Source organism: Dreissena polymorpha, chromosome 6, assembly GCF_020536995.1.
Source record: "Dreissena polymorpha isolate Duluth1 chromosome 6, UMN_Dpol_1.0, whole genome shotgun sequence".
Taxonomy (NCBI): Eukaryota; Metazoa; Mollusca; class Bivalvia; order Myida; family Dreissenidae; genus Dreissena; species Dreissena polymorpha.
Window position 1 is genome coordinate 105747556 of NC_068360.1, and position 72089 is coordinate 105819644.

At 35.6% G+C, this 72089-nt stretch overlaps 2 long non-coding RNA genes across 2 annotated transcripts; both read right to left on the bottom strand.

Annotated features, from left to right (window-relative positions):
* Positions 1-32559: 32559 nt before the first annotated feature.
* Positions 32560-55845, bottom strand: LOC127835084 (uncharacterized). The gene is made up of 2 exons (XR_008028341.1): positions 55782-55845; positions 32560-33320 (listed from the first exon to the last, which is right to left on the bottom strand). It is a non-coding gene; the product is annotated as an uncharacterized LOC127835084 (long non-coding RNA).
* LOC127835083 (uncharacterized) lies at positions 47293-48196 on the bottom strand. Its single transcript, XR_008028340.1, has 2 exons — positions 47752-48196; positions 47293-47591 (listed from the first exon to the last, which is right to left on the bottom strand). It is a non-coding gene; the product is annotated as an uncharacterized LOC127835083 (long non-coding RNA).
* Positions 55846-72089: the final 16244 nt, after the last annotated feature.

Genomic DNA, 72089 nt, shown 5'->3' on the forward strand with positions numbered 1-72089 from the left:
TACAGTTCGGTCATCTAGTATGGAGTTGTAATTCAAAGTATTTTATTTGTTTTAACAATATATAATATTGTTTGAATCGTTGTACACATACTGTTACCGCTAGACACACACCACTTTTACTGAATGACAAGCTAGAGAGATACTGACGGAAAAAACACAACTCATTAAGGAATGTCGTTGAACACCAATCAAATTTTTTAAGGAATTTTATTTACGTCGTTTACAGTGTTGATTCGCCTATGTGTATGTGATTGTTAGCAACACTTATTCCACTTATCGGATGTTGGCCACGTCCACTCCCCACCAGGAGCGCCTAACTTGGTGTCAAATTACATTTTTTATCCGTTTGCTCACGTTTCAATGGGTTATTGTTTTGTGTGTAAGCGTCACACATACAGTTGCTTTAAATGTTCTGACTTTACGCCTTGTATTTCAATGCTTGATGTCCTTATATTGTTAACGATCGTATATTATCTATGAATTCTTCAAGTTTTAAGGGATACAGAGCAATGTTGAAATAATCTGAATAGGTGGTAACTCTTTTTATTGCTCGAATGACATATGTAAACATAATGGCATGGACATGCTGAATAAGAAAGCAGGAACAAAACTATTAATGACTTAAAGTTGTGTTCGGTTATTGGATTTTGCCTCCTATGGACGACCCGACTGTATTGTCTTGTTTTGTATAAGCAATTTTTCAATTGCTTTAAATACAATAATAACGTCTTTCCTGATATCATTTCTGGAGTGTCATTATGCCTACATATGCAATTGATTATCTACACAAGTAAGGTATTATATAAAGAAGTTGTATTACTTAATAGGAAACAAATTAGAAAACTATTATTTCAAATGTAAATTACCCTATAACTGCAGACGCAAATTAATCGTGTTTCACATTTAAATGAATCTGAATACATTGGAAACTGCATAGTTTAAATTGTCGTCGCTGATATGTTTATGACTCAATGTCCATTGTTTGCTATTCGTGTGGTTTGTTCACGTAATGCACTACTGGAGGTGTTGTATTATTTCATATTAAATTTAGAGTTAAGCCGCGCTCTGGGAAATCATCGCTGAATGCAGTTCGCAAAGGCTCACTTGGTGCGATACTTTCCACCTAGACTGCATGTGCGATTAGATGAGTCTTTCTTGAAACGAACAATTATATGCAAGCGGGAAAGTGTACTCAAAGATAGGCCTTTTGGATACTCTATGTACATGCATTAAGCTTTTTCCCCGAGCTTGGCTCCTTTGTATGCGCGGTGGGTATTTTGATATAAATATCATAGCAATTTCACCGGTTACGCGCAATTTGTTAATTAATGACGTCTTTTCAGATTATCGCAACTCTCAAAGTAAAAGGGTACCGATAATTGTGACAGTGTAATTTCTTTCTTAAACAACGCAATTGATACGTTCATTTCTATTAAAATATATTAATTGTAACTATGTGTGTTTTGTACTGAAAATTTAACATAAAATAATTAATTGGGGCAAAAATGAATATTTTATATGCGAACGAAGAACCAAAATGATTTACAGACGTGCGTTAGTTTATCAAGACAGGTTTAAGTTAAATTTAATGGACCGTTTACCTTGTAGTTCCTATTTTGATTTAAAACATACTTTTATGAACACACATATGGCTAATTTGTATAGCGTAAAGTCATTAAGAGTTTATTATCGAAAACATGTCTGATAAATAACGTGATCAGACATATCAGTCGAACATGAGCCAGATCTATGGAAACGCCATCAAAGAAATACAATACACGTACAAACAATAAGATACATTGGAAAGAATGCAATGACACTGGAGCATATGTTGGACCAAATGGAATGACTTGAAATGAAGTATAATATGATTAATTTGTCATATGAAAATACAAATAAATGTGTCGTTTTAGTTCCGAAAGTTATTCCCGCAAGCCAACGAATATGTTACATGCATACAAAATGTATACACTTAGCAGCTACTTTAAACTATCGTAGGCTAGCCATGAAGAGCGATTTGAACCTGTTCACGTTTTGAAAATGCGCTGCGATTGCATGTTTTTGTATTATTTTTTTTAAAGACAGTCATCTTTCTTTTGACATTGATTGCCGGAGTTTTACAATTATTGATAACAGGTTCAAATCACGTATAACGTACTAATTTGTAAAACGTTTGCTGAATTTCTTAAACCGTCATTTTATGAGCGCAATCTTTGATCTATCGTTGGTTTGTTTATAAATGCATCTTTAACAAGAGATTGCACCATTGTTTACCGATATTGTTTCAGCTCTTATCAGTTGTTATCGTTAATTGTGTAATGCATGAAAATGACTGGTAATTTACTATTTGAAAACATAATTATACAACTTCGAACCGAAAAACACAGTAATATCAATCCTGTCAAACGTTGATTTTTTTCATGTCATTATTAACATAAAATTACAGCGTGATTAAAACACGCATTAATGAACAACCCTCGCTTACTGTGAAAAAGACTCGTACGGTCTTTAGTAAATTAGGCATAAACAGTTTAATGTGTTATTTCAAATGCCATGCGAAGCCCGAAGATCGAATGCCTGTCTGTGACATCGGTGCTAGCGATTCTGTATAGGTCCCTTAAAATTACATTTGACTCCTGAAATATTAAAGCACATGACAATCTATGGAAATCGCTGCGGATCACTTATATTTCGCATTCATCGATATTACTCAATCGGATGGTTTCCAAACGGTATTTATAATGCCATTCCGTGCTTTTTGCTGCTAATGAGCAAGCTCGGTGGGACAATATTGACTCAATATACAGGAATTATGAAAACGCTTAAACGCTGTATTGAAATTGGTTATGTCAATCAAGCTTACATGTGTACACACAGGCAATGACGTCATCAGCTGAAGCGTTAGTGGCTTCATTCGCCCTCAGGTTCTGGAAAAGCTGGGTTTAATGCATGTGCGTAAAGTAGGCTATTCAAGGACGATACACGTATCAAGCTCAGTGGTCCGTTGTTGTTTTAATTTACGGTTCATTAGTTATGTATACAGTTGGTTCCCCTGTGCATATAACTAATCTATAAGCACTGAAATATCCGCTGGTCGACTTAATTATTAAAGTAGGCTCTCTCAAAACATCAATTATCACACCTGAATAAATGGTTATATTTCTTTTGATTGTAAGCGGCATTACGGTATTTGCTGTGTGTTCAAATGCCCATACGTTTTCTAGTGAGTAACTTTAAAGGCTCTGCGTTACGTTAATTTTAAATGAGCTATTAATATCTTCTCTTAAATTAAATTGATTTTACGTCAATAAAATATTTGATTTGTCTGCCTGCCTGTCTTCCTGCGTGCCTGTCTGCCCGACCACCCTCCTTCCTGCCCGCGCGCCTGTCCGAATACCCACATGCCCGTCCGTCTGTCCGTCCGTCCATCCTAAAAACGAACGCCAGTCGACCCGCTCGCCCGCCCGACCGCTTGACCGCCCGGCCATCAGTCCGCCCGGTAGCAAGCCAGCCCGCCCGTCCGTCCGTCGGGACAAATAGGTTGACGCTTATGTGTAATATGTTAACTAAAATAGGTTTTTCAAATCTTCTGTTTTAGCGCATTAATTTAAATAAAAACATGACATTTGTTAGAAATCTCTGCAATCAAGCGCAAACACATTTAATATTGACAATCCTGTGAAACGCATGCGCTTTTAATACGCAGTGTAATTATACGGACATTTTAGAAGCAATTGTAGTGCACGAGTAAGAAATTTGCATTTAAGTCGCAATGCGTAAACTAAATACACTTGAAAAACAGTTAGCGTTTATGTTCGAACAAATTACTCGAGGGATAACGTAGGTTAAGTTGTCCAATTGAACAAGTACAATTGAAAAAATATTATCCGTTTTATCTTGAGGAGGGAGAGAGCGAAAACACATCCCAAACCAGTATCAGTTTTTCTTTATTTCGTGGATTGACCGATCCATGAAATTAACGTCAACACATCGGGAACTGGCGGAGCAAAGTCCTCATTGTTTCAAAATAAGAAATCCAAGAATTAACATGCCCACGAATAAAAAACACATCTTTAAAAAAACATTTGCCAACGAATATTTATGGTTTTACAGTATCTCAATATCTATACAAATATATTTGGATTCCTCCAACACCATGTAAAGCATCTTTGACTATTAAAATGTTATTTCAATACCATACATTTTAAACGGCATTATGCAATTTAATATAAGTTAATATATGTATTGCATACAATACCTTTTTAATTAGAACACATACACTTAGCCCAACATCACTCTCAAGCACAATCAATAACACACAAATACAAGAAGGGATGGATACTTGGGCATCTTTATGTCTCGGGCTGCAAGAAGGTAGTTCAAAGTGCACAGTTCCATTTTTATTGGGGGGGGGTGGGGCAGGTCCTCGAAGGCGTGGTGTTGTGCGCGTGTGGGCCTGGACCTGCATGGACAGAGGTGGTGTCATTGGGCTTGGTATCACGTGTTTTTTCCGCAGAAAGTGGTAAAGGACGCAATTGGACAAACGACATACTAACACGAACTGACAACTTTCTCCTTGACCTCCAAGTGTTATAATAAAATAACATATAACTATGTGAAACACGCTTCACTAAACACATGATAAAACTTGAAAATTGGCATATAATTTTCACCATACCAAAATTCCATGTTATGTAATGTAATGATGCATGGCGCCTGCAAATATATTCATCGAATTTAACCAACCAATGTTGCATGTGTGGTATATAGTTAGGCAGAACTACCTTGCGAAACAAATGCAAATGCATTACACAAGATAATCATTTACACATCAAACACAACTGGGATAACCACTTAAGGACGATCAATCCAGAGCATTAAGGTTATGAACAGTTTTTAAAGAGCTCCAAAGCTCACACGTGGCCAAAAAATAATTAAACACATTTTTAGCGTAATTAAAAATTAACATAACATAATATCTAATTTTGTACAATAAATATTTCGCGAATTATTAAACATCTCTCGTTTATTGTTAAATCTTTTTGAATCTTTGGCATGATCATTCGTGGATCCCTGATTTTGGGAAAATGACGAAGTTGCGTCGGTAATTGTCTTATGTTTTTGTATTAAATTCGATGATCAAGCAAACCACGAAATCCTGGTAACTAGCTCCCAAGTTCAACAGATACTTTCACATCGGTATAAACTTGATCGCTCTGATGCAATTTCGTAAAACGGTATTTGAATTGTCGTACAATGGTATTTGCTTTGTTATTTGGCGTCATTTACTTATGCAGATTACGTCCGTTGGGGGATGATACGACAAAGATCGCGCATATCGCTCAATTTTGATGGACACAATAACAAGACTCCATCACGATTCAAACAACGTAGTCCGCACAGGATTATCTAAGCCGACAGTTTCCGCCTAAACTTGATTTTTGTTTATATGAGATATTATGTAATCGAAATATTCTATAAGATCGGAAAGAGTCGTACCTGGTCAGCCTGTGCGGACTGAACGAGCTAATTTTTTTAATGTATTTAACGCACATGCATTCAACACGCATAATCTGTACCATCTTCTTCGCTTTATTATTATTGTCTGCCCGGTATGTTTTCATTAAACACAAAAGCTCCTTTCAATTTGTCGCATCATGTATCGTTTTGTAAGTAAAACTAAACAATGTCCATGCAAGTAGACATATTTGATTGAGACATTTGATGTATGCACATTTAATCATACACGGTTTGCCATTAGTTCCTAGTTTAGAGATTTGGCACAAGGAGTGACATCATCTATCTACATGTGGTATGATGCTCTTATTGTTGCTTGATTTCTTTGATGATATTAAATGGTATACACACAAATACAATACATCTAATATCTTATGATAAGTATATATTATACACAAAACACCATTAATGTTCATCATGCATTTCACAACACAAACCAATTTCCTTCACAATTTATACAAATTACAATTTCCAAACAGTAAGCAATAATCTATCAACATACACGTGTGTATTATGTTTTCATAGTATACACATTGGAAATATGTCATAACACACATACATATACATTAAATCTATCACAAGGAACACATGTGTGAAAATATATTAAAAAACGGTGCTTTTATATTTCTAAAATATGTGTTCAATCATGTAAATAGTCTATCTCTCGACATCATATCAAGGTCTTTACACTTTACACCTGTATCTCACTGCATACATTGGATTCGTCTCGAGATAAATACTACAATATACAACCACACTACGGTTATAAACACTGTTACTCCACAAATATGAACGGTGAATGCAATGATTTTCATGCAATTGTAGTCGGCTAAGCTTCAGTCTTTTAGCTTTGGCTTAAGTTCTTGAACCGAAGAGAACCGATTCAAAAGAGCCATCGAGTTAGGGCTAAATATGAAAGTAAAACAATAATACAACAACTAAGTGCGCGCACATTATCAGTGAAGAATATTAGTACAGTATAATACAAAATTGAAATCACCATACTTAAGTATTCAATAGTAGAACTAATTTTACATTTCGTAAAACTAACAATACACACGTTGTCAAAGCAAATGAAAAAAAAACAATGTTCACTAGAACATAATGCGTGAATTTCTTCTTAATTTTTCTTTCTCTAAAGGGTTTGATTTAACGCAGTATCGATTTTTATTAAACAATATTAGTTTAAAACGTTTTAAAGGAGCATCAAACTATACGCAAAGTTCTTATTGAACAAAGCGTGTTTGCAATCATATCGCTATATTTTTAAGATGATTAACAAACTTTGCTATTCGCAACATGTCCAAACAATCGAAACAGATGAGAGTTAGCTGGATTATTGTGTGGCTGTATTACAAACGATCTTCTGTATGCTGTCCATGCATCTCCGAAATTGTTTTCTAATTCAAAAACATGACCTAACATGTTAAGTGCTGTACTGAAGTGGTCCGGCGATTTACTGTGTAGTTTACCCTCGCAATAGTATAAAAGCTTTGCTAATGTAAATCGCTTTTTATCAATATTATTTGATGCAAGGTATTGCAAATAGTAGAAGAATGCGATGACCTCGGATTCAAATACATGATAAATATAACCACTCCTTATTTGTTCATCAGCATATTTTATTTCATCTGTAGTGATGGCAATGCACTTTTCGTATATCAGATGGTCTGGAACACAATTTATTTCACTTTTTATAAACACAAGAGGACACACTATGTTTCCGACATATTCCATTAACACTTCTGTCGATGTACACTTGTTTGATTTTGTATCTGACTTAGGTTTGGCATCATTGCTTTGTTGCGATAATTCTTTGATTTGAATCAAACCTGATATAATCATACTTTCAATTGTGTCCAGTAATGTACACGCACGTTCAAACTGACGTGTGCATACTAGCATTGACGCATATCTTAAATGATTTGAAATGTCTTTTGATCTGAGAGATGATTCGTACATGCAGATAATGTCAAAGGTCACCTCCCTGCAATTCGCTATACAATCAGATGCTGCCTGTGATGCTATACTGCTACACATACTTTGGAAAATAAATTCCAGCTCATACATGTATTCCTGATCGGTTGCAATTGCTGACTTTATTGCTAAAGCCGCCATTTTTAAATCGTTGAGATTGAGCAATATTGGCTGTGTATGTAGATAATAAAGACGCATTTTGTGTATCATCTGCGTGATAATTTGAAAACGATTGCCTTTGCCAGATAGTTTACTGTCGTTTCTTAGACCTACGGATTTCGCAGATAGTCTCAGACCTACGTCATCCATACATAGCTTTCGAAGACAACGTAAGTTAGATTTAATCATCTTTGTAATATTTTCTTTCACATTTTTAAGTTCATTCTTCGTAAGTTTTCCTGTAAACAAATTAACAGAGGAGATGAAGTAATGTGGACAGTAGCCTCTTTTCAAGAAACGCTTGAGTGTGTTGAGACAGTAAATTACACACTGGACGAGATTTTCATCTCTCCATATTTCGTTTGGAAATTGCTCAATTGTAAACAAAAGAGCTGTTTTCATGTGAAAAGTACTTAAGCGTTCATCCAACAGTGGTTGCAAAAACTCTTTTCGGATCATTTTTGTTATTACATACGCCTTCATTTGTACATTGTTAAGATCAAACATCAGTAAACGCTCAGTCATGTTAGTTGACATTCGAAACTGCGAATCAACATACTTAGTTTGGAATTGTAGTTTAATGAAGCTAAATTTACATTCATTATCGTACCCAAATGTATGACCTTGACATCCTGGATTAACCATATACACTTCACATTGTTCTGCCTTTGAAAGCAATCCTTGTGTGGGCCAGTGACCTGGTCTTGGTCTCGTAAACAAAACCCTACACGTGTCCGGTAAAGTAGGGCATCGTATCGCAAAGACGAAGTCGAATTTTAGCTTCCTAACTGCAGGTCCATGTTGTTGCCCTTGAAAGAGACCGTAGCCCGTTTCTCGTAAAAACATGTTTAAAGTATACATGGAGTTATACAACACTCGACCTTGTTCATCACATATAATGTGTTTTGCAATGCGTTGTGTGTCAGATAGAAAGTCCCTATTCATTGGAAAAAATATGTTGTTCGCGAATCGTTTCACTGTTTGTAGGCTGCAGCATTGTGGTAAAGATGTTGGTTCAGTTATAACACAATAGTTGGTTTTTGAAACCTGGCAATCTGACAAGTGTAAATGGGCAACATCTGTTTCAGGATAACCAAATTTGTCGGTGTCTGACATCATACCAATTGTTGTAGAGCCCTCGCTTTGACTACCGAGCGTGAAATGTTTTAAAGGCAATTTCATCATGTTCACACATATAGATATATATCTGTCAATCAGAAGACTAACATGGCGTCTCAAAGATACCATTTCTTCAGTCACCCCAATATCGTCCATTACCTGTGCAAGTTCAATTGAAAATCGTTTCAAATTTTCTATCTCCATGTGCATTTGCTTTGCATCTATTTTACTTTTATGGTAGTTTTTTTCTTAGTCTCTTTTTTTCATAAACACTTTGCACAAATTCTGAAATACAAGAGAAACAAAACAATTACATATAACTATATATCTTAGACACTTTACAAACTGTGCATCTATGTGTTATACGATGCTTATTAAACTCAGTTAAAGATGATGACGTGTATTTTAGGCCTGAACATTGGATATTATGTGGCTATTCAATAATGCCACGAATACGGACATACACGTCATTTTTCAAATATTGAAATATCAAAGCTTGTTTATCGCAAAATCGTTTGAATATGATTGTTTACTACATGCCTTTATGATTTACTCGTTGAATCCATGCATCACGAAGACATTTACGGCTCACATCGATATATATTTTTGGGAATACGATTGCATTTTACTAAGTATGTATTGAATCTGATCTTAGCAAACATGACTCTTTCCTATCGACGCCAAGTAGATTTTTAAGTTTATTTTTAACATTTAAAAAATATCTCGAGCGCAGTATAAGAAGTAATAGTAAAATCTATAGGAATGAAATATCATGAAGTAACGCTATATGCATGCTCTTTTGCTATATTAAAACTGCAGTATTGAACATTTGTATACAACGCACAACGTTTAAGATGTCAGCTCGAATCCATCTGGAGGAGTTTATTAAAATACACGATTTTGGGAGTTTAACGCTGTCTTAAGAAATTCACCAATCTATTATTGTTACAAGATAAACATACACGCGAAGGGAGCATAATCATAAAGGGTTGAAACGACTATTCGAATAATCGAAAATTAAAATACTAACAGTTAATTTGAAATTCTTTTTTTCCAAATATCTGCCTCTTAGCGTGTTTTAAATCACATAATTAAGAAGTGATCGTGGTAAGCTATTGTAGCTAGTCTTATTATTTTATGTTTATATATATATATATATATATATATATATATATATATATATATATATATATATATATATATATATATATATATATATATATATATATATATATATTGACAAGATCTAGGCCGAAGTCGTATGTGACTCAGGTGCGAGTAAAAACAAGGTCGCGCGGTAAAATATTTTATAAATTAACCTTATTACCATTTTAGACGCCACATATAGCAAATGCTAATAAACCTTGGTCAGAATGTTTTCTTGGGTAAAGCGCTGACAAATCAGAATCTACACGTAATTCACATGGTCAAAATCATAGAAACACTTTTTTACCACTCTAGTAGCCATATGTAGTACTCAATCTCGATACAACTTGCTCAGAATATGTAACGAGACAATATCCAATCCGTTTACGAATGCTGATCATATGCGTAAAAAGCAAGGTCAACGGATCGACATTAAGCAAAGCAACAATAGAATCTACATTTATCTAGCAATTTTGATAAAACACGGTAAGAATGCTTACATTAAAAAAATTCAAGGACATGTTTAAAATTATCAAAACGTCCCACAATAGGTAGTGGTTTCAGTAAATCTCAACATAAGGTCACAAGATAGAATACCGCACAAAGCACTGAGAATAGCCCTAGGTACACTTGGATACTTGCTGGATGATGATGTCATGATGCGTCCTTTTTTCTATGCGCCATGAGCAGCAAATAATCCTACACTGAGCCAGAGCACATCCGGTGGGATCAGAAGCATTGAAATGCTTATTTCGGGAGTGGCACCTTCATAGAGAGAAAATGAGAAGCACATACACATACATATACAGAGACTCTTCTGTCCAAGGTAGAGGCATTGTTATAAGATGCGGATCTAAAGAAGGTAATCAACGTACTAACAAATACAAAGTACTGTTGTCTAGTACACACCTTCCCCATCCATACCTGGATAAATCCGAATCTAATTGGACATATTTTTAACAAAGGCAACTTTCTAAAACCCGTCCATCTAAAATTTACAAAAAAAAATGAATCTCAAAAACTTACACATTTCATATATGGAGGGGGGGGGGTAGTTTACAGTGACACAGATGGAATCAAATGAGATCGACACTGATAAAGCTGCAGCTGCTTTTGTTGTGGCTGAACGCTACTGTATTTTTTTTAAAGATTGTCTCACCATATCTCAATAGTAATTGCTGAAATCTATGCAATCAAACACGCCATTAACTGGGTTAAGTTCAATTGTGTTATGTTTGTATTCATCCTTTCTACAGAATATGCAATCAAAAACAATTAAATCAATGTCAAATTATTACCATCAATTCTACAGTTTATTCACAACACATATATATTGTGTACAAGGTGCAAGGCTCGTATTCTTGTTTCGGGTGATGAGGTGGCGGATTTGGCATCTTCAGAGTGCCTGAGGACAAGCAATGTTTACTCACGCTCACATTTTCCTGCAAGAATATACTCAAAGGCTAAATACTTTATTATTTAATAAAATGGGAGCAACATCAAACCAAAACTTTAATTGAAATCTGAAAGCATAAAATGGGGATTACATGCTATTGATAAATGTATGTGTTAGGAAGTACGACAAAGGTGAATTTTTCATGGAACTATCGTTAAATTTATGCTAAAACTTGTATTTAATCAATCTTCCTAAAATAAAATAAAATAAAGAATGATGGTGTTCGATAAAATAAAAGGGAAATAACTTCAACCTTTTTGTTAATCAAAGTGTCACTATGCTCCCTTGTTTACAGCTCAGTATTGTGTGTATCTGAATATTTCGAGCTTTATCGTTATGATTTCAATATCAAGTTATTAAGTAATGTAGCATTTCGATATTTATTCAAGATGTTTTCAAAGTAAACGTTATAGTATATTCCATACATAAAATTAACATAAATATAATACTACTAACTTTATTGTTACTGAGAACATTTACCTCTTGTTTCCCAGCTAATCATATGTATTTAAATTCTTCAGGTAAACATAAGCGTTGATTTATTAAGTGAACTAAACAATCCAAATATAAAGCACTGACATATCAAATAATAATAATAATAATAAATAGCATTTCACGTATTGAATTTAATCAAAAGTATATCAATACACAATTTCATAAACTGTTTTAAATGGTCTAATAGCTTTATGGTGTCAAATTTCAACGACCTTAACACTGTTCTGTTGTGGAACAAAACGAAATTATCGCTTTTGGTAGATTATCGATTGTGAGCTATTGTCAGTCGGTTATGTACTCAGCTTGCTGTATACACTTTTTTCATTATTTCTGTAATGTTACAACATACACATAGCAGCAAAAAGCGACTAGAAGAGTGTTTTGTATGGTGACACTTAATATCTCAGTATAATTGAAACGAATCAATAATACAAAATGACTGACATTGTAATCTCTCGGTTTAATATATTATCGATATGTATAATGTGGCTACATGTTGTTGATGTTACTGCTGCTGTAGGAGTATTAAAAGTGTAACTTATTATTGTGCAAAACAAACATATTCATTGAACAATTGACCAGAACTTTAGTGCTTACTGAAAACAATTTATTAAATCAATCTTCTTTAAATAAACTAAAATAGAGAATGGCGTTGTTTGAGAAATTAAAAGGGAAACAACCTAAAATGTGTTGTAAAAGTGCAATTATACTCCCTTTTTAACAGCTCAGTATCGTGTGTATCTCAATATTCCGCGCGTTATGGTTTTGATTTCAATATCAATTTATTACGCAATTACCAGCAAAATCACTGGAGTGTCTTTGCTAGTTTCTAAAAGAGAACAATAATACCTTGATTTTTAGCTCGGCTGTTTTCGGAGAAAACACGAGGTCTTGTCATAGCCTGCTCGTCGTCCTCCGTCCGGCGTCGTGCTAAAACCTTTACATTGGCTCAACAATCTAAGTGCTTCCACCTACAGCTTTGAAACTACCCATGTACATACACCTTGATGAGTTCTACACGCCACATCCATTTTTGGGTCACTAGATCAAATGTCAAGGTCACTGTGACCTCTACAAATAAAAACTTCTGACAAGCTTTCCTGTATTCAAAACTGCACCCGCAGCCGAGCGTTGGCACCCGCTATACGGTGCTCTTGTTTATTCCATCGAATGTGAAGGCCTATCTATCTTTTCAATTGTCCGCACCTATACTGTTGTTGTCTCGGTGAATCCGATACGTTCATGCTGAGCCCTGTGTAGTATTGCTTGATGAAGTAGCTGCAGCTGGTGTAGTTTTAACTGTTAAATATTAGCAAATGTCACGATAGAACCCCATTTATATAGGAGCTGTACACGTGTCAAGTTATATAAGTGTTCATACTTTTCCGTTTGTTGTTTGTAATAAGGTTTTTAAGCAAGTTTTTGTAAGAAACATAATTCAGTATGATAAAATACGTTTAGTTTTAAGAAACTACGGTTTTTATTTTTTTTAAATTGTTATGTTTTTCTGTAAAGTAAGACTTACGGGCCTCAGTAATTCACGCTTCCTCAGGTGATGTGTACATGATCGATTCATGTCTACTATTTGATTAGTCGGTTTGAAAATGTGTCTAGTTCGAGTTCATGAAAAGCATGTTTCTCGCTTTGGCGGTAAACGCTGGCGGGCGATTGCAAGTATAAATTGGCAAACGATTTGACATACACGGACAGTTAATGAATTGCGACTAGCGCACTAGCTGGGAAGTAAGTATCCGCAACATACGGTATTTGGCTTTTTCTTCGTGGTAAATTGTATGGCATAATGGACGTCAGGTCGTCAACGCACCAATAGCATTACGCTAATGCTACATGAGCATCTTAAAGTCTATAGGGCGTCATACTCGTTAACAAGACCTACGACACCTCGTTATAAGGCGGCGATATTTGGAAACGTTTGCACCCGTATTAGGCCGGTCAGGTGATACGTCACCAATACGTTCGACTTCCGGGCATACTCTGCTTGGCGTTTCACAACGTTCTCCTTCCGGGCATAGTCTGTTCGGCGTTTGTCAACATTCTACTTTCGGGCATAGACTGCTCGGCGTTTGTCAACATTCTACTTCCGGGCATAGTCTGCTCGGCGTTTGTCAACATTCTACTTCCGGGAACAATCTGTTCGGCTTTTGACAACATTCTACTTCCTGGTTTGATGCAGCTCGGGTTATCTGCAGTCTAATTCCGGGCTTGGTACAGTTCGGAGTTTATCTACTTCGCAGAACCCTACTTCCGGGGCTCACTTCCGGCTCGGGTCATTGCCGGCTGGACATTAGTTCTGGTCGTAACTCTCAATTCTACTCTACCACTACATCTATTATTCGACTTCTTCAGCTACAGTAGACAACCTCATCTACAGAGAAGATATTACGTAAATAGTGTACTTTACATTCAAATGGCCTAACATTGATACTTAATTGTTCTTCATATTGTTTTTTTGTATTTTGTAAATAAATTGATTTATTGTTCACAATTGTTTTATCTGGTTCTGAAGGGGTTATTACGCTGGGTTATCATAGCTACTGCAGTCCTGACCATCACAGCAAACAACCTATGGTAAACATTATTTTGCATTTGAAGTTATGACATTGCAAAATAATCCATTGGCTGGGCAATTACCAGTCCACTAAATGTTAACCTTACTGAAAACATAAAAGTGTTGCCGACCCACATGTGTAAATCCGTAGCTCCGTGGAATTCCTATTAACATTTAAACAAAAATACTAAATTGATACCAGTATTATCAAAATTAAAACACGAATACGTAGCCTCATAGGATTCTTATTTAAATAAAAACAAAAATCGTAAGCCTTGTGGCATTCTTACGTAAATTAACAAGAGATGTGTTTGTCAGAAACACAATGCGCCGCTTTTTTCTCTTTTTTAGACCTTTGACCTTGAAGGATGACCTTGACCATGACCTTTCACCACTCAAAATGTGCAGCTCCATGAAAAACACATGCATGCCAAAAATCAAGCTGCAATGTTCAATATTTCAAAAGTTATCGCAAAACTTTAACCAAGGTTAAAGTTTTGGGACAGAATGACAGACAGGCAGACAGGCAGACAGACAGACAGACAGACAGACAGACAGACAGACAGACAGACAGACAGACAGACAGACAGACAGACAGACGGACAGACAGACAGACAGACAGGCCAAAAACTATATGCCCCCGATCATTCGATTCGGGGGCATAAATAACCGAATCCTTATAGCAGTAAAATTACAAAAAAAAAAGCCTAGCCTCATAGTTTTATTAGTAACATTTATAATCGTTAGCTCCATAGCATCTTATAAAAATTATAAGAAAAATCAAAGGCCATATAGCATTGCTATTAATGTTAAAACCATAATCCTGAGATTCATAGCATTCGTAGTAAAATAAAAACAAACACCCTTAGCCTCATTACCTTCTTATTCAGACTGAAATAAAAAATCTTAAGAATTATTAATTCTTATCAAAATAAAATAAAAATCCTGATCTAAATAGCTTTCTTATAAAAAATACCACGTCATTAGCCCAATAGCATTCTTATTAAAATTAAAATAAAAATTCTGATCCATATAGCATTCTTCACAAAAATACGACATCTTTAGCCTCATAGAATTCTTATATAAAAAACGACATCTTTAGCCCCATACCATTCTTATAAAAAAACGACATCTTTAGCCCCATAGCAGTCTTATAAAAAACGACATCTTTAGCCCCATAGCATTCTTATAAAAATACGACATCTTTAGCCCCATAGCATTCTTATAAAAAAACGACATATTTAGCCCCATAGCATTCTTATAAAAATACGACATATTTAGCCCCATAGCATTCTTATAAATATACGACATCTTTAGACCCATAGCAGCCTTGTTAAAGTACGACATCTTTAGCCCCATAGCATTCTTATAAAAATACGACATCTTTAGCCCCATACCATTCTTATAAAAAATACGGCATCTTTAGTTCCATACCATTCTTATAAAAATACGACATCTTTAGCCTCATAGAATTCTTATAAAAATACGACATCTTTAGCCCCATGTCATTCTTATAAAAAATACGACATCTATAGTCCCATACCATTCTTATAAAAAATACGACATATTTAGACCATAGCAGACTTATAAAAATACAACTTCTTTAGCCCAATAGCATTTTATAAAAAAACGACATCTTTAGCCCCATAGCATTCTTATAAAAATACGACATCTTTCCCCCTTTAGCAGACTTATAAAAATACAACATCTTTAGTCCCATAGCATTCTTATAAAAAATGCGACATCTTTAGCACCATAGCAGTCTTATAAAAATACGACATCTTTAGCCCCATAGCATTCTTATAAAAATACTATATCTTTAGCCCCATAGCAGACTTATAAAAATACGACATCTTTAGCACCATAGCATTCATATAGAAATACCTCTACAAATAAGCATTATCGGAACATCACTAAAACATTAATTAAAACAGGTGTCACTCTTTGAGCAAACACACGAGACTCGCTCTGTAAAAAGGCGGTTCAATGCATGTGCCTAAAATGTGGCCCCAGACTAGTATGTGCAGTTCGCAAAGGCTAATCAGGGACGACACTTTCCGCTTTTATTGTTTTTTTCGTTTAAAGGAAGATCCTTCTTGGCGAAAATCTAGTTTCGGCGTAAAATGTCGTCCCTGTGCAGTCCACACAGACTAATATGGAACGACATTTTACGCAAATGCCAGTTTCCTTTTTTCACAGTACGAGACTCAATATTCTTATGAAAAGCATTCATAGTCCTAGACTTATTTTATATTGAACCGCATAACAAACTCACGTACAAATAAAGATACATATCATGGCATTGATATGTCAATAAAATTTATAATACAAGATCCTCTATTAGTTAGAAAAAAAGAGATAATAATAACTTTCAAAGGCCGATAAAATAAAGAAATGCACGCAATACATGATTCTCGTCTATGTGAAAAGATTAAAAAACAAATACTGTGTCAAGTCTATTCACCGGGATTTAATTTAGTGCTTTTTTATATTTACCTCTTCGTTGATATGTACATTCGTGGATTTATGATTTTGGAGAAAAGGATGTAATTTACGTCGGTCACTTACCGATGTGTCATGTGTCATTGCTTCATGGATAACATGTATCTTCTTGTGATGTTTCTAAAAATGCATTTTTGTTTTAAGTTTAGTTCTAAGCAACATCGAAGTTTATTTATATCATGGAATACATTACGACATTATCTTTAAACCGGCGATAGTAACGCGTGATGGGTATACGTTTTAGAAAAACAACTATGTAGTAACACATATATGCCGTTTGCTCTCTGATTCAGTGCTGTTTTAAATATGTGAACACGATTTGCATATGATTTGTAGAGGTAATTGTAATTGTACGTAATACTTTTTGTTACAGTGTTTACTCGTAACTAACTGATAAATGTTTTCAATACCGGCGTGTGCGTATTGATTGTGTTACATATTGGATTGGCCCTTATCTATCGATTAAAATCATATTAAGGTTAATGAAAAACACCCGATGCCTTAAGGTAGCATTACCGTTCACTGCTTGTTTAACCTTTTGCGCAAGAGCTTTAAAACAATAAAATGTCTGGAACTTGTATGAACATGAATAACAAAACATTTAAGATTTTAATTCGTGGTGAATAATATTTAAACTTCTTGATATACCACACCTAAAACTTCCCACTACAAAAACGCATTTATAATGCATGGGTATCGTTGTACTATATTGATATCTCGATGCACCAAGCGTTCCAATCGGGACACCTCGGACAATTCCGCCATATCGGCGATCGTCTCTCGGGTGTATTTGGTGGAAGGATATGTCTAACGCCTCTAGGCGGAAGATATTACACCGAAAATATAGTTCGGGTTACACACTAATAGATTTGCACTAAATCAACCGATAATATAGATATATAAGGACCAATATGTTTTAAGGAGTAATATAATAGAATATTTATTAATGTTATTGTTTAAAATTAGATATTATTGCATGCAAAATATTCAAATTTTAATAAAATATTAAGAAAGCCAATTAGTTGTTTATTGAAGTGAAAACATCAACATTATTCAAACTTAAAAGAATCAGTATTTATTAAATTATATTCATTGCAACATTGCTGATGTTCTGCTGCAGGCGACAAACTTTGAGATTTAATCAATTTGTTTATGTTCTATACCATAAACAATCGTACAACACTGTACAGTGGTACAGAGAAAACTCTTCAGTGTAATATAAGAAATAGTAAACTCTACGTTGGTCCCAATGGCATTATAGTGACCAGCCAGGCTGTCACAAACTGTATATGGACCATAGCCATATGGCCCTCAGTGGGGTTGTTATCAGAATTGAGACACCTGAAAGGTTTCATGGAATGGAATGAGTGGGGCTTGATTGAATTTGAAAAACGATTCTTTCTGTACATTTGATGATGGCAACCATACAGTACTTCTGGCAGATATTGTTTATATTTTATCCTAGACATTTTAATTTCAGATGTTGTTATCCTGGCCAGGCAACTAGCTTTTCAAAGCCTTAAACAATCCAGTGCCATTAAAATTAGGGACAGTGTAACAATGTTCAGTTTGGTAATATTAATATATTAAGGCATAACTTTGCGCTTGGAAATGAACTCAATTCAGAATGGCCTCTCAAAATAAGACATACTGTATTGGAAATGTTAAAACTGAGCAGTGGTGTTGTTAAAATTTATATTATTTATCTTTTAAGAAACTTTAAGATACAAATCACAGGCATGCCCATGGTTTTGGTCGATACTTTTTAGCTGGGAAACAAAAACACTAAATATGGTCGACAGTGCAGGCAACAATTGTAAAAAGATATTTTCCATCCCTGACTGCCATTACAGACATGAAGTAATTTAACTGTAATATGTCTGGAAACAGTGTCAGTCACACTTTTCTAAATATTGATTTATTCGTGCATATGCATGTATATGTCATACAAGTACAGATCATACAATACAGCCAATTTACAACATTTAACAATTGGAAAACAATTATCAAAGGTTTTGTATCACAATGCATTGATATATATCACATTTTGAATATCACAGTCAAAGTTAATCATTTAAATGTAGTTACTAGTAAATAGTCAGTGTATTTGGCAGAGATCTGAAATAACAAGTAGTTACAAGATGTTGAAATCAAGACATGATATATATACCACAGGATGTCCCATGAAAGGTTTGCAACTTATTTCCAATGGGGCCCTATAGATGGGTCGAAAATGTACAAAAATGGTGGCATTACTACACATAAAAATATCATTCATTTAAACTTAAGACTAAAGTCTTGAGATCAAATAGTAATTAGCATATATTATTAGAGAGCATTAGTTACACAATGTATACTACTATCTTGTCATCACATTTAAATGTACGTACAAATACTTTATTGATGACTTATTTGATTAACAGTAATATATATATATATATATATATATATATATATATATATAAATATATATATATATATATATATATATATATATATATATATATATATATATATATATATATATATATATAGACATTCCCTGTATAGCGGGGTGTCGATACAAGACATAGTTCTGTAGTGACGATATAAAACCTTGGTGCAGGGTGTTTTTATATATGCTATATAAAGCCCAACAACTTTAGGACTAAATTCAAATAATTATAATATTGCTGAACAAATTACTTTCGCTACATTTAAGTCCCGTACGATATTTTTGATTGAATCAAATAAATGATATCGCTATAATATTATTTACTTTCTGGTTGTTGGAATAAAATGATGTAATTAAATAAAATTATCTCACACTGTGAACATGTTAAATTATCATTAAAAAATAAAATAAAATAACAAAACTTATATTTATTATACAATTTGTAATAATGATTATGATAGTGATAATGATCATAATAATAAAAATAATTCTAATTAAAAAAATAATAATTACTATAATAATAATATAATTAATAATAATAATAAATTTGCTGTTCCATGCTGTCAAGGCATAATGTATTTCCGCAGACCATGCTTTCATTTAATTGAATTATTTTGGCATTTGCGATCAGCAATAATGCAACATATATTATTGTTAATTTGTTATAATTATCTCTTTGTAAAATATCACAGAGATCTAATCATATAACACACATCAATTATCCACAAGTAATGCGAGTAATGGACGTTGCGTGTTATTATCTAATGTTGCCGCGACGTAAATTACTAACTTTGTGTGATGACATTTGAAGATGAAAACAATTATTGTTTCTGAAAGCATATTTACAGATGTTATCAATGAATGTCGACATTAAATATATACCAACAATGAGCTAAACACTCGTTTGATAGTCCGAAAAAATAACTTAGAGAATTGTTAGGCTTTACGAATGGGGCATTTAAGGCGAGACTCACCCGAGGTTAAAATGTTTGTGCCTGTGGCGAATTTCAGATCATATGTTATTTTTCCCAAATAAATAATTAAAGGTGCTATAAATATTTGAGGCGAGGTACAGCATCGACACTGTCTCGTCCAGTTCGCAATGATATCAATTTATATGACGATCATATTGATTTTTATGCCTCCGGATCGAATGATCGGGGATTGTATTGTTTTTGGCCTGTCTGTCTGTCATTCTGTCACTCTGTCATTCTGTCCCAAAACTTGAACCTTGGTTAAAGTTTTGCGATAACTTTTGCAATATCGAATAGCATCTTGATATTTTACATGCATGTGTATCTCATAGAGCTGCACATTTTGAGTGGTGAAAAGTCAAGGCCAAGGCCATCCTTCAATGTCAAAGGTCAAATATATGGCTTCAAAGCGGCACAATAGGGGGCATTGCTTTTCTGACAAACACATCTCTTGTTTTGTTAATCTTTTTCACGTTTTTTTTAGGGGGGGGGGGAGGGTTAACAGTTCATTTACATATATTAAATAAGAACACACACATTTAAGTTTGTAAGAAAAATAATAAAGACAAATACCTCTCTATTGATATTTGCTGTGTTATACTTCAAAATATCCTAATGTAGCTGTAAAACTCCCGCAAAATGATCAATAGTAATAACATCCGTATGTGTAAAACATTTAGTTTACTGTATACGTAAATATATACTTAATTAAACATACGACACTCTCTGATCGATTAGTACAAAGGACCCCGAGTACTACTGCAACTTCAACAGTTTAACTGATTGCTGCGCCAAGTGTGCGGTGCTAAAAGACGTAAGACCACATATGTCAGATAACGAAGACCTTCAATAACAACTACGGAATTACGCTAGTGCCTTCGTGGTTATACATTAAAATCCAGCGGGCGACCATGCGATAGTGCGATAGTATGATGGCGACAATACGATAGTACGATGGTGAAAATGCAATAGTACGATGGCGACAATGCGACAACGCGATAATACGATGGCGACATTGCGATAGTGCGATGGCGACAATGCGACAACGCGATAGTACGATGGCGACAATGCAACTGTCATATCATACTGTCGCCATCGTATCATTGCATTGTCGCCATCGTACTATCGCATTGTCGCCATCGTACTATCGCGTTGCCGTACTGTCGTCATCTAATTATCACAATGTCGCCATCGTACTATCGCACTGTCGCTATCGTATTGTCGTATTGTCGTACTGTCGTCATCGTATTATCACACTATCACATTGTCACCATCTTTCTATCGCGCTGTCGCCATCGTATTGTTGCACTGTCGTCATCGTATTATCGCTCTATCGCATTGTCGCCATCGTTCTATCGCACTGTCGCCACTCGCCATCGAATCATCGCCATCGTGCTATCGCATTGTCGCCATCGTATTATCGCGTTGTCGTACAGTCATCATCTTAATATCAAATTGTCGCCATCGTACTATCGCACTGTCGCCATCGTATTGTCGTACTGTCGTCATCGTATTATCACACTATCACATTGTCGCCATTTTACTATCGCACTGTCGCCATCGTATTGTCGCACTGTCGTCATCGTATAGTCGCTCTATCGCAATGTCGCCATCGTTCAATCGCACTGTCGCCATCGCATCGTCGCACTGTCGCCAATGTATTATCGCATAGTCGCAATCGAACTTTCGCGATGTCGCATTGTCGCCATCGTACTATCGCTTGTTGCCATCTTACTATCGCGTTGTCGCCATCGTACTATCGCATAATTAGCCATTGTCGCCCTCTGGATTATAATGCATAACCACAATGGCCCTAATGCAGAGCTCCAGATAAAAATTTGGTCAAATTCTTGTTTACTCCCTATTTTAAAAATTAATTCTTATTTTACCCCCCTATTTATTAAATTAATTCTTAACAATGTATTACCAAATAATTTTGAGTGCTTTAGATTCGCAGTCATTTACGCAAGAGCTTATAAGTTCATCAATCATTGACGAACCCATGCTTTGGGTATTTGAATCTAATTGAAAAAATGCATGCAGCGAGGACTTTTGACACTGAAATGGCTTTTTTGCCTTCCACGCTTCAAAACACCGCTTCAGTCGGCCATTTAGATTTTTGTCTGTAAAACGGTCACTCACACTTCGGCTTTTTATAGGTTATAATGGCCTTTTGGTCGCCGTTATAGTCATAATAAAAACTATATTTAACATTTAATTTTAATGGCATTTTGAATAGGTATACAGTACATGTGTATACAAATTACGATAAGTGTAATTAAAAAGGTACAATGAACAGTAATGACTCGCCTGCAAATCTAAGAGAACAGAATCGAGACCGTTTGGCCTTTCGACCGTTCTTAGGTGTGGCTCTTCCTCACAGCAAACGCTTGAGTGACGTTGATTTAAAGTTGTAGTTTTAATTGAGCGCCTAGACGAGCCAGAACCGGGATGAAATGTTTACCATACATTATTTGCTACTGGAAGTCATTCTATACATAGATGGTGACGTCACTACGTTATTGTCACCTCTATGCTTAGACGCATCACATTCCCCTGGTTTGGGGAATTATGCTTTCGCCAAAGTAGTACTGCGTAGGAATGAAAATGTTAATATTGAAAGAAAAATCGTTTTTATTGTGTGTTTAAAACGGAATGTTGTTTAAAGAAATGTTATTTAATTATGTTTAAATGTGATTTTGAATCTCTATTAAGCCTGATAGCGATTATCAGAAGCATGATTACCAGACCTTCTTTCGCTTTTCATTCGTAAAAGAAGTGCTACCCACAATTCCTTTCGCGTTAGTACACAGGTCAGAAAGACCGGTGTGTACACAATGACTGGAAGTTTTACGCACGTTCGAAAATTTCGATTTCGTGTTTTATTTTTCAATGCGTAATTGTACGCAAAGATTTGACATATAAATCGTTATTTAAAAAAATTAATTCGTTTTTACGCCTTTACGCATGTTATCTGGAGCACTGCCCTAATGTTCACGTAATTTGTATTGCCATGAATTTTACGTATACTGATGATCCCTAATCGTACATCATTTCTTTTATAAAGGCTGGAGTTATTCCACTCCGAGAGACATCTTTGAAGACTATAATTATCATTTATTGCTTCGTGTATATGCGTGCTTTGTTATTAAAAAAATATGTATCTTGAATCACAGTTGCTAATTGTCTTCTAATTATAACATATTTCACACGAGCGTTACAATCCTTTGCTTTTTCCAATGTTAAAAAAATAACAATTATAAGTGTTATACCTTAGAAAAAGAAACAGAAGGAAAGATGATTATTTCGAATTTTGTTTTGTTTCGTTTGAACTGATTTTGCGCCATATCGATGTGTAATCGATTCATACGTCATTGCTCTGTAAACTTACCAACACGGGACTTGTTCTGACATTACAAGTAGCCTGTAAAATAGCAAGTAACATGGATTGATTCTAGTCCTGTAAATTGCACAACATTCACAATATAATTTGGGAAACGATGTTTATTCAAACTCATAATACATACCTTACTATATAAGGTAACAAATTAGTACAGTTTTCATGCCATTATCACCGTTGCTAGGTCATTATAAATATTCGGCCCTATGCCCTAGGGCCGATTATTTATAATCGGCATTCAGAATGTGTGCGCGTGACGTTCAATAGCCTCCACATTCAGTCTTAGCCACAAATCAACGAAAAAATCAATTATAATCTGATTATTTTATTACAGGTAGCACGCAATTTGGATAATACAAATATCGATTGAAACTGAAACTCTGCTTCACATTAGATTGATGCCTCTATCTGAGCTTTAACAGGATTCACCGAACAGCAAAATTTAAAAAGTAAAAGACACACTTACCTCTATGACAACTTTAATTCAATGCTTTATATGCAAGCCGTTTTCTGTTATTCTATCCGTTTATCTATAGTTATTTTGAATCACATTTTTTAAACAACTGTCACCAAAGAACGATTTACAAAATCGAATGACTTGTCGGAGCGATAAAAAGAATTTTATCAAAGCTTCCATTTATGCACGAAAAGTGCACGAACCAAATTACGTTTTTGTTTTCGTTCGATGCTTCAAAAATATTGAATATAAACCTTTCACATCCGAATAGCTAAAACTGATGTTTTCGTCGCAGATATGACGTCACAAAAATACGTCATGAATTGCGCACTGTATTGAATGAAAATAAAAGTACGGAAAGCTGATTCTGTAATAAATTTTAGAGGAAGAACAAAACAAAAATACATTAACAAAGTAAGATATATATATTATTCTAGACGTATATCACATATCGTTACTAAAAATAGTAACAAAATGACGCCGCGACTGGGTCGTTATTCGTGTCTAGCGGGCCAATATAAATTATATCAGCCCGCTGAGCCGGGCCGATTTTTCATATCAGAAAAGAATGGAATCGCACGACTTTTACTGAACAAAATGAAATGGCGTCCACATTCAGCCTGAGCCAACGGTGATCAATAAAATTGAGCTACAACTCAACGAGAGAATCGAACATGATTACAATGACACGTTGCACACAATTTGGATAGTACAAATGTCGATTGAAACTGAAACTCATTGTACAATAAATTATGCCTCTTTTTGTGTTTAACCAACATTCGTCAAACACTGTGAAACAGCAAAATTTATTTTTAAAAAAGACACACACACCTCGATGACAACTTAAATCTGGTTCTTATAATAATAAAATAACACAAATTTGTAATTCCATTTTCTGTTATTCCATCCGTTTATCTAGTTTGATTTTAATTCACACTTTTTTAAACGATTGCAACGAATGCTTAACACTGTCACCATAAACACGATTTACGAAATCGAATGTCGAAGCGATTATAATAATTCTATTTCTATCGAAGCTCTCAATTATGAATGTCAAACACAAAATCCGAAATACGTTTTGGAATCGTTCGATGCTTAAAAATATAAATTCTTAAATAAAAACCCTCCACGTCCGAATGGTAGTCATAAAATCAGAGAGTCTATGTAATTTCGTCATTTACATTACGTCACATGAGGTACGTCATCAATTGCGTAACCAATTGAATGAAAATAAAATAAAAGTACGGAAGGCTGTTTCTATTTAAATTTTAGTGAAGGACTGCAGCTATATATTTATATAAAAGTATTGGTACATGTAAACCGGTTTAAACTTGAAAAAAATCGTGTAATGTTAAAGCCATATTTTAGTCGTTCCTATCACATCATAAACTGCTTCATGCGGTTATGTTGTGAATTAACCTATATTATAATTAGTGTAAACCTATTTATTTAAGCTCGATTGCATCGAAAGCCTAAGGCTCATTTGACACGCTATTGAGTCCGTTTCCTGGGACTATAACCATTAGTTGGTGTCTATGGGGGAGATCTAAAGAACGCCCCCACAGTGGGGATCGAACCCATGACCTCCCGATCGCTAGTCGGACACCATATCCATTACGCCACGGCGACCTAGCTATATTATAATTGACATCAGGTAAGTGTTTGTTTTTTTCTTTCAGGAGAAGAACGATATACGACTATGTATGTCCTTCGTCCCAGACGTGTACTTGTCATAAAATTGTGCATCCGAGTCACTGCAATATGTATATGTTGTTGTTGTTGTTTATGTTTGATCTATCAAATTAATGTTGGTTAAGAATGCAATACCCCGTAAATACTGATTTTATATTTAAAATTTTTATATATTTTCTAATTAAATAGTAGCTTATAAAACAAATGCAATATTTGTCTTGAATCAATTAAATGCAATATGTTATGAACAACATAACACGTACAGGCATCAGCCAATTCTTTGAACCAACTCTGTCAGTAACTGAAACCGTAAACCTGGGCAAAGTTGCATACTATGTCAATATAAGATCATGAAAGTTGAACAATAGAATAACTCACTAAGTATGTTAACACAATTTATTTCATCATACTTTTAAGGAATTCAGAAACACTTTGGTCATGAAAGCTATTGGTATTATCTTGAGTTTTGCCATTCAAGAATCGACTATTGATTCGGAAGGTTTGCAAATAATTTAAAATGTCATCGAACAAATCATTTTAGCTCCACAAATTGTACAGTACATCATACACAGCAAATTTTCACGAGTTATAATATTTTTGTTATCTTAAAAAATGCTATGTTATAAATATTGAGCGTATTGCAATTCTGTTTTAAATTTTGGCTTTAATAAACGAGCTTTCAACATAAGTTCAGTTCTTTCTTATATTGAACGAATATTAAATAAGCCAAAGAAAACTAGGAAATCAGTTGATTGAAATTCACACATAACAGTATCCAGATTAAGTTTGCAAATCCAGATTATTTGCAAACTTATTTTTTGTATTTATTGAACAATTGTTATGAATTTTTGCATATTTGTAGGGGGCATTGAGTACATACATATAATTGAAAAAAAAAAGAGTTGAAATGTTTTTGGAAAGTAGAGTTATTTGATGATAAAGTTGCCATCCCCCGTTGGATCCCAACGGAGTTTTGGCTCCTCCGTTAAGAATTGCAATTCTCCAACGGAAGTTTTTTCCAGACGGGAGAATTTAACCTATATTTTACAAAAAATGTAATTTAAATATTATGCTTTGTTTTCTGTTTCAATGTTTACAAATACACATGTTTAAGTTATAATTGTAAGAAATATGTACTTTAATAAGAAAATAAAGTGTTTGTAGATTTTCTTCCCCCGTGGGGAAGTTTTCACGGGGGACCCCGTCAATCCCCCATTTAAATTAAACCCCAATGGGAGTTTGACGGGGGATCCCCGTTTAACGCCAATTTATAAAGAACTCCAATGGGAGTTTGACCAGAGAAGGGAGGGGGGGATCAGACTTCAATAAACAGGTTATACCCATTGCAATATATTCCATTGTATAAAGAGTAAAAGACACCAAACTTTATTAAATAATTGATGTTTTCTTTTTAAGGTTTCAAAATCAATTTATAATTTTTGAATTTTCTTAACTCGGTACGTTACGTTGAATAAAATGTCTTTTTGAAAGAGATTAGACCCACATATTGCTATTTCTGGAAAGATGAATTTAAAACGTTTTATAATTTTGAAAGACTGTATAAATAATATAGTGACTTATCTCGAAAATATATTACATTTACCTTTTGATAATCCAAACGTTGCTTTTATCCATTTCTGTGATGATAAATACAATCCAGAAAGACAATAACATTGGAAGCATAATTATTGTCATTCTGAATTGTATGTCTTTTGCTGTTTATTCCCGTGTAACAGTTTTGGAGGTTTTTTTCCTAGAAATTTAGCTTGCAAACATTTTCGGTGCAATGTCGTACCTTAGTGTATCGGTTACATTCCACAAGTTGTTTTTTTTACACAAAATGCCTGAATAGGGCAGTGTGTTAGGTTCATTTATTTGTTATTGTAGTTGTTTGTTTTTTATCTTTAACAACACCGTGCACCGGTAGCGTTATTAGCAGAGACATGCGGGAGTCTTCTTGAAACATACTGTACTGGCTAGTTTCAATTATGGGACACACCACTTCTCCAATAGAATCGATGATGTTTAAATACATTTGAGTTATATTTGCAGTTTCAGTTATTAACTGTTTTGTTTTCTGTTAAGGATATGATATCCCAGACGTTAGTTCCTGTGCTGTCTTTTTCCCTCTAAACAAACAGACATATAGCACCAAGGACTTATATCACTTTTCATTATTGTGTATAAAATACAAAATACCACACACAACTGAAATATTTGATATAACCCATATAAGCAGTATGATTTCCTTTCTAAATGTAATAAAAACTTAATTTTCAATCATGAACTAGTAGTTTCAGGAAAACCGGAAATCAAGAAAAAATGTGAAACCAACAAAGGCATAGAATTGTGAAATATGCAAGCCAGAGTTCTCGACTTATGATTGTTGAACGCTGCACTTCTATACACCACAACCTACCTTTATTCGAAGTTTGATGTAAATGGGTCTTATTGTAATTACGTTATGACCCGGACAATAAAAAAGTGAGATAAATAAAGTAATGAAGGGGCTATAGCTATAGTTCTTGTGCACTGAACTTCTAATCAGTGAGATCTATCCATATATGCATATATGAAGTTTCATGTGAATAGGTGATATAGTTAAAGACTAAAACTCCGGACAAAGTACTGGAAGCTGCCCGACCCCAGGCATGACATAATTAATCCCTTAATATGGACTCCATTGGTCATTGTCGACTCCGGTACTACTTACGTGTACCCCGGGTACTCTTAAGTATACTTACAAGTACCCCGGGTACGGTAAATATACTAAATCGTACCCGGTCGATATTAGACTGTACTCGAGTTGTATTCCCGCCTAAAATCCTATGTCGTAAAACGTGCTACCGATTATCTTAAACAAACTTCTATTTTAAAAAAAACTGCCTCAACATGCTTTGTGAGTATGAGTTTCGATAATATAGAGGCCATTTTACAGAAAATTGAAATAAATGTGAATATATTTAATTAAACACAAGATGTGTTTGTGAAACACAATGTCCCCCTATATGACGTTTGACCTTGAAGGATGACCTTGACCTTGTGAAGGATGACCTTGACCTTTCACCACTCAAAATGTGCAGCTCCATGAGATACACATGCATGCCAAATATCAAGTTGCTATCTTCGTGAAACACAATGTCCCCCTATATGACGTTTGACCTTGACCTTGTGAAGGATGACCTTGACCTTTCACCACTCAAAATGTGCAGCTCCATGAGATACACATGCATGCCAAATATCAAGTTGCTATCTTCAATATTGCAAAAGTATTCATAAAATGAGCGATTTGGGCCACATATATTTGACCTCTGACCTTGAAGGATGACCTTGACCTTTCACCACTCAAAATGTGCAGCTCCATGAGATACACATGCATGCCAAATATCAAATTGCTATCTTCAATATTGCAAAAGTATTTATAAAATAAGCGATTTGGGCCTCATATATTTGACCTCTGACCTTGAAGGATGACCTTGACCTTTCACCACTAAAAATGTGCAGCTCCATGAGATACACATGCATGCCAAATATCAAGTTGCTATCTTCAATAATGCAAAAGTATTCATAAAATGAGCGATTTTGGCCACATATATTTGACCTCTGACCTTAAAGGATGACCTTGACCTTTCACCACTTAAAATGTGCAGCTTCATGAGATACACAAGCATATGAAGTTGCTATCTTCAATATAGAAAAAGTTATTGCAAAATGTTAAAGTTGGCGCAAACAGACAGACCAACAGACAGGGCAAAAACAATATGGGACATAAAAATAGCCGACAACGACCGATTAAGCTTTAAATTCCCGGGTACGTTTTAGTATATACCGTACCCGGGGTACATGTAAGTATACTTAAGAGTACCCGGGGTACATGTAAGTAGTACCCGAGCCGACAATGACCAATCGAGCCTTAATATGCCCTGTATTTGACAGACATATAAAAGAGACAAATGGAAAGGATGAAAAAAACAACACAGCAGTAATTAGTTTTATCACAGACATAGATAACAGAGATAACAGAGATAGGCAGCTCGCCAAATATAGGCAAACTCTCGCGCATCCAGTGGTTTTGGCGAGATAGGTTTAATTTTAGTCTGTGCAATAAAAGAATGCATGAACATAGTTTTTACAATTTAATGATATTTCATCAAAACTTCATAAAAAATAAGCAATTTCAGGGCTTTTCATCCTTATATAACAGAGGCCGATATTCGGCTCCTTCCCAATTCTAAAAAGCCTTATTTTTCCCAACTCTGGCTGAAAGACTTCCCAAAAAAAACGATTGAAATTCCCCTGAAAATCAAAAAAATAAACACAGCGGATAGTGTTTTGTAGCCAAGTTACTATTCGGTATAGTTTTACTGGTCTTGTAGATGATTGTAATTTCATTGAAAGCTTCCACGAGCGATAAACAAAGATGAAGGTTTATTTTGCGTAATTGTTGTCTGGTATCGATTTTTTCGCTACCAGTTCAGTTCAGGTATTTCCCCACTACCGCTAAGCCGAATTTTAATTGTATTTGTGTACCAGTCTAGAACAGAATATTGCGTAGTACGGGTTTTATTGTCGGTTTTTGCACGAGGGCCGCAAGGGAGGTCACCAGTGTCATCGCTGAATTTTCAGTTTGAAAATGTCACTGTTCAAAAACTGCTGTTACCTGTTGAAAAGTTTATCTGTTTGAAAATATAGCTGGCCAATCTTTGAAAAGAACATTTCCAGGTCATTAATTCATAACAAAAATAAAGTTCAAATCATTATTGTGACTGTTTAAAATTGATTAAATGATTTACCTGTGATGAAATGCTTTAAAAGTTTTTTTCCCAAAATGGCCATTTATTGCGCTTAAATTTCCCAATTTGCAAGGCTAGGGCTTCTTCCCAATTTCCAGATGAAAAGCCCTGAATTTATTACACGTATTAAGCAAGTTGTTGATATTACAAAATTAATAACATATCGGGAGAAAACAGCTAATATTCTGCAGTGATGCAGGCAACAAACATGTAAGCATAAGAGCCATTATCGTATGGGGCAGGGTATTAATGTTGCTGAAGGAAATTCATAATCACATAAGAATTTTTCATCATGGAGATTGGACTATAAATGCGACTGAGAGTGTTAACATGTTTTTACCATAGTCATGTAAGGAAAAAGCCCCGCCCCTTGGTGGCCATGTTTTTCATGATATCATTGGGACACTCTATAGAGTGTTAAAAAGGTTTTTCGAATCCCGGACAATCGCTCCTAAGCTAAATTTGACAAGGCGGACAGTCGCTCCTACGATGTTTTGACAGGGCGGACAGTCGCTTCTACGATGTTTTGACAGGGCAGAAAGTCGCTCCTACGATGTTTTGACAGGGCGGACAGTCGCTCCTACATTATTTTGCCAACCCGGACAGTCAGTCCTACATTATTTTGTCAACCCGGACAATCGCTCCTACATTATTTTTGACTCCACGGCAAAACATATTATTCGCTGATCAAAGGCTTACACCTATAATTAACCAACAATTAAAATTGCCAACCTGTTAACAGAAAGCCAATTTAATTAACATGAGCCGATCAATTTGATTTTAATTAATTAATTTACTTACTGACAAACTATGTTACAGTTTGTCGATTCTGTAAATATAAAGTAGTTATAAGGGCACTTTGGACAATGGTTCCTACATTATTCCTATCAGGGACATTCTTTCCTATATTACATTTATTGGAATAAGTGCCATTTTGCGAATGGAATAAACATAAAAACCGCATTAAATCAATAATTGCTATAACAACAATGGTAGTATCAATCGATAATGACCACTTTGACACCTATGATGTGCGAACCGTGCATAAAGATTACAGAATGGCGTCACATTAAAGGGGCCTTTTCACAGATTTTGGCATGTTTTGAAGTTTGTCATTAAATGCTTTATATTCATAAATGTAAACATTAAATTTTAAAAGCTCCAGTAAAAAATCAAAAATAAAATTTAAAAAAGGAAAACAAAAGTAGCCCGCAGCAGGACTCGAAGTAAAAAACGCATTAGCCAACTGAGCTATCCTGCCAAGGATACATAAGATGCGTATTTTATACCTTATATCATCGTAGTTGCACAAATTTAAACGACATCACTAGAACTTTCCAAATCATTCAATCGCTTCAATCAATTATACATTGAATACAAAATTCATGAAATGCAACATAATGGCGAATTCAAATGTACAGACATTTTCTATTTCAAATTTAAATATCTGGCTTATTTCGCATTTTTCGACACAAGTTGGCAATTTTAATTGTCGGTTAATCATAGGTGTTAGCCTTTGATCGGCGTACACTACATTTTGCCGTGGAGTCAAAAGAATGTAGGAGCGACTGCCCGGGTTGACAAAATAATGTAGGAGCGATTGTCCGGGTTGGCAAAATAATGTAGGAGCGACTGTCCGCCCTGTCAAAATATATCGTAGGAGCGACTGTCTGCCCTTGCAAAACATTGTAGGAGCGACTGTCCGCCCTGTCAAAACATCGTAGGAGCGACCGTCCGCTTTATCAAATTTAGCGTAGGAGCGATTGTCTGTAGAAGAGATTGTCCGGATACCAGGTTTTTCTATAGCTATATATAGACATATAAGGAAAAATGCCCCACCCCCTGGTGCCCATGTTTTTGAACCAACCGGAACCATTTTTGAACTTGCCCAAGATATCATTTTGACAAATCTTCTGACCAAGTTTCATGATGACGGACAATAAACCGGAACAATTTTTTAACTTGTCCAAGATTTCATTTGGAAAAATGTTCTAACCAAATTTCATGAAGTTTGGACAATTAATGTGGCCTCAAGATTGTTTACAAGGCAAATGTTGACGCCACACAACACGCACTCCACGACTGCCAAAAGGCTATCAAAAAAGCTCACCATTAGCACATTGTGCTAAGGTGAGCTAAAGGGCAAAAAGATAACCACTAGAAATTTGTTCCCACAAAAAATTGGTTCTGGGCAACTTCCTAACCATGAACATATTCAGTAGTGTGTCCTGCTTCATTAACACATACTTTCATCCTTAAATATGTTTTGCCATGCTTTGATCTGAATGTAAAAAGCGAATGTCCAGGTCTCTAGCGTGCGTATTGACAATAAATTGCTTTGGATCACTTCGTTCAGTATGTAACACTCAACCCTGATAGGCACAGTGATCTCAACTTGACAGTCTCCAACGTCAGCTGAGTCTGGTTCTGTTGTTGACGATGACTAACCACACTGAGTTGCTTTGTCTTCATACAATGCAGTGTTGAGAGAAGTATCATCCTCAGTTCTCAGTTATGGATTCATCCTCATCGAGCAAGAAACCATCCTCAAGCGCTGTTGGGGATGATTCATCATGTCGAGATGGCTTGTGCTTCCATAAATCAGTCACTCCCTCCTGGGCATGGCCAAACTGAAAATACAAATGAGCATATCAGATGAACACCAAATAATATGAAATGTATTATATGCTATTCTAAATTTAGATAAAACAAGAGATGTGTTCATCAGAAACACAATGCCCCCTACTGTGCCGCAATTTGACCTTTGACTTTGAAGAATGACCTTGACCTTGAACTTCCACCACTCAAAATGTGCGGATTCATGAGATACACATGCATGACAAATATCAAGTTGCTATCTTCAATATTGCAAAAGTTATGGCCAACGTTAATTTTTTTTCGGACGGACGGACAGACTGACATACTGACAGTTCAACTGCTATATGCCACCCTACCGGGGGCATAAAATATAAAGGCCTCATGGAATTTATAAAGAAGGCACATAAGCATGCAATTTATAATGTTTCATATGTGAATTCTTTTTCTTTCTATCAGCAATTTAACCATTTTAACCCAACAACATTCAGGCTGTTTAGTTGACTTGTTACTGCATAATGTAATAATGGCAATTTCTCCATAAGATACAACAGACTACTGCAGTTGACGGCCAGTTACCTTTAAAATAGGATTTATGTGTGTTACATGAATATTGTAACTTACAAACTCTCCCATTATACAAAATTCCTTTTCGTGTAATAGAATGAGCTTCATTTTTATAAATTCATTGTCATATTTCAGCAAATGAACACAGAAAGACAATAAACAACCAATCCACCATTTACACCACACAATAACTGGTAATAAGACAAAATGCTGTCTTATTTCCAGGTATTGTGTGGTATTTAATATTACCTGAGCTAAGACACCTTATTAAATTATCTTCCTATATTATAACTTGATCAACAAGCACCTGTTTTAAATTAAATTCTTAGATTTAATATTCCTTGATCAATGGATTAAAATTATAAATTATTAATTAAATTCTTATCTTAATTATTAAATGACTCTTGTTTCAAAACTAAATTTATAAATTAAATCATATATTAAATGATCAATTTATTAAAACTTTCCTTAACTTATAAAACTGAAGCACTTTTTTAATTAAGCACATTCTTCGATGATTTTAACTACACAAAATAAACAAACCATTATTTATACTAATTTACACAAAGTAAGATTGTGAATGAGAATGAAGTCAAATTATAAATGTTTAAATTATTATAAAAAGTTGATTTAATTGGGGAGGGCTAATCTCTTATCTGGCCATACTGTGTCTGCCATTATAACTTTGATATACATCAAATGATATACATCACCATTCGGTGGACGGACGGACTGACCGACATGTACAAAAAATCTACCCCCTCTTCTTTGAAGGGGGCATAAATATGGGAAACCATAAAACTATTGAAATCAGAAATTTGCTTATATATAAATGCATAATAGATTGATTATTAAATGAGGCATGTATTGATACGTCTTGCTAATTACAGCATTTAAACTTAGAGCAGATAATATAAAGATTTTTTAGAGAGTAAATTTTCCCCCCACAACTAAAATTTTGTACATAACATCTAACTGTATTTTTTTCTTTATCAATTGCGGATTTTAAAAATTCACTTAACTTTGTTAAAACAGACAGAGCTTTCTCTTACATCACACATTCTCACAAGTCATATATTTGTACAAAATGCATAAACATATTTTTGGTGTTATTTTGATGCATGTGTATTGTGTATTTATTATTATGGTAGTTTGATGTTTAGCTGTTTATGCTTATGTCGCAAATAAACTCGCTGTTCTGTTAATTTTGTAATATTGGGATTTATTGTGCTTGAATAAAAGTCAGGGGAAGTCTACACTGTGTATTAGCAACCTGCTGTGTTGATCACTATCTTATTAGCTCAATACACAGGCACCTGGCTACTGTACTGGAAAAATTGGATTTACTGCCAAAATAACTGATTTCATTTATTGCTAAATTGTTGTGTACCTTATAAAAACTTCAATAAATAGTAAACGCTCTACCATTGTCTTATATTTATACCGTTTGAAAAAGTTAACGACAATTATTGCAAGCATCCGTTTTATTTACCATTATTATTTTAAATACGCGTTCAATGGCAAATAATACAGGTAAAATCATTATTTGATGTGGATATCAGTACAGTTAATAAATGTTAATAAATGTATATATATTCTAAGCATAGCGTACGCAATTGTATAATTCCGAACTAATATAATTTACTTAAATATGATCTAGCTAGAATCAACATCAACATGGATCAACATCACCGTTGTACTTTTTATTTAGTTTTCAGTAATCTGTCCTTGAAATAGAGGTAGCCTTATTATAAAGACAGCGCTAAGTGTGAAAGTGGAGATTAAGAAATAAGATCTATTGCATCACACTGGCGGTATAGCCTGTAGTCTTAAATAAGACACATTTAAGACATGGATAAAATACAAATATGACACATATGAATCTTTCATTTCTTCAAAAAATAAGCACGTAGTCACATATAAATAAGACACATTTAAGACACAGAAACAATATGAATAAGACACATTTGAATCTTTCATTTCTTAAGAAAAGCATGTGAATCTTTAGAATACAATATAAAATAACATGTATTACTGACACATTATTCTCAAACAACATGTTTAATTAAAAAAATGTATCCGTACAATACTCAATATCCTTTTACAATGAATTTAACAAGTTTTCTTTAATGACCGATTCATCAAAGAAACACAAATTCCCAACCATTAACAACATGTTCAATTAAAAAAAAAAATGTTTCCGTACAATACTCAATATCCTTAAAAAATATTGCTCAAAAATCTGTTATACTATATAACGTCTGGCATTTTTACCTATGGCATTTTTACCACTTTACCTCTGGCATTTTTACCGCTGGCATTTTTACCTCTGGCATTTTTACCTATGGCATTTTTACCTCTGGCATTTTTACCGCACACCATATAAATGGGTATCAAAAAGTAAATTTCAGTAGCCTTAAAGATAACATAGCAAATTCAATAAGTATACTGTATTGATATGACAGAAATTAAAATTCAAGTATGAAATGTGTCCACTTTATCAAATTCTAGTATTTAAATGGGTCCAGTTTATAAAACTTCTTGTATTGAAATGGGTCCACATTCTCAATGGTATCGTATACAAATGGGTATGCTTTAAAAAAAAATCTTGTATCAAAATGGGTGTACTTTATCAGAGTTCCAGTATAAAAATGGGTAACATTTCGCAAGTCTCAGCGGAACAACCCCCCCCCCCCCCCCCCCCCCCCCGCCCCGGGTTTAATGTCCAGGTGTTTGTTACCCCTCACAGCAATTGCTAGGGAGGGGGGGGCTACATCTTGTTCGGATTTCAATAATTTTAATGTTTAAGTGGTCATTATTTTATGTTATTTTCTATTGATGCAAAGAAATACTTAAATTACTTCCCAAAATGTATAATATATTATAACATCATTATTTTTTTGCAAGCATTCCCTACACATTTGGCAACGTCAATATGGTGAAATAATCAAAAATAATATTTTCATGATATTGTTGAAAACACAATAAGAATCTTTTATTGACATACCATATATATATATCGCTCAAATCAGCCAATGGAATAAATGAAGTGTCTTTATTTGTGTCTAGCCGCAGGAAATTTTATTGGACAGTCTGTCTTACAAAGGTCAGGTAAGGTAAAAAGCTGGCTTAGACAGCTTCCACGAAAAAGTACAATTGAAACATATACATGTAACTGTTAAGCATGTGCTAATTATAGCAAAAAACAAAACCTGCATATTTAATTGGCTCTGGAGATAATCTGTCTACTGGGGTCGGTGATGTCTCCCAATAGCTTATCTTATCAGTTAATTTATAAACTGCAGTGTGATAGCTCTTATAATGAAGTGAAGCAAAATGTCTATGTCACAAAAGAATGTTACTCTCAGTTGCAACTGGGCAGACATGTGGTCAATTACTCGAAAAAAAATCAATGAAATTAATTAAAACTTATTTTTTAACATGATTAATGTTTTTTTCATTGATATATTATTAATTGGTAATCTCAACCAAAGTGATCAAATTGATTACAAATGTATTAATTCATGCATTTAATAATATTTGGGCTTCTAGACCCTTTATCAACCACTGTTCATCTATAAAAAAAAATCCTATTCTTATTAAGGGTGTCATGGTACGCTCCCCTTCATTACTATACGTATCGCGGTACAGTGTGTACGATACAATACGTAACGGGATACGTATTGTCAGATGGAAACAACATACAAACCATTTTTTCAATTTTATTTAAAGACCTCTACATACATTCATTTCTTTAATTTGTAAAAAATGTTATTTTATTTTAAATTCATGATTACAAAATTTGTCATTTAATAATGTGATATGAGATGATATTAGAAGAATTTCCGTTAACATTGATCCAATTACTGTGCCACATATTTTATTGATTGCGCCAATGGAATCTTTCTTGCCGCGTATTGTTACAACATCCAAACATTTAAAGTTTACTTGGCGCGTTGGCGCATATGAAAAATGCTGTACCGTACCATACGCACTCGAAGGCGTATCATGCACCGTACTGAGAGGAGACTATTACGATATACCGTCCCACAGAGTACCGTGACACCCTTAATTCTTATCCTATTACCTTGCACAAAAAAGAAAGATGCATGGTACTGCATGATTATTGCATTTGATGTTCATGGGCATTTGAAAAGTGCCGTCACTCATTCAACTTCTATCAGAAAGGAAAGAAAATGCCAGAGTCTGACTCCACTGGTGCAGAAGTTGCATGAATAGCTTTTTCAAAATGTAACTTGTATACATGGGTTAACATGGTTCACTAAAATTCTCATGAAATCAATTATTTGACTGATTACTTAACTGTTCCCACACCTAATTAAAGCTCCAACACTTATTTTTTGCATAAATGCATATCATCAATGCAATAGACTGTATTCGGAACTCCACTAATTGTTAGGTACGATAAACTTTTTACCATTATGACCCTAGTGTCACATGAATATTCTGGTACCGTACTTACTTAGTTTGAACAAGACTATTTCCAAGCAATATAAGTCCAATACCGATGAAACTCCACCATTTTCAGCAATATTTCTAGTCTATTTGTTGCCATACCAATCAGAATTATTGACATTGGAACACAATGAATTGACATGCATAATCTCCATGTTGCCTCCTATCCATGTTTCAAGTTTCATGAAAAAATATGTAGAACTTAAAAAATTATCGCAGGATCCACTATTTTCAGCAATATTTCTAATCTATTTGTTGCCATCGCAACCAGAATTCTTGACGTAGGAACAAAATGAAGTGACGTGCATAATCTCCATATTGCCATCTATCCATATTTTCAAGTTTCATGAAAAAATATGAAGAACTTTTAAAGTTATCACAGGATCCAGAAAAGTGTGACTGACAGACTGACTGACTGACAGACAGAGCAAAAACCATAAGTCCCCTCCATTTTCACCTGTAGGGGGGAATAACAATGGATCTAGGTCAATTTTATTTGTACCTCATGTAAATTAGCGGAAAAACCAGTTGTAGGCAAGTTCCAAATAAGAACTATTGTTCAGACTTAATCCCTTTAAATACCCCTCGGACCGAGAGCTATCAGAGATCTACACCACTTGAGTAATTAACTACATGAGAAGTTGGCAAGTGTCTCATCCGATGTTGTTAATGTGTCATTTGTCTTCATGAATTTAAATTGAATCTGCTTTTTGGTCAAAAGTAATCATAATCATAAAATAATAATGAGTAATGACCTCTTGTAGAGGTAATCTATAAAATTATTATTTAAGTAATACAAAAGCTATAATTAATGATCAATCCATGATTAATGAAAAAGTAATCAATTAATAATCATGATGATAACAGATTAACAATTATGATTACCCCATGTCTGCTACTGGCAACTTATTGAAAATATAACCCCATTTCTCAGGTAAAAAGTTTTATCAACTCATCAAATAATTATGAAATGGTATTTGTACTAAATACTTCAGGTAAAAATGAAAGTTAGATTATAATTTGACATTTGCACAACAGTAGATAGCAGCTTGTGCTTCAGTGATCAATGTGAGACACAAAGAAACTATTATCAAGCATGTGCAATACCCTTAATGTTTTGAAGCATATTTAATTTGCATGAAATGTACAACTCTTTTATCTTGAAATAATTAATGAGAAAATCAGAGCTTCCCTTGACATACTTTTTTGTATCTTCATCACACCCTAGGGTGAATTAAAAAGAGACAAAACAAAAACACAATTTCTGATAGAATATTGGAAATAGTGTCACAAAGCATTTGGAGAGAATGTTCAAAAGAAATTGTAAATACATTTTAAATGTTTATTTATGGATTATGATGAACAATTTAATGATCAATATAAAAAGTGCTTATGAAATGCTGGGAACAAATTAAAATGAATGTTGCCTGATTGAAATCCCATTGTGGTTTTTCCAGAGACTGTTTATCATCTTTGATGTGAGGTGTGAGCATTTAGAAGCCCTTAAATCAATTGAAAGTCTGTCACATTGAATCTTAAATTATGATACTGAATATTGAATTGTGTAAAAGGTCCCTTTTTTGGGCTGGACTAAATGACTGCCAACTTATGCCATTGAACAACAAGTTTTACTGTAAAGTGTCAAATGAGCAGGACAACAATTGGCCCAGTGACACCCCATTTGCACAAATATTTGTTTGGTACTTTTTCAATCATTTTTAACCCTAGCATTATAACTCCTTAGTAAACTCCTAACAACAAGTATCGTTGAAAGCGATGGATGCTCCCCGATGATGCGCTTTGTCAATCTATGTGTTAATAACCACCTAAAAAAATTCTATTATTAGCCTCGGTGACCTTGACCCCAAATGACATCAAGCGTCATCAAAAGGTAGAGGTCTTTATATGTAAGGTACCTACATGCCAAATATGTAAGAGATCAGTAAAATATTGAAGGCGCTATGAAAAACTGTAACAAAAGTGTGACGGAAAAATATATAATTAGCCTCGGTGACCTTGACCTTTAACCCAGTGACCTAAAAACTCATCAAAAGGTAGAGGTCCATGCAAGGTACCTACATGCCAAATATGAAAGAGATCGGTAAAGTAGTGAAGGCGGATGGCCCTATGAGAAACTGTAACAAAAGCATGACGGAAAATCTATTATTAGCCTCGGTGACCTTGACCTTGAACCCAGTGACCTCAAACCTCATCAAAAGGTAGAGGTCCATGCAAGGTACCTACATGCCAAATATGAAAGAGATCAGTAAAGTAGTGAAGGCCCTATAAGAAACTGTAACAAAAGCGTGACAGAAAATCTATTATTAGGCCTCTGTGACCTTAACCTTGAACCCAGTGACCTCAAACCTCATCAAAAGGTAGAGGTACATGCAAGGTACCTTAGACATGCCAAATATGAAAGAGATCCGTAAAGTAGTGAAGGCCCTATGAGAAACTGTAACAAAAGCGTGCCAGAAAATCTATTATTAGCCTCGGTGACCTTGACCTTGAACCCACTGACCTCAAACCTCATCAAAAGGTAGAGGTCCATGCAAGGTACCTACATGCCAAATATGAAAGAGATCGGTAAAGTGTTGAAGGCGCTATGAGAAACCGTAACAAAAGTGTGACGGAAAGAAGGAAGGAAGGACAAACTGGCCACTATATGCTCCGTCAAAATTTTATTTCGGGAAGCATAAAAATATAACACTTGTTTAACCCTTTCCCACACAAAAGCAAAGTGGAAGTGGCTATGTGCAAACAGCATAACTTCAGAACAGCCTGTGAATAAAACGCAGGCTGTTCAGGTTTTATGCTGTTTGCTGCTCATCAGTATCTATGGGTTGGAAATGAAGCCTTTAAAACTTGGATCTAGTAAGAAAGGTCTTGAATTAAATATAACTTTCTAAGTGACTACAAATGCGTCAAAATACGTATCTAAGGGGTAAAGGGATAAACAAAAAGTAAGGATTTGTAGTAAAAAACTAAGAAGATTGCCAGTAGTATTACAAACAAATAAAACTATGTATTTAAAACTGATAATATTGTCTTTGTGAAATTAATCTGCAGATTCATTAGCCCATTGTTCTCAATAATTAAATCAAATACAACTGATAGATTTACCATGCCAACACATTGTTTAAAACAATTATTATAATACTTGTTTTCCTCAATAAAAAAACAACTTATTTCGTCTTCATTTAAAATTAATAAAAAACCCTCAAATCTCAAGATTGTTTGACCTGGAGATAATAAGATATTTGTGTGGAGTGTGTCCTTCAGCTTATCAGTTACTGTGTTACTGATTGTAATCTAATAAACCGTGGGTGACTGTGCTCTCTAGGGGTCTAATGTGACAAAATAAGATAAGACTGGATGCATGTATTTAAGAGGGCATAAGGCACTATTTGGATTTTTTAAATTAATAAATGACATTAAATAAAAATGGAAACTTACAAACTAACAGCTCATAGATTATGGGCATTCAATAGTGGTGATATTATATTGTTAGTAAAAAACAACTGCATAAATTTATCAAAAAGAAACTTAACACATAAAATTGTCTATTTGGTATCTGAAAAATCTTTTCTTGCTGAAATTGTGATGTGCACACCATCAATGCATTTGGTTACGTAATATCCCATATTTCTACGAATTAACTGATGGTATTGACACAACTTACATGTAACTGTAACAATAATAAATATTAATAATAATTATAATGCAAAAAAGTTTCCACCGTAGATTTTCATTTACAAGTAATTGATCGCCTGATAATAAAGGCCAATTTGGTGCAGTCACACCAGCAACCAGTATTCGATTTCCATTCTGGGACCAGGGTCCATGTAAATTGTTTCGGAGGTAACAATACAATATAGGTGGAGCTAAAATTAGGTACTCTGGTTGATCCACATGGCACATGACCATGTCAACTTTAAAATATGTTTTTCAGTGAGTCAGAGATTAATGCATAGAATTAAGCTCTTAATATTGAAAATTCTTCCCACATTTTGAGTCTTAACTGCAGGAGCTCCAGGTCAACACATTGTCATAAGCATGATAATACATATTCATCATCACACACTGTCATGTAATTATTCAGGTGAGGATGGAACTAAGAAATAAAATATATGCACACATTTGTTCACAACCTGTGGCTTTCAAGCCTAAAAGATGCAGCAGACGTCAACATCCTCAGGTGTGAAAAAATGATGTTCAATAAATTAAAAATAATCTACAGTAGATACACTTGATTAACCACACAGACGAAATCTACAGTACTGTAACGACACTTAAGTATGTGAATAATTTCATCATTGTTCAATTAATGGATTTTTTTCAACATTTGACCAACAAAATTTTTGTTGTAGTAAATACATTCAATACCAACAACAAAAAAATCAATTATAAAAGTGGATAACATTCATTAACCCTTTCTGAGTGCGGGAACCGAATTTTAAAGGGATCTTTTCACGCTTTGGTAAATTGACAAAATTGAAAAAAGTTGTTTCAGATTCGCAAATTTTCGTTTTAGTTATGATATTTGTGAGGAAACAGTAATACTGAACATTTACCATGGTCTAATATAGCCATTATATGCATCTTTTGACTATTTTAAAACCTAACAAGGGACAAAATTGTCACAAAACCAGGTTTTCATTGTGAAAAAAAAATCTGATAAAGGGAGAAAACTCAAACTGAACTTTTGAAATGACCAAAAAAAATTAACCCCCTTTGTAAGTTTTTTTTTTTTTTTAAATCTATTTTTAGTCGTGGCGACCTTGACATTGGAGATATTGACGTGATTCTTTCGTGGGACACACCGTCCCATGATGGTGAACAAATGTGCCAAATGATTTTAAAATCTCACAATGAATGACATAGTTATGGCCAGGACAAGCTCATTTATGGCCATTTTTGACCTTTGAACTCAAAGTGTGACCTTGACCTTGGAGATATCGACGTAATTATTTCGCGCGACACACCGTCCAATGATGGTGAACAAATGTGCCAAATGATTTTAAAATCTGACGATGAACGACATAGTTATGGCTCGGACAAGCTCATTTATGGCCATTTTTGACCTTTGAACTCAAAGTGTGACCTTGACCTTGGAGATATCGACGTAATTATTTCGCAAGACACACCGTCCAATGATGGTGAACAAATGTGCCAAATGATTTTAAAATCTGACAATGAACGACATAGTTATGGCCCGGACAAGCTTATTCCGCCAGCCCGCCAGCCAGCCAGCCCGCCCGCATTCGCCAATCTAATAACCAGTTTTTTCCTTCGGAAAACCTGGTTAAAAATTATAAAGCGTTGCAACGCGAAACGATTGAATAATTTGGAGAGTTCTGTTTTTGTCCTTAAATTTTGTGAAACTACGAAGATTGCTTATATAAGGTATAAAATACTTCAAGCATATGTACTCGGCGGAATAGCTCAGTAGGCTAAAGCGTTTTTACTTCAGGACTCTGGCAGGACTCCAGGGGTCACTGATTCGAAACCTGGTCCGCGCAATGTTCTTTTCATTTTTTAAGTTTTATTCTTGATTTCTTGCTGGAGCTTTTACGATCCAATGTTTACATTTATCGATATAAAGCATTTAATGAATAAGTTAAAAAATGCCAAAATCTGTGAAAAGGCCCCTTTAAAGGCCTATGCAAAACGTGGCGTCTCATCAGGATCCAAACTGTTTGCTTTTCTAATAGTATTCTTTGAAAAAAAATCAAAGAAAATGCTTATTTAAGAAATTCAGCAGACGACATTTTAGCAGACGACAAATTTCCCAGCATGCAAAGGGTTAAGGGGGCAGGGGATATATTTTTGCCCAAATTTCAAGTTCCGAAAAGCAGCAAACAGTCAAATCCATTTCATCAAAACAGAAAGTGACACAAGAACGCCTATTTGTGTCAGTGTCATAACATAGCGCTAAGGCAACATGCATTGAAAATAAAACCAAAGACAAGGCCACCTTCTTCACTTGTAAAACTATTGCCCTTGATCTTCCCCCCGGAAGCGAGACAATTCACCCCCAAGACAATTGACATGACGCCTTATCTATGATCGCTCCGCCCACTAGAATTGATCCACCAATCAGCGATCGATTAATCGGGCGCACTCGTTAGCAACGACCTGTCCGCCATTTTCTAGACAAGCTACATGTTTAGGTTCACTTTTATTCCAACGAGTTTCTTTTGTTTTCCTCTTAAAAAAAACGATTAAAAATGGTTAAACGGTGTCAATCGGGATTATGTAACTCGGACAATCGATATCCTGACAGATTAGTTGGTGACATTGAATTTATTTCGTTTCCAAAGCGGAAATTTCCAACGAGGCAATGCGGTCTTGACAAGAGCGAGTGGAAGCTTCAAGATTTACCGAGATCCCCTTTATAGAACATTAATTTATTTCACAAACTTGAAATGTCATATAAGCAATAACTAAGCATTATTAAGTATGTATTATGTCATGTGTGCATGTAAAATAATTGAGAATTTTGGTACCCAATTCGTGTAACTTTACTGCGAAATCCCCGTTAAAAATCGCGTTTCTGTGTGTGTCAGAAACAAGTGAAAACCATTTTGTTATTATTTTAATAAAGACGTATCGATAAATGCTATTGTAAAAAGAGTTATTATTACTGATATTAGTTAACCAATAAATGAGGTAACTTCGGGGAAGTCGGTACCTGCGCGAGCGTCTGATATTGGTAGCCTTATTAATTTATAATAGCCTGACCGTATTCCATTTCGTACACACTAATTTTGTAACACTATTTCTATATGGTCATCACTATTTTAGTAACATGAGATACATTGTCACGAGCGAAATACATTTAGGACAGGAATGACGCACATTCGCTTATATCTAGCGGTCAATAAAATATTTATTATACACGAACTGCTTATGAAAACAGCTTATATAAACAGGTTAAATAAGCCTATATAGTAAGAAATAATTTAACGACCAAAAATTAATGGACATTTTTATATCCCGTTTATAGTTATATTTTTAATGGTTATGTGTTTATGTTAATGTGATGGATAACGCTGTTTACTCCCTAAAACAAGTAGGTCAGCACCAAGGTCACTATTTTTGTATAAAACGGACCGTGTTGAGACCTCTCCCTTGTCAAAAAAGTGGGCAAAACCCGGTTTTAATCCGTGTTAAAACCGTGTTTAACCCTGCGGTATTGGCACTGGGTTAAAGCGTGTCTTTTAAACACACTTTTTGCTTACCGACTAGGTTTTTTGTAGGTAAAACCTAGATTTCACTCACATAAACCAACACGCTTATACCTTCTTATACCAACTTAAACCAACTAAAACTAACTTAAACCAACTTAAGTGGGTTAAAAGTGAGTGTGTTTTCCTTCTTTATGTTGGCTTTTAAACCCGCTTCTACACATCAAGTTGGTTTTTCCTGTTCTTAAGCGAGTTAAAAGTGGGTTTTTGTTTGAGCATTAAGTGAGCTAAATGTGTGCTTTTCACAGATTAAGCGCAGTTTAAACTTACTTTAAAACCGCATTTTACCAACTTAAGTTGGTTAAAGTGAGTGTGTTTTCCTTCTTTATGTTGGCTTTTAAACCCGCTTCTTCATATCAAGTCGGTTTTCCTGTTCTTAAGCGAGTTAAAAGTGGGTTTTAGTTTGAGTGTTAAGTGAGCTAAATGTGTGCTTAACTCAGATTAAACGCAGTTAAAACACGCTTTAAAACCGCATTTTACCAACTTAAGTGGGTTAAAAGTAAGTGTGTTTTCCTTCTTTATGTTGGCTTGTACACCCGCTTCTACACATCAAGTCGTTTTTTCCTGTTCTTAAGCGAGTTAAAAGTGGGTTTTTGTTTAAACATTAAGTGAGCTAAATGTGTGCTTTTCACAGATTAAACGCAGTTAAAACTAGCTTTAAAACCTGTTAAATGCTCGGTAAAAACCCACTTTTCACCGACTTGAAAACTAAAAAACTTTTTTATGATAAGAACAAAAATATCATAAATAAAATTCTAATTACTTTTTTAAACGATAAAACATAAATTTTTACATATATATCCATATACACAGCATGATAAAACTAATTTGACAGACATGGCATTGTTATAATAAAATATAATAGTGTTATAACATTACATTGAACACAAAGAAAGAACTGAAAAAAGTAAGATTGTATGGAATAAATTCAAACAAGAGATGTGTTTGTCAGAAACACAATGCCCCCTACTGCGCTGCTTTGAAATAAAATTTCTATTTATCATTTGGCAGGTATAGAAATTATCTCTCTTTAAAGCTTATTACTTCCATTGGATTTTGACCTTTGACCTTGAAGGATGATCTTGACCTTTCACCACTCAAAATGTGCAGCTCAATGAGATACACATGCATGCTAAATATCAAGTTGCTTTCTTCAATATTGCAAAAGTTATGACCAATGCTAAAGGTTTCGGACAGATAGACAGAGAGACGGACAGTTCAACTGCTATATGAGACCCTACCGGAAGCATAAAAATAAGTTAATGTTGTTGCAACAGGTGCAAATCTATATAACAAAGTGAAAACAAAGGTTAAATAATCATTTTAACAGCACATTTTAATTACAAAGACTTCAGTCTACTTGTGCATCAGCCGCAGACGCCTTAAACAACCTCTCATCTTTTCTTCAACATCAACCAACGCTTGTCAAAGGTTTTGGCTATGACATCTGAAAAAATATAATAGACTATTCATTTTAAAAACATGCCAAAAAAAACAAAATCTGTTCTTAAATAGAAAATACTCTAGCCAGAAAAAGAGGTTAAATATTTGCATATAAAGGAAGTCAACACAAATGAGTTTTTAACTGATTGTCCTGGAGATAGTGACTAGAGACACGGACATAGTTTTTCCATCCCTGTCTTCATGAATAAAAACAAACAAACTATTGTTAACTGTCACTTGGATAATAAAAACTCCCCCTTTTCACAAATGATGTAATATAATGATCATTTATGCGACTGTAAACAGTAAGTGATCTGAAAAATATTTGTAGGTTGTGTATTGAATTTCTATACGGATAACTGGTTCTTCAAATTTTTATGATGAAGAAAAAGTACCAATGATTGCATTTCTCTCAGCAGCGGGGAGGCTTGGTCTTGGTGACCCCGTTGTAGTTGTTGCTCCCTTCATGGAGCAAGTCACAAGCTGGTGGGGAGTGAATAGTCGGCACATGGCCTGTGCGATGGCCTTCACCTCCCTGGTTTCATGCTGGATTTCAGCTTTAATGATACTCTGGAACCAAAAAAAGAAAAGGAGTTTTGACAAAATATTTACAATTGGTAATTTTCCAAAGCTTGTAATTTACTTTCATCACATTTCAAACTCTAAAAATATTTGTCACATTGGTCAGAATAGTGACCTTTTTAAAATGCAATAACCTGTATAGTTTTACCTCTCAACAAATCCAGCTTTCTTGTTCAATGACAGGGCGAGGTTTGCCCACTTCAGTTCCCCTCAAGTTGGCCAGCTCATGCAGGGTAAAAACCAGGTGTAAAAGTCCATACATCAGGTAGTATGATTACCCCTTTTGCTCTTGGGGCAAGAGTTTAACCTTCAAAATTAAAATATGAGGGAAAGAAATCTGTTCAGTAATAACCAGAAATATCTATAAATAACAATAAAGATGACAATAATCATAAAACACAACCACAATAATTCACTGTTCACAACATTTACACTTTGTCATGTGTATGTTTATCTATTTTTGCTTCAAATTGTGTTGTTTTTCCTTTAAATTGCAATACATTAACTTATCAATTTACATTTCCCAGTGACAATACAAAAATATAATAATGATCATAATTAATTCAATAAACTAAATAAAAAAAGGATGAAGAAATGACAATACAAACCTGTTAAAACTGTTCTTCAGTATTCCAAAAAAAAACAACAGTTGAGCCTCTTTTCCAACAAACTTATTGATTTCCAAATTGTAGTAAAAACCACATTGTTTTCATCACACAACACTTCATGCTGACAGTATTTCAATACATCAATTATAAGTCTTAATGTTAATTTAATTTAGCTCAATATTCAATTGCTGAAGCCAGCTTGTTTTTCAAAAGTTGTTGTTTTCAAATAATTTCCTGTGCCAAAATTTGAACCAATCAAAAGTCTTATAAGCCTTATGTCTGGGCAAACCCTATCAGTAGCCTTATCTTAACCCCTAGATAATCAGTACCCTGTTTAGCTCTGAATGCCTGACAGATTGTTATCTGTTTATTGTTAGTGGTGTGAAAAGGGGTGTTTTTAGGTATTGTCTTGTTATTTTGTTGACTGTTTATGTAACACAGGTCATGTTTGGCATCTTATTATTTTATTGCAAATTAAGAAAATGGATATGATGGCATCATATGAAAATATCAAAATCTTGCATAACTTATATACACAAATAAATAGATTATTTCCAAAATATTGTTTCCAATACCATAATTATTTAAATATGCAGATTTAACAAGTAAATACTGTTTTAAACAAATATAAACAATCATATAAGATTGTTTTAAAATTTAAAAAAAGAAAATAATTTTAAGACATAAAACAATCATAAGATATTGTTTATAATAAAAACAAATATAAAGAAAAAAATCAAAGTTAAACACAAACTCTTCCATTTTCAGGTATAAAACTTAGTTTGATCATTTTGTGAACCTGTGATGTTCTGAAAGAGCCATTTTCATCCAATATTCACCAAAAAATTATGGGGAGCAAACACACATGTACAATAGGGACAATGGCAAACAAGCTGCAAAAAAGCCCCATTACAATTGACTTGTATTATATATGGCTATAAACATGAAACAAAGACCTAGTTGAAGAATTATTGTTTCATTGATGAGTATTATTTATAAACAAAAGACCAACTTATTGAAAAGTGTTTTAAAGTGAGTCTTTTAGCCTGGTTTCAGCTCTCAAATTATTTACAAAAAGACCAATTTAAACTCGCTTAAACCCACTTCTGTTTAAAAAGACCAACTTCTGTTGTAAAAGACTCGCTTATAAAACAAAAAGACACACTTAAACACACATAAACCAACTCATAAATAAAAAGGCTCACTTTTGACACACAAAAAACTGACTCCTTACAATAAAAAAATCGCTTAAACACACATCTTCTTAAAATAACCTACTTTAAACTCAGTTAAGCACAGTTTAGCGCACATAAAACTCGCTTTTAATAGCAAAAACCAACTTCCGCTGAGAAAAACTCAGAAAAAACACAGTTTTATGTTGGTTTAAGTGTGTTTTGGTATGAAAGTGGGTTATTTTTTTGACAAGGGAATTCGAGCCATTCGAGCCAAGGCAGCGAGCCATTCAAGCCAAGCGGTTTTGAATAAGCACAAGTGAATATCCCAATTTCTGGCTTCACGGGAAAGTGCAAGAGAGACGGACATTTGGACATTTGTTTTGCTGGACGGATTATATTTTGTGTTGGAGTATCTTGGTTATTTCTTTACTGATTATTTCTTGTCTCAATTTCTTAAAGAAGAATTACAATACAAATTAGAATAAAATACATTTACAATACAATATTTAATCAAGAATAAAAGTTGTTATATGCTACAAAAAGACTTGTTGCCTTATTATGCAAACTGATGAATAATCTACGAATCTTGGACATTTAAGTCAAATCAAAAAATTACACAACGCAACTTAAAACGAACTTTGAGAAACAATACATTATCAATTTAGACGCCGTGACGCAATATAGTCACAAAGTGCCACAATTTTATATCAGACAATGTCCAAACTTACTGTGTTGGTTTTGCGCTTTAAATTATAGTGATTGATAAATGTCCCATAAGCAATGTTTAATAAGATTAATATCACTTTTATACGCAATAACATGTGGGATATTGAGGTACCCACCCGGCGTCAGAAAGCGCATAAAAACTTCACCAAATTCCCAGTTATAAAGCGCTATTTCGTGTCAAATACACAGGTAGGGGGGAATGTTTCGGTAAAATTTATTTTAATAACACGGGTAAATACCGGTGAAGTGTTAATTTATTGCAAATTCCACCATTACACGTAATAACGGGTTCGATTTCGGTAAGCGTGCAAGTGTTTGGGAGCGTGTTTAATGTACCGATTTACCCGTTATAAATAGCTGATGTTCTCTTTAATCGTATATTTTTTTTGCATTTGCAGAATAACTAAATTGCATCAACCACTTTACAAGTGGTGTTAAACAAGTCCATAAAATCATCCGGAATATCGCGTAAATCTATATGCAGTCTATAGGCAAAGAAGCCATTTTGGTGAAAGCTTGTCTAGGTTTTCTTCCCGCTAAGCCACATGATTAAGTGGGCGGAGCAATCACTGATAAGGCGTCATGTCACTTCACCCCGAGGAGACAATTTACCCCCTAGACAATTCACCCCTGCTCCTGGACAATTTTTTTTTATCTTTTGCTGTTTGTTTAGGATTTAGTAATTACAAATATCTGTTTTCTAAGGATAGTTATTTGTATTCTTTTTTATTTTTATGAAGTTCTAATAAAAGCATATTAAGATGTTCTCAGAATGTCTTTCTTTTTTTCATAAAATTACTTGCAATTGAAACATAACTGTGCTTTTTATCTATTGATGTTTGTTTTTGTTATTAACAATATCTTATTATTAACAATATCTTATTATTGTTTTTATGTCATTAAATAATTTATTATGTGCTTATGTTTTATTTAACATTGATTTTATTCATTAAAACAGTTTATATTTGTAAAAAGTGTATAAATAAATAATAATGGTATTGGATACATTATTGGGAAATAATCTAATTGTTTTATTTGATAAGTTATGATAATCAGTCAACAAAGTAACAACACCTAAAAAACAACCTTTTTCACACCCATAAAGGTATCAATAAACAGATAATCTGTCAGGCATTTAGAGCTGATGAGGGTACTGATTATCTAATGGTAGATAAGGCTATTACTGATTGGGGTTGCTTAGAGATAAGGCTGTAGTATGGAATGAGTTAACATACTGTGTGATTGAAGTGGACTTGAATTGAGTACAATTTTTGTAAAAAGTACATTACATTTCAAAACATTTTTAAGAGGAGCATACTAGTGGTATTATAGTAGATTTAATAAATCATGAGGTATTGGTGTATAAGTAGCATTTTAAAAAATTATAACATAAAATGGTGTGAATTTGATACTGGCTTTGAAAAGAATACTGATAATTGCAGACTAAAATATGTTTCAATACACAACATTACAAAACACAACTTCTATCCGACACTAATCCTTCAATGAGAGAAAATCCAACAACTTAATGGATAATAAGAATAAAAATAATATTTTTTTTTAATGAAACACTTTTGTTTATAGGCAGTTAAATAAAAATAATAATCAAAATATCAGATGAACAACAATGGAATTTTTTAATACAATACCAGGTCTTAGAATTGCCCAGCCCAACATAATTATTTGTAAATGTGTGTAACTGAAGTCTTTGTTTATCTGTGTTGACACTTTGATAAAGCCTTGTCAGGTGTGTGAATGCTTGATTGTAATACCCATTAATAGCACGCTTCCAACCAGATTAACTTTCCTTTTTTTAAATAAGGTTTTCTTATCAATTAAACCATTATATTTTATTAAATTAATTATCCCATCTAACATGAATAAATAAGTAATTGTCATAATGTAAAATTCTAAGAATTAAATGAAACTAATTAATCTACTTCAATATTTGACAAAGTTCTCAAATAATAAAATAGCAGTTAACCTAATAATATTATTTCAGTCTTCACGATAGTTCATTTTATCCACTAGCCATTCGGGCTACTTGAATGGTAAAGACAAGTAGCCCAGCAGCAAAATAACTAGCCCAAAGTAAATTTGTTAAAATATACACCCTGTTAAAGGGTTTCATCTTTCAATAGCAGTTAATCTATTAAAAGTAAAATTGTATCCAGGGTATGTTAACTGTAAAGCCTATTGCAAAAACAATTGCAACACAATATAACAAGTCAATGTAATTATGTCCTTTATTAATTATAAGTATTTAACATGTGATAAACAACTTCTTCGTTCATCTAATCATCACTGCAATTGACATGACGCCTTATCTATGATCGCTCCGCCCACTAGAATTGATCCACCAATCAGCGATTGATTAATCGGACGCACTCGTTAGCAACGACTTGTCCGCCATTTTCTAGACAAGCTACATGTTAAGAAGCAATTTTGGTGTTAGCTTGTCTAGGTTTTCTTCATGCTGAGCCACGTGATTAAGTGGGCGGAGCGATCACTGATAAGGCGTCATGTCAATCCTGGAGATCCTCTTAGTCAGAAACCATATCCTGTAAAACAAGCAACCTGATAGTTATTTTCCAGAAGTTTACTTGACAAGTGAAGGCATAGATGGCATACTTTTATCATACATGTTGACTTTTTTCTTATGCTGTGTTTTTAAGGGTAGCTTATTAAACTCTGTCTTACAGAAGTAGCTTCTCCTTCATCACTGATTTTTTACCACTTTTCTTGAAATTCACGTTTCCGTGATTTTTCATAGTCATTTGTTGACTTACGATCAGAAGTGGGCAGTTTCTTGCCTGGCTTCGCTCCAGCTACGTATTTAAGCATTATGCAGCCTTATGCGCGTAGGGACTTACAACTTTGGAAATAAACACACAAACAAGGTTACAAAGTAAAACGATGTTTATTCCGGAAATGCAAGCCGCGTACGTTGATAAGTTTACTTCAGCAGAAAACACATCAGCATGACGTGTGCCAATAGTAAATAACCAGTCTAAATTGTTCACCACGTGGCCTGTGTTACGACTCGAAAATGACCGTTGAATGTATGGACCAATCGGAACGCGTTTAAATCTCGTATTTTAGGCGAAGTTGAACCAAGTTCTGTCGGAAATCTTCGCAAAGTACTCACAAAATAATGACTTTGATCACACTTAAAAATGAAACAATATTGATACACGGAATTTCTACTGGCACGACGGGTGTACAATATGGCAATTTTAATAGGCCAGAGCTATAATTTACACGCCCAGGCCAACGGGCGTGCGCTTATTTCGCAGACTGTTATTTAAATCCAATGCACAAATATTATAAATACAAAATACTTAATTTGTTTAAATTTTATATGTTGTAACACAGTTTATAGAAAAAAGCATTGGTTGGATTGCATTTGACAAAAAACACTATTTCATCTTTCATTTACATACTACATTTATTATCTTCACATCAAAATTATGCTACAGAGTCAAAATTATAATCCCAAACATCTGTTCACAACTTATTTTAAAATATGACAAAAGCAAATTGACCTTATCGCAACATCCGGGCACTTGCGTCAGTTAGAGTTACATGCCCCTTGACGACAGTGAAAACAAAAGCGCTGTCGCCATTTTATTTGCATTGAAATATTTAACACTGCTCGCAATTTTCTTAAGTTAAGGCACATCTTCGCGAACATTTTTTAGAATAAAGATACCCAGAAATAGAAATTCTTTCATAATAAATTCAATTTAGTGAACGAACACAAATAAGGATGAAAACAAACAACCAATAAATTTTAAATATATGCAACATATAGTAGCTGATTTGAACCTCTATATTTGTTACCTTATTACCTTGTTACGTATTAAATAAATTCTCATGATAAATGTTATTGTTTTTATTTAATTCACACCAATTTCGACACTTTTTGTTTCCGCATGTTAGGTATTTGAATGCCCCTTTCTTCATCACAAACCGATTATCTCGTTATGATCGGATACTGTCCAGACAAAGAAAACACGGTGTCATAAAGCCAGCTGGGGACCTATACTTGGGGCTCTGCATAAACCACCTGTGGTTATTAAACACAATTTATGATACCTCTATGTCATCTCTTGTCATACTGAGCAGTCATTTAAGCCAAATTTTTAATGCCGAAATAATTGAATATACAGTTGCTTTATAAAACACGTTTACACCTTAAATAAACATTTAATTAAATTAAATGCAATATTTTTCATTTGATTGTTTGCATCAGTCTTAAAATCGTGTAAGCTTTTGTATTCTGGTGTTTAATTGCCCCTTTGTTTTGCATAATCCGATTATCTCGTTTTGATCAAATATTGTCCAAACTTAACTGACAAAAAGGTGTCATAAACCACACTGGGTGGTCCAGACAGTGTCATTTAACACGATAGATGCCACCATGTCTCCTCTTTCTGGTAGTATTAAGCAGTCATTTGGATGAATAATTAGCGCCGATGTACTGAACAGTTGCTTAAATTAGATATGTGACATATGGTCAAAAATAAAGTCATGTCCAATTTAGATTATCAGAAATTTACACCGTAAAGATACTAGCCCGATTAATTAATTAAAGTATTTAATTATAAAATTTACATAAAAAACAAGTAACGTATTTAGCGTGTATCAGTTAATTAAAAAGACGTCATTCCGTATTAAGATTTAATGTTACGACAATAAACGATCGACATCATAAAAAAGAAATTACGTTTGACAGCAACGGGGGTAAATAATGTTTGAAAAACAAATATTTATACAGATATATGTGTGTTAATTTTAATATTTGTCACTCGTTCTCATTACAATGAACACAACTAAGGCTTTCAGTAAGTCATGTACCAGCTGTCCCTACGTATTTTACAGCTTTACATTAGCATTTTAAATTGACATAGTAGAAATATAATTATAATGTTCGAAGATGAATGAACCCTGAAAAGAACGACAATATTCATTACATCAACATCTACAAGGATACTCCCATTATTACAGAATAAACGAATTTACCCGGTGTCTCAGTGAGAAAGTTAATCATGAATGTCGCCGTACTCGATCATCGGCCACTTGGTCGGGTCATTTTTCCTTCATCCAGCTTGCAATTTGTACGGACATTCATTAAGTCCAATTACTTTTATTTTCTGATCATATCGGGCTTTCGAAGTGCAATCTAACCCGTCATAATAGTCAAAAGACATTTTAAACACCAATTACAGGACATTTTATTACCTATCGACTTCCCAATAGGATTGCAATTGACGAAATATCAGCAGAGGTGCTCAATCAGCGTAGTAAATCGACCGTATCTAGGGCATTGTTTTCACCGTCGCTAAGGGACTGCCCCTTTTGTGACGTCATCGCGATAAGGTCAATGACAATGCAATATCATATAAAAAATATGGCAGTGAATTGTCTTGGGGGTGTATTGTCCAAGGAAATCAAATTCTGGAGTGAATTGTCTTGGGGGTGAATTGTCTGACACCCTTTCCCCCACCCACCTACTTTTTAATGAAAAATTGGGAAATTTACCCATTTCATGTCATGCAAAGTACATTCAAACATAATGCAATTCTAGTTTTGGCTACATTACTCATTAATTTCAACCATGTGCTGTGCTTATTTACCTAGAAGTCTTTAGATTTTTCACAATTTACCTTCTAAGTTCTGTTCTGTTTCTGCAGCGTGAAATATTGACCTTCGCAAAAACCTCCTTTTTGGAGATCCAAAATTAAACTGGTTCCCCGTTGAATATAACCGTTGACTATAATAATTATATAGAGAGTAACGATAGATAAGGGGAGGTAACCCATCTAATCCAAAATATCCTTGCAAGGGAGCTGTCGCTAGTTTCAATTTTCAATGTTTTTTTTACAATATTTTGAGACATTCTTTCTTAAACCTAACACAAGAAATACCTTGTATAAATTCCTAATCGATTTTTAAAGACCATAGGTTACCCATACCCTAAAGATATGTAATGTAGTGTTTATTTCGGTTAGCTCTTCAGTGGGTTTCTTCTACAATTACACAACCGCTAGCAATGACACTATACTAGACTACTCACATGGTCGTCGACTGGAAACCTTGTCAGGATGGCAGACGTCGTCCTCGGCAGTACACACTTCGAGGGAAATACTCGTCTGTTGTCGTCGTCGGCTGCACACCACATATCCTCCTGGGAATCCCTACCCCACGCACAGGCTAAACCTCCAGGGAAAGACACTAAGTCACACGCTAATACTTACACGTCACAGGCTCACATACACAGGCTCATCTACACAGGCTAATACATACCGGCTCACACTTATGCTCCTGGAAATACTCACCTCAGGAAACACGTCTGCACACGTCCGCGGACACGTTAGCAAGAGAGCATGGTCATCCCATCAGGCATCTGCGTCCATCCCATTGGCTCCACATCATGCAGCATGGTCCCGTCACATGAGCGACGCAAGCCGGGTACCACTCTGCAGGGGGGGCGTGGCACTGGCACTACACTCCCCTCACTTTTCTCTTTTTGGTACGACCCCATACTCACAAAGGAATCGTCCCACCGAATGTCATAGTCAGTCCGCCACAGACGTCCCGTCGCACCCGAGGAAGTATATTGACTATCTCTCGGACCCCAATGCCCCTTTCGTAAGCAAGGAGGGCGCCTTCGCCATGCGACGTACTCTAAAGCCACTGCGCCCAAGCCGTCCCATGCACTCCAAGGAAGTATATTGACTATCTCTCGGACCCCAATGCCCCTTTCGTAAGCAAGGAGTGCGCCTTTGCCATGCGATGTACGCCTAGACGCAGCGACTTAGCGGAACTATGACAGTGCCCAGACTCCCCAAAGTCGGGACAACCTAATTGTTTCAAAACTACAGGCACGACACAACGTGCGCAGAATGGGGGCCTCAACCCTAGATAGACCACAACTAATTTTAACCCATTGGCCGGTTTTCGTACGACCACCAAGAATATTTTAATATGCATGCATACAGATTATTGTGATTTTGTTATAGACATATTAACATCTAATATTATTATTATGTTCCCGGACAAGAATATCTAAAGTACTTATGCAAACAGTGTTATTTTGATTTATAGTGTACTGCAGTGGGCGACTCGTGCATAGACGAAATCAGGAATATTACAAAAACAAGAAAGAAGGGACTCTGGGATAAATGGGCTGCCAGTTCATCTACAAAGTGGAGCAATTAACAGCCTTCGGCTGCAAACAGCTACAGCATTGAAATTGGCCATTATAGAGGCCTGGATAGACAGCAAAACACGCTACAGAAAAGAAACACTGACATAATGTATTGGAGACTGGAGGGTTACGCACAATTATGTTGATCGCCATGGCGGTGGCTGTAAATAACAACATAAATTATTATTAATATTTAAATAACAATAACACCACAGGGAGTGGTATGCAACAGTTTCCCACGGCAGTGACATGCTCACAAGTCCGGATTTTCAGAGAACTACCAATAATAGTGGGCTGAAAGAGCTCACCATTAGACTACACTAGATGCAACTTATTACTGCCTGAAACTCTCGCCCTGCCGCCAACTACCCGCCAGTATTTAGCGAGGCTACGCGTACCTATTTACGACCTTATGCGTGTTACATTTGGGTGAAAACACATCATCAGTCCAGGCACGAAAATAGAAATAATAAAAATGTAAATATAAATAATATATTTTTTAATATCTAATAACAAAATTATAATGATCTTTATTTATTCTCTATTTATTTCCGGGTGGCAATACCAACTTCAGCATATCCACTCCCAATCAGGGAAACATGAATAAACAGATATACTAAACAATCCGACGAGACAAAAAATGATAAGAGTACATGAATGATGTACACAAAGAGGGGAAGCCGAGGTATGAGTGTCAGGTCTACAACCACCGCCTTACAGTGGCCAACGTGCAACTACATCCTACCAGTCAAACTTTACATTACAAAAAATATCTGAATTATATAAAAAAGAGAAGGTATATTAAACAAGAAAAATGAAAAGAACCTACCAGTGAGTTCTACTCACAGGAGACCGTACAAAAATAAAAAGAACCAAAAGAATAATGGACTGGTGGGCGAGGCCAATAAAGGGCTAATGGAATCTACACTTCACTGACACTAAGTGGAGCAAAACACAACTAAAATAAAACAAGAAAAACAGAGAGAGGACTATTAAAGGTACCCACCCCCACCCTTTAAATAGATAATTACTTCAGGCCCCCACGCTCGCTTACACACTTACTTAATTTCCACCGCTAGGACCGCTCCCAACGGCGTGAACTTGAGGGTCGCCACCCTTCAGAGCCACGCCTGAAAGGTCCCCGAGATCCATCCTCCGAGATCTTCTGGCGTACACACGCGACGACTCCGTAACCGCACGCACCGCTCTTGCGGTTTACCGAGGGGTCGCCGTGACTAAACTGGTTCCTCTGGGTGTTACCAGAGGGAAACCGGCGACTGGACAACTCCTGTGGGACTATGCCGACAGATCTTTTGGGCAACCCTGTAAGGACTATGCCGACAGGGTTCCCGTAGCTAGACGATTCTTCTGACGTGCTCCGAAAACTGGACAACTCCTTCGGGACTATGCCGGCAGGTCTCTTGGGCAACTCTGTAAGGACTATGCCGACAGAGTTCCCGTAGCTAGACGATTCTTCTGACGTGTTCCGAAAACTGGACAACTCCTGCTGGACTATGCCGGCAGGTCTCTTGGGCAACTCTGTAAGGACTATGCCGACAGAGTTCCCGTAGCTAGACGATTCTTCTGACGTGCTCCGAAAACTGGACAACTCCTGCGGGACTATGCCGGCAAGTCTCTTGGGCAACTCTGTAAGGACTATGCCGACAGAGTTCCCGTAGCTAGACGATTCTTCTGACGTACTCCGAAAACTGGACAACTCCTGCGGGACTATGCCGGCAGGCCTCTTGGGCAACTCTGTAAGGACTATGCCGACCGAGTTCCCGTAGCTAGACGATTCTTCTGACGTACTCTGAAAACTGGACAACTCCTGCGGGACTATGCCGGCAGGTCTCTTGGGCAACTCTGTAAGGACTATGCCGACAGAGTTCCCGTAGCTAGACGATTCTTCTGACGTACTTTGAAAACTGGACAACTCCTGCGGGACTATGCCGGCAGGTCTCTTGGGCAACTCTGTAAGGACTATGCCGACAGAGTTCCCGTAGCTAGACGATTCTTCTGACGTGCTCCGAAAACTGGACAACTCCTGCGGGACTATGCCGGCAGGTCTCTTGGGCAACTCTCTAAGGACTATGCCGACAGAGTTCCCGTAGCTAGACGATTCTTCTGACGTACTCTGAAAACTGGACAACTCCTGCGGGACTATGCCGGCAGGTCTCTTGGGCAACTCTGTAAGGACTATGCCGACAGAGTTCCCGTAGCTAGACGATTCTTCTGACGTGCTCCGAAAACTGGACAACTCCTGCGGGACTATGTCGGCAGGTCTCTTGGGCAACTCTGTAAGGACTATGCCGACAGAGTTCCCGTAGCTAGACGATTCTTCTGACGTACTCTGAAAACTGGACAACTCCTGCGGGACTATGCCGGCAGGTTTCTTGGGCAACTCTGTAAGGACTATGCCGACAGAGTTCCCGTAGCTAGACGATTCTTCTGACGTGCTCCGAAAACTGGACAACTCCTGCGGGACTGGATACGGCTTGCAACTGTTTTCTCCCTCCGCTGTAGCTTCACTGTCACCGACGCCGCCAGTCTCACCGTTGCCCCTTACAGTGCTCATGTCGTTGCACACCCCAATGTGACGGACAACTTCGCAAACTGTAGGTAGCTGCAACGGAACCGCATCATCGATGCCTTCGGTGAACTCGTCTTCTCTGCCGCCGACGCCGCCAGTCTTACCGTTGCCTCCTACAGTGCTCTCGTCGGTGCACACCCCAATGTGACGGACAACTTCTTGAACGGTCGGCAGCTTGATGTTACTAGTGAGACTCGGTAACCGCACGCACTGTTCCAGCGGACTTCCGATGTTACGCCATAACCGGAAGCCCTTTTCCGACGGTCTGCCGCGGTGACACCACAACTGGGCGCTTTCTCCCGGCTGTCTTCCGCGGTGACGCCAGCCGGATCTGCATGTCCGGCGGTCGGGGTGGCCCTAACTCCGGACTGGACCGCCACCCGCTGTACGCGAAACGTACCGACATAACTAGAACCCCCATGGTCCCGCTCAGTGCTCTCATCGGTGACCATCTGTGGATCCCGGACGACTTCTGAAGCTGTCGGCAACGCAAACGGAACTGCGTCATGCACGTGGTCGGTATGCTGTAGGCTTTCCTCCTCGAGGCTCAAAACCTGCCCATCAAAAATAATAGTGGCCTCTGCCATATTGATTATGGCCCTGCCCGGATTCATCAAAATGTCGAAACCAAGTAGCATATCGACATCTGTCGGGGCTACATACAAATGTTGCTGATACCAGTAGTTACCAATCTTTAACTTAACTGGGCCTACAACAAAACCCTGCATGGAGGCATCCCTCCCTGTCATCAACAGCTTGACATCACGCTGCTTGGGAGGTGGCTGCTTCATGGCCTTATAGACCCGATCTGAGATGAGGCTGACCTCCGCTGCCGAATCAATCACTGCATCAACCATTACGTCACCAACCTGAACCTTCAAACAAAACTGCGCAGCTGAACCCAACTGGTTGACGCGACCTACTTCCGGTCTACTCTGCTGCTCCGCCGCCTCGGTAACTGACATCGGTATCGACTCATTGTTGGCAACGGACCCGGCGCCCACACGACAATCACACCGGAAATGTTCCAAATCACCAAACAAGCACGATATGTCCCGCCTCGCCATCCCGGGATACTCGCCCCAATTTGAACCATACCTGCCTCGCTTCGATCCCTCGGGGCGGACATTTGAATTTTGGTACCCACTACGGTACCCGTTGTTTCGCCGGTTACCGGCGCCGCTCCCTTGGTAAGCATTTGGGCCGGATCCCCTTTCGTAGGCATGTATGTCCCGATGCCCACGTGGACCGCCGCCACCTGTACCCTCGTGACACCTAACGTGGCGTTGCTTGTTGAACCCCCGGTTCTGGGTGCCGTCTTCATTGGAACCTTCGGCTGCATACTCGCCATACAATCCCTCGTCTTCATCGGAACGGAACACCTGAACCGGTTGTCTGACGCGAGAATCATCGTCCTGGCTCCCAAAAGAGTCCAATAATTGCCCCACAGAACCCAGCAGCCGATCGACCACCTGGGTCAATTTGTCGACCGCCGACCCAATTACCGTATCTGGAGAGGGTGCTCTTCTCACCTCATGAACACACCTCGACACTCGCTCACTCTCTTGGCTATCCCTCGGAGCCGCGGCGCAAGCCAACTGAACATGGCTATATATCTTCATCATGTTCATCGCATCTCCCATCGATGTGGGTAACTGCAGGCTTACATGCTTGGCGGCCTCCTTGTCAAGCAAACCGTGACAAAACTTCGTCACTGCCTGCTCAGTGGCGTACGCATAGGGCAGATCACGAAATGCCGTTGTTGCCAGCGTCAGCACTCGATCGGACCAATCGTCCAGGGACTCGCCTACTTCTTGTTGGATATCCTGAAAACGACCCTGCGCGGTGGCTGGGAGCTCCCTGGCACCAAAGCGCTCCTGAAGCCGCTGCATAAGCTCGGCGTAAGGTAACGTCTCCCTTCCTTCGGTCAGTAATGCATAAAAGTCCACCGCCTTACCAGTTAAACACCAACCAAGACAAGCACCGCATTCTTCGTCAGACCAATCTTGCATTCTGGCGTAACGCTCAAACTTCCTCTTAAACAACAACCAATTGCTGCATCCATCAAATAGCAGGCTCTTTGGCAGCTTGGTCAAAACATCCCGATCCCGCTGGGACGGGGGGTTAATTGGGACCGGAGGGCTTGTCTGAACGGGGACACTGCTGGGTAGGGTAGGGTTACCTGCAATGGGTGGATTGTTGTGTGCAGGGTTATTACCTAATATAGGTAAATTGCTGGCTACTGTGAGATTACCAACCACCGGTAGGGTGCTTTGCACGGGAACACTACTCACAACGGTAGGGTTGTTTGGCATTGAGAAGCCACTTGCAACAGGTTGGTTGTTATACAACGGGACGCCACTTGCAACAGGTTGGTTGTTATACAATGGGACGCCTCTTACAACAGGTTGGTTGCTAGGCAGTGAGACGCCACTTGCAACAGGTTGGTGGTTATACAACGGAACGCCACTTACAACAGGTTGGTTGCTAGGCAGTGAGACGCCACTTGCAACAGGTTGGTTGTTATACAATGGGACGCCACTTACAACAGGTTGGTTGCTAGGCAGTGAGACGCCACTTGCAACAGGTTGGTGGTTATACAATGGGACGCCACTTACAACAGGTTGGTTGCTAGGCATGCTGAAATGGGTTGGACAAGGACGCATTATAGGAGCAGGAGGGCTTCTTGGGGCCCGAAAGTGTCCCAAATGTTCTGCGGACATCTCTCTAAATTGTGCTGGCACACTGTAATCTGCCCTACCAGCCCTCATCTGGGGCAAACCTAACGACTGGGGCGGGGTGGGGACGCTTGATGCGACATCAGACAGTATCGGCATGCCTGTCACCACCACAGGATCTGGCTGAAACAACAGACGCTTGGGGAACAAAGGCTTTGCAGACTGGGGAAGGAAATCGCTCCATATCCCCGGGAACTCCTCCCATCGAGTGATCTCCGCCTCTAAATCTGATATCTGAGAGGCTAGCTCTGCCTTCATCTGGTCCTGGTTTAGGTATGGCGTGCTTTCAAACATTGGCTCAGGGGCCCTGGACCTACTTGGGTGTTCTCCCGTTCCACTGGACTGGGACGTCGCTGCAAGCATTGGATTTTCTGCAAAATCCAGCTGGTCTAACTCCCTCTCACTTAGGAGCCGCCTAATCAGGACCTCCAAGGTGTCCAGGTCCAAGTTACCTGATTCCTGTCGAAGTTGGACAATGATCCGCGCCAATTTGGGCCCTATTCCGGAGATCAACATCAAAGTTTGTGGGGGGTCGAAATTTACACGTACAAGACCCGGAGACTTATTTGGGCTACTCATTTCTAATGCAGCACAGTACACACAAAAAATGAAGAAACACAGCACGCACAATACAAAATACGTCTATTAATTTATTTCAAAATTCAATGAAACAATTAAATATTAATTGCAATAAAACAATTATTAAACCATATCCATAACACCAATCCAAAACAAAACACTACCCAACACGCGCTGGTCTAGCTATGCTACAGACGGACTTGCTCATAAAACCTGATTTCTCGTACTCTGTTTACATTTTGAAAAGCGACGCAAACAATGTAAACATTCAGGTCAGCTAGTGCACTTAAAACTACTCCGCACCAATGATCACGCGACCTCGAATGCAGACAAGCGTGGTTTTCCAGCAGTGAGACCACGTGGTAAAAATAGACGGCTGGTGCGTTACACATGTCTAGCATAGACCACTTTACGGTACAATTGGATTGGAAAAATATACAAACTAAATACGATTCATGGTTCGATTTTAACACAGGATGCCGACTTTTGCAAAGAATAAGCCTAACCGTTAAAACACGACTGCACTAAATCCGCGGACACGGTAGCAAAAGAGCATGGTCATCCCATCAGGCATCTGCGTCCATCCCATTGGCTCCACCTCATGCAGCATGGTCCCGTCACATGAGCGACGCAAGCCGGGTACCACTCTGCAGGGGGACGTGGCACTGGCACTACAGTAATTTTTCCCCCTTTCACTGATATGTGCTCGGTACGACTAAAGAGCGTATATTACTATATTCGCGAAAGGGGCGAATATTAACAGATATCGGCTGTTTTAAAATGGTTTTCTAACATTTTTGATATGGAAATTCTTCTATGAATATAATTCTTCCTGATGTATTTATTCTGTTAAGATCGAGTGAACATTTAAGTGGTTTTTCGTGACATTTGTGAAATGTCTATGTAGTCTTTGTAGAGCTCTTTTTCAGCGTTCATGTTTTGTTTTTGTTAATTATTTGTATTCTAATTTCTATTTAATTGTTATAAATTTTATATAAGCTGATATGTTTTACTTTTTTAATAAGCTATGACAGATTTTGAAATGTTCATACGTTAGTATGTTAAAGTGATATTATAGGAATATTACAGTTTATAGGTGTCTATCGCAACCGTTGTTTATTTTTGGCGTTTTCACTTAATATACACTTATATTTGTTAATGCAGCATCAACATACTACAACAATATCCCGGAAAGAGAAAAATAAACCATTTGAATATCAACCGTAGTTTCGTTTTAACAACTGACGACACACAAGATTTGATTTACGAAGTGAATCTAAATCTAGTTTTAGTGCAGATTCGTTCATACGACACAAATACACTATTTTGTTTTACGGATCATTTCGGCTTAGAGGACTGGGTGAGTCATGTAAAATATCGACTATAATATATACTTTTTATAAACAACTGGCAGCAAGATGAGTTGCAGATAATTCGTCAGTAACCACATTTAAACTAACTCTTTTGACCCGTTAATTATGTTCAGCTCAATTCAACAGTGAAACATGCCCATAATATCACTTTAATTGTTAATTTGGAATTGTAATAATAAACCATATGTCACCTAATCAGTCAAGAAAGTAACAATACCTGAAAACACCATATCCTATTTCCCACCCCTAAAATTACAATAAACAGATAATCTGTCAGTCATTCAGAGCTGATGAGGGTACTGATAATCGAGGGGTAGATAAGGCTATTACTGATAGGGGTTGCCTAGCAATAAGGCTGTAGTATGGAATACTTAAATAAATATTTTAATTTGTCATGCTTTACAGTTTAATATTTAATTAATTAATGTAGAACTGTAACTCATGTTCAAATTTTAATAATGCTGGGCAATTTTATTAAATTATTAATTAAATACACATCTGATTCTGTAAAATTGTATTATGACTGATTATTATTGTAAAATTAATAATCTTTGCGTACAAAAATGTTTCAATACATGTAGGTATGATAATCATATATACTCGGTTTATATGATACTAAGCTATACGTATTTGTACTCACGTTAACATTATTGTTATACGTTTTTTACTTATAATTGTGTGCGCAATAAGTTTTCCATAGGTAACGGGATCTTCATTAATAGTTTTATGACAAATATTAAATTCTTAATAATTCATAGTTCTATCAGTCTTTATGTCCTATTCATTAAATTACAATATTAGTGTACATATTGTAAATCTTTGATAATGTGTGTAAATATTGAAATAAATATTAAAATAAAAGTATATAGATGTATGTCTGCTTGTGTACATATTGTACAGCTTTGATACTGTATGTAAATATTGAAATAAATATTAAAATAAAAGTATATAGATGAATGTCTACTTGTGTACATGATAAAGCTTTGACAATGTGTGTTTCAAATATTTTAATAAAAATAAAAGTTTAAAAAATATATTTTAAAATGTACGTTTACTGTCTGTTATAATGTGCCGATAATGTAACCTGGTGTAAACACAATTTGTTAAAAAAATGTGTTATTTTGTGAAAATATTGCAATAAAAAGTATTGAACTAAACTCTGAAAGTATTTCTCATTTGTGTTTATGCATAAATAACTCATTCAGAACCCATCAACACATCAATAGTTTCACTACCGTGCGAGTTGACTTTTAGGTACGAGTTGACTTCCGTGCGAGTTGACCAAACAACGTGCGAGTTGACTACCGTGCGAGTTGACTTAGGTACGAGTTGACTGTAAACCTTGTATTGTGGAGTCGTCGTGGTTATTGTATAGCCTAAAAACAATGTTCATATTCGCGAACATGACTTTAGAGTTCGAAACATGATAATGGCTAGAGAATTGCTCTATTTATGTTAACAGTCTTAATTGTATTTTAAATTAAACTGTAATTTGTTGATAAAAACATTGCAGAAAAAGCATCAATATTGCAAATATTCGATCATATTCGTTCGTTTCGTTCATATTCGCGAAAATGAGTCATATACGCATTATAGACGGACTCAAAATTTCGAGCAAAAAACTTCAAAAACTGTTAAAGGGGAATAAACAACACAATAATACAATTCCAAAGACAATAAGTATGTTTCCAATGTTATTGTCTTGCTGGATTGTATTTATAATCACAGAAATGGATAAAAGCAACGTTTGGATTATCAAAAGGTAAATGTTTTAAATTCATCTTTCCAGAAATAGCAATATGTGGGTCTAATCTCTTTCAAAAAGACATTTTATTCAACGTAACGTACCGAGTAAAGAAAATTCAAAAATTATAAATTGATTTTGACACCTTAAAAAGAAAACATCAATTATTTAATAAAGTTTGGTGTCTTTTACTCTTTATACAATGGAATATATTGCAATGGGTATAAACTGTTTATTGAAGTATGATCCCCCCCTCCCTTCTCTGGTCAAACTCCCATTGGAGTTCTTTATAAATTGGAGTTAAACGGGGATCCCCCGTCAAACTCCCATTGGGGTTTAATTTAAATGGGGGATTGACGGGGTCCCCCGTGAAAACCCCGTTGGAGTTTAATGGATATGGGAGATGGACGGGATCCCCCGTCAAAACTCCACGGGGGAAGAAAATCTACAAACACTTTATTTTCTTATTAAAGTACATATTTCTTACAATTATAACTTAAACATGTGTATTTGTAAACATTGAAACAGAAAACAAAGCATAATATTTAAATTACATTTTTTGTAAAATAAAGGTAAAATTCTCCCGTCTGGAAAAAACTCCCGTTGGAGAATTGCAATTCTTAACGGGGGAGCCAAAACTCCGTTGGGATCCAACGGGGGATGGCAACTTTATTATCAAATAACTCTACTTTCCAAAAACATTTTTACTCTTTTTTTTTCAATTATACGTATGTACTCAATGCCCCCTACAAATATGCAAAATTTCATAACAATTGTTCAATAAATAAAAAAAATAAGTTTGCAAATAATCTGGATTTGCAAACTTAATCTGGATACTGTTAAATCAAAAATTGTATTTTTAACTTCATAACCACACCCGTGTAGCAAAATTGTGCTATTGAAAATATATGTTTGACATACATAATGCATGCTGATGAGTATAGAAACCGATACATTGCCGTGTAAACTGTATGCTGTGCTTACCTATTAACAATGTAATGCCATCTCTGTCTTAATTGGGATATGCATGTTTTTGTTTGTTTTAGGTTAGAAATAAATTAAGCGCATATATACAGATCGTACATCTTCCTGAAACAAACGAGCCGTAAAATTTGTGTTTTATGAACCGAAGTTGAAAAGATGATAGAATGAGAGAGGTGTTTTATAATCAGGGATAATTCTTAGTCTGAGAAGATATGTGCTTACAGTCAAATAAAACAAATTGATTCCTTATACCCATACTGCATCATCATAATAATAGAATAAAACTGCGTGTTTTGTGCTATTATTTAATAGTATATCCTGTTTACATACGTGTTGTTAAAACATCTGAACCCTTCCGAAGACGTAACTGATCATGCATATGCATCCAGCAGCTCACAGAGACGTCGCCCTTTTTGTAGAAAAACTGTTTAAAATGCGGTGTTTGCAAAGGTTTCTTTTTGTGCCGTTTAAATTTGCATTGTACATACCATGTAAATAAAAATTATATGAAGTTAAAAAATACCAATAACAACATCAACAATAAGTAGTACCTAATCATTAAAATAATAATTATCATCATACTCATAATTATAGAGATATAATTTTAACAATCATATTGAAAACATTGATTCTCAGCAAGAAAAAAAATACTTCAATTGTATAACACATTATAACATATACTATTGATATATAACATTAAATTTCATTTACATATTAAACCAAACTTTTTCTCAATTAAGGAGGGGGTTTAAACATACATTTGTCAACATCATTATAAAAAGCATTTTAAATAAGTATGTACAAACAATTACGATTATAAAGAAGTAATTACTAGGTCGAACACTTATAGAATCCGTGAATTGTAGTTGTTTTAGTGGTAACCGTAGCCTAAAACGATCTAAGGAAAAAATACTATTTGATGTGTATTGCTTTAAAATGGCGGTAGAATTCATTAGCGCTGTTACTTCAGCCGAATTATATTAGCCCCCGTGCGGTTCTAATGGCCATATATCAAGCCCTGGCATGTTGGCACTATATTGGCGGTAAATCGGTACAAGAAATTGTATCACGCGATTAATTGTGATGCCTTCTAATAACAAAAATCAATTTCTGACATCTAATTGGTTGAACTGATTATTGTTCTTCTTTTGAACCCGCTTTCCGAAATGTATTTAGTTATTAAATTGCTCCATGCATATATAATGGAAAATGTTGCGTAAACAAAACCATACTTACTCATAGTAAATTTATTATTCTCTATTCTCAAAATACTATTAAAATCTCATCATCTTTATAACCAATATCATCATCATTATCATTATCAAACAAATAATAAACCAAAGACAAAATAGGAGTGAGTGCTTGTATTTGACAGGACTTTCAACAAATAAATGCAAAAAACAATTCTTCTGACGCCCGAATATGTTGTATGTGCCAATGGATATAGACCTCAACGGCACCGCTCAGTTGAGGAATCTCGAGACGACTGGAAACGGTGCAACATCTTTGTTCAGGTGTAAAAAGAACTGAAACGATACTATTTAAATGCTGTAAAGCATGTAATTATGAACACTTCACATACACATGTGTGTCATGTGAAAAAGTGCAAATGTATTCATAACAATTAGACGTCAAGTATATATCTCAAATAAAGAGTTACTGTTTGAATAAACTGATCCCCGCCGATGCCCAAAGTGCACACAGGACGCCCCCAATGCCCATCAATCACGCTAACTTGCTTAAATATTATAAATTAACAAATGTGAAACATTAATTTGTTCAAAGAAGCTGCTAATATCTGCAAGATTCATCTACCGCCACCAATCAAGAGAAGTGTACATGACTTCACGTACACCCCATACAATAATCAGTAGTAATAAACGATTCAGGTAAAACCGCGAGCGGGATACGCAACCCTACTGCCATTTTTGTTTTCTTATTTTTTCTTTAATGGCATGGGGACGTATGAGGACCCATGGCTCGAGACCGGTGTCTAGGTGCCTTCATCACCTCCCGAAACCTCTAATTTAGAGAAATCTACAAATAAGCAGCTATTAAGATACTGTAAACATTAAGTATTTTATAGTAAAAAATGTAATTAAAACATTATCAATTTCATTGCGCAAGTTAACATAACAAACAAACATCAAAAGCATCCCGCACACACCCCGGACATCAACAGGAAACAAACAAGTCACTCAAACCATAAAATCCATAAAGCATTTAAAAAGAATGTTGATAAATCATAAATATTCCGAGAAATATATAAATGCATATGACGAATTTAACAGCTATATTAAACCGACTTCAACATCTAACCAGTCACACCAAAATGAAAATATTAAGTAATCGTACAATAAAAATGTCTTTAAAATTAAACGTTCATTAAGAACGACAACATAACATAATAACACTGACATTTAAACATACCAATATTTTAATAAGTATGCTGGAGGTACTATCTCCAGGAAGTGAGAGTCTCGAAAAACATGACACCCATAACTTTAAAGACCTTATTCAAACACAATATTAAGTAAAAAATGAGTCAAAATAATCAAGAAAACTTAGCTGCTTCAGACTTAAATGAAAATACACCAATCATCTTTCCCAGTAAAGGAATCGGTTCGTGTTAAGATCCCATCTCACATGGACTAAAAACCGAACTGAAAATATACTAAATATAGACTTTATAATAGCAAAATTATAAACATAAAAGCAATGTAACCAATTATTTAACCATACATATGTTCATTAAGGGCGGGCGGACGGGGTTATTACCCTTTCGTTTTCTTGCTCCATAACTATGCCTGTCAAAAACAACCCTCGAATGGCGTCTCACTAGATGTGCAAATCATATATACCCCAAAACAAAAAACTCGTGCGCTTTCGAGCTAAAACATGCACACAAAACCCGTGCATTATACGCGCTAAACCATTACCATAATCTCTCTTCTAAATAACACGTATTAAACCATACTATACCGTATTTATCAAACCGAGAATAATTTCATGCAAATACCAACTGTTTTGTGAGTGCATTACCGTATCATCTGTTATATCTTGATTCATATGACAAATATCGGTGTGTTGCGTTTTTGTGTGAATACTATGTAAGTAACAAACGCACACCCACAATTGGTTTCTCAATTAAAAAAGCCATAACAATCAAACGAAGCAATTGATGTATTTTTTCGTATCGTATAATCATGAATGTATTTGACAAGCATTGGAATTGACAGTTAATGCATGTCCAATATATCGACACAAAACACGACATGAATGTAAGAATTATTAGTACCACACAGGCATGAAACTAAACTGCTAATATATCTCGAAATGTTACCTGTCAGCAACAATTTCATCATTGAAAATTGTAAGATTTGTTCAAAAAGAATTATTTTATTTTAACTATTATATAGAATACACACATTAGCCTAAATCTCCGATCTAATAAACAAAACTGTACACGCTTATTACTAACTGTTTTGATTTAATTGTCACAAATTACCAAATAGTACTCAATATTTAATGCATCAAAATGAAACCACTACACATGTTTATTTCTTAATAAAAAGAGCGTTCTTTTTTTCAAGCATAAAATTCAACAAACTAAGATTTAAAATCATGTTCATTAGTAACAGGAAGATTTATTTTACAGATCAACTGAGCGAAGTTTCCAGCTGTATTTCTGGCTCATCGTGATATCTGATAGTGTAATCTCTACATGCGAGTTAAATTGGATTGTTGAGCTTTAACAAAAGGGAAATAACTGTGTTTTCTGATATATATGATTTCGATATTAAACCGAGTTGTTGCCATATGTCACCAAAATAATGAAGGTATGGTTTAGAATAGAAAATACGTGTCCTAAATTGTGGGGTGAAAAAAGCACCCCGGAATTTTTATACACCCAGCAACAAGGGTCTTATATTGGAAAATACCCCGTAAATGGCTAATCCCCTAGTATATATATATATATATATATATATATATATATATATATATATATATATATATATATATATATGTATATATATATATATATATATATATATATATATATATATATATATATATATATATATATATATATATATATATATATAAACCAATCACATAAAACATTAATTTAAACAAGAAGACTACTAGTAACAAATAAAATCAGCATCTTCTTTCAATTTCAATCATATTGTCTGTGAGAAATGTTTTCACTTTGTTTTCAAGTTCATATTTATTCTTTTATAACGATTTTTACATCAGCAGGTAAACAGTTCCAGTCTTTGATCGTTTATAATTAAAAGTAGTGCTGGTAAAACCATTCACTTGAGGACATTGAGGTAAATAAAAGTTATCTTTACTATGTCTACTGTTATCCCTATTTATATCAGACACTAAACTAAAATTATTATACAAAAAAGGTCATGTTAGAAGGACATTTCTTGTTAACAATTTTATAAACATGGTTGAGTGTTATTTGCTTAACTCTGTTTTGAATATTTAACCAACCAATACTACTAAAATCTTTAACTTTCAAAGATGTTCTAGAGTCATATCCATGAATAAATTTAACAACTTTATTCTGTACAACTTGTAATCTATTTTTTAACTGTTTACTAATACCATTGTACTATGAAGAGCTAGCATAGTCAAAATGGCATTGAACCAATGAGTTACATAACAATTTTTTTAATTCCATATTTGAACAGTGGTTTTGTCTATACAAGAACAGGGGTGTAGCTGCTATTAGGCACAGCAG